The sequence below is a fragment of the Puma concolor genome, chromosome E4 (assembly GCF_028749965.1).
Source record: "Puma concolor isolate L17-30 chromosome E4, mPumCon1.1.hap2, whole genome shotgun sequence".
Lineage (NCBI taxonomy): Eukaryota > Metazoa > Chordata > Mammalia > Carnivora > Felidae > Puma > Puma concolor.
In genome coordinates this window covers 10,057,749-10,129,837 of record NC_141683.1, presented here as the reverse complement: position 1 = coordinate 10,129,837, position 72,089 = coordinate 10,057,749, and the positions used below count along the sequence as shown (strand labels likewise).

The 72,089-nt window shown below is 45.5% G+C and overlaps 1 long non-coding RNA gene across 1 annotated transcript; it reads right to left on the bottom strand.

The window, feature by feature from the left end:
• Positions 1-36,423: 36,423 nt before the first annotated feature.
• On the bottom strand, positions 36,424-45,937 carry LOC147572459 (uncharacterized). The gene is made up of 3 exons (XR_015246048.1): positions 45,064-45,937; positions 37,723-37,888; positions 36,424-37,231 (listed from the first exon to the last, which is right to left on the bottom strand). It is a non-coding gene; the product is annotated as an uncharacterized LOC147572459 (long non-coding RNA).
• Between the last annotated feature and the right edge of the window lie 26,152 nt (positions 45,938-72,089).

Here is a 72,089-nt window from a genome sequence, read left to right as displayed (position 1 = left end):
ACAACCTTTCTTTCTACATTGACTCTGAGACCTGCAGATTTGTGGCTCTTTCCTTAACTAGCTTTCTATGGTATTCCAGGACCTGATGGGTCTGTCTCAACAGTCCCCTGAGAACCCACACACAGACAGGGGCAGGCCAGCTCAATAATATGCTGGCTCGCTGTCATTCTTTACCAACCAATCAAATGATACTCCAAGGACATCATGGGAACACAGCCACCTTAGAGGCAAATGCTGAGCCAAGATGTTGCCCAGACCCGGCTCAGAATCTGTGAGGTATGGGGCAAGGAAGATAGATTAGATCTTGGCTCAAAACCTCTCATGTCTTATCTCCAGTTCTGTATGCTCACTGGAACCTCAAATTCCTTTCTAAGATGGGGATTTAAAAGAATAAAACAAAACAAAACACCTACTTTCATAGGGATATGGGAACGTTAAATAAGCTAAATACCAATCAGAGTTGTAGAGCATGTTGTATCTTCTCAAGAAAGGTTAGATCTCCCCTTCCCACATCCTGCTGTTCAGATATGGACGAGCTACTCTGAGACTTTTCTCCAAGACCAGATGGGTCCTACCATCCCCTGAAAAGCCCAGGAAGACCTTGCACCTCCAAAATGTGTCCTCAATCAATCCAGGTTAGATAGAAACCTACACATCTCATCTTAAGCGTTTCAACCCACTCCTGTCTTCAGACCAAGAGAGTCTCCAGTGTCCTGCTCTCCCTGGACTCCTAACTTCTCTAGCTGGACATTCAGTGCCATGACATTCCAGGCCAGCATTAGCATGGACGCCACGTGCATGCTGAGGCTTTCCACCTACTCCAGGGATGGCTCTAGGCCTGGAGGTGGGAACCACCTTCCAAGTTGCATCAAGTTACACAGTGTCTAGTGAAATATTGTGCCTAGGAGTTCGGTTCGTGTCCAAGTGGAAGGAAAGACAAGGCCATCAAGTTCTTAGACATAACTTCATGTGTGATGTTGTATTAACTGTTCCTTGAAATAAATTAAAAAACCACAGCCCCCAAAGAGTTGTCCTCACCTTGTATCCCAGCCCCAATTGGGCTAATTACACTTTCTTTGTGAGCCACATTCTGGGAATGTCTCTATCACTGCACTTAACTCCTTAGATCCTGGGTCTGTTCACTGTCACCGTGTGTTACTCAGAAGAATGTGAGCCCTTCGTGGCTGGGATAGTACCTTATTCATCTTTATGTGTCCAGTAGCCAGCATGGTGCATGTCGTAGTACCCTATAGATGTTTATTAAATGAATGAAAAAGTCCCCCTAAATGAGTGAAAAGCTCCTCCTATCGGTATGCTGTTTAAACAATGTACCTCCGAGCTCGCTGGCCCAGCATTTCCCCACAGTGTCATACATGGATGAGGCTGCCTGAGTAATTCTACAAGACCAACTGGCTGCCTTCTGGGCTTTTCTCTTAAATGCAGACTGCTATGAAGGCTGCTAATACTGTTTCCCTGGGTGTACCACAGAGGAGGCCAAGCTTTATTAGTCTAAGGTGTTTGCTTCGTGTAACAACTTGCTTTTTAATGAGCTTGTTTATCTCACCATCTTAGATGCTAATATTGTTGAGAGGGAAGCATGCTGATTGACTGTTACCAAGTGAAGATGACAATCTCCAAGGAGAGCATCAAATGCATGCTCTATGCTAACAATTAGTCAACAGCTAAGCGCTCTTTGAAAAGAAGAAAAGAAAACAGAAAAGAAGAGGAAGAAAGAAAGGGAAAGGAACGGCTTTCAGATGAGCAATAGAGAAGTAGGAAGTCGAGAGGTCATATTTCCTTCTCCGAGCTTCTGGTCCATGAACTAAATCACTGATCTCAGCCTCTGCCTTGCAGGCTGAGCTCAGGGGCCTCCTGGGCTGCAGGCTCACCTCTGAGCCACCCACTCTGCTGGGGAAAATGCACTCTGAATGCAAAGGCAAGGGGGAAGTTTGAATCCTCTGGCCTTACATCTTTTGTAATGTGAGATTTCACCAAGGGAGTGTGTTTACTGAAAAGCAGCACTTCCCTTGTCAAGGAAAGGCTTCTGTATTGGCTGCCTCTGCTCAGGTGCATCCCCCACTCTTCTCCACCTTGCTCTGCCTCCCAGAGATTGACTCTGCACCGCCTCCCCCAGGCTGCCTTCTCTCTGGCTTCTGCTGGATTTGACCAACAGTCAGCAGCAGGGGATGGGAGGGTGGAAAGACAGAGAGGAGCTGTGTTCTCCTGCTCTCCCTGCTTCAGCATTAGTGTCCTTGCAGGAGCTGCCTGCTCCCAGGGCTGCGGCTCCTCTGGGCTGTCCTGCCTCCTGGCTGCCTCTCCAGCCCCAGGGACACCATCTCCTTCCCTTATCCCTGGAGTCCTTGTGGACATAGCTGCCTCCCACTGTGGCTAATCTCTGCGTGCCTCAATGTATCTTGTCTGTCGCTTTAACCCCGGCCCCACCTCTTTAAATAGTCTTTTCAGGGGCGCCTAAGTGGCTCAGTTGGTTAAGCCTCTGACTCTTGATTTCGGCTCAAGTCATGATCCCAGGGTCGTGGGATTGAGCCCTGTGTCAGGCTCTGCGCTGAGCCTGCTCTTTCTATCTCAAAATAAACAAGCTTAAAAAAAAAAAAAAAAGTCCCGCCACTCAAATTTCTTATTTTGAGTCATCTGAGATGACTACGTATACAACTTAACTGTCTTACATCAGAAAACACGGCCCCTAGTTTTTCTTTTTCGTATCCCGTCACTCCGACGTTTGCAGAGTGTTTCCAATTCCACCAACACATTGACCCCCCACAACAATCCTGTGAAGTAGGCAGGCAGGTTGTTATGCCCAGTATACAGATAAGAAAGCTGAGATTCAGAGGCTCAGTCACTTATCCAAAGTCACTTGGGTTTCTTCCAAGGGGGGGAAAGACATATTGGAAAAATAATACATTGATCCACTCTGAAACTGGGAAACTTAAATCATTCTCTGTCCTCTTTTCTCTCAAAGCTCTGGAGAAGATAAGAAGCGACGGGAACAAAGCACAGGAGAGGTAGAGCAGCGTTTCCTCCGTGGTGACGGGCAGGGAGGCAGGGTACGTGCGGCTGCAGTCGCAGTGGTTTGGAAGAAATCGTCTGTGTGAGAATGACCTCGTTTTTTCCCCCAAAGAGATCTTTGAAGCAAGATCATCAGCTGGGGGATGGTGGCAGAGATTGGAGGGGAAAAAGGAAGGTATAAAATAGTAATCTCAGAGAGCAGGAAGCTGAATTTCTCCATTTAGGAAAACACAGTTGGATTGTCTGGCCGATGCAGGGTTTTCCTTTGAGATTTATGGTCATAAATTGGAAGAGGTTGAGCAAGCAGAGTTGTATGTGTATTTTCTTTTCTCTCTCCTTCCTTCCTCCCTCCCTCCCTCCCTTCCTTCTTTACTTCCTTCCTTCCGCCCCTCCCTTCTTTCCCTCCTTTTGATAATGCTCAGCCTCTCCGGTGTGGGCATAGAGAAGATGGACCATTGGTTTTAACCAGGGTGGAACTTCGCACGCTGATTGCCAGAGGGGATGGGGAGAGAAGTTAAGGTTTTATAAAAGAGTGGCAGCAGCACTAGAATATGGAATTCAGGTGAAGAGGGCATAAACATGTGAAGATAAGACCAGTGGAAAAAATGGTAGGGCCAATGGGCCGGTGATCTTAATGGGGTAGGAGGTTAACACTGAGCAGATTAGCCGAAAGGGTAGAACTTTGCACTGGAGGTCAAGATTTTGGATGTCCTTGTTATCTCCAATGTCTTATTCTTGTTTTTATCCTTAGCATTCAGCACAGTGCTTGGCATATAGCCAGCAGCACTAGAATGAAGTTTGCAAAAATAGATGAATTGTCAGTCTCAGGAAAAGCCAAGGTGTGGAAGGGGAAAGACGTTTTGTCTCTGCTATCCATTTATTTAATAAGGATATCACCAATCAGCCTTTTCTCCTTCCCCTGTTCTCTCTCTCTCCCCCCACCCACCAAAGCACACACGCACAAACATAAGCAGTACTCCAGAAATACTGATATTTCAATTTCCCTGAACTTCTGACCTCTGATGTCTTGTTCCAAGCTACCCTCCTGGGCCTAAAATGCTGTCCCTTTATCTGCCAGCTGTAAGGTCCCATTTCATCTTCTCAGTGAAAGGTTTCTGAAGTCCTGTAGCCAAAATAGCAGAGCATTCCCCACCCCCACCCCCCACCCCCCATGCTCGTATCATGGGTACCATTGTTTTAGCTCTTGCTTCCTTGTGCCATAATGATCTACATAAGTTGTCTTTGCCACTTGACCATAAGGTCCTTGAGGGGAGTGTCCAAGTCTGATGAGGTTTTGTGTGCCCCACACTGGATAGCACACGACAGAAACTCCATACACCTTTATTGAATCAATAGGTGAATAAATGGAGTTCTCCAAAGAAGGGCACCATCGAAGCAAACAATAAGTCAACAGGTTTGGGCTTAGGGTAAAGGAGACAGTAGAACCGATGAGTAGTGTGAGCTTCTCTTGAGCTCAGAAAATCTAAGCAAATCCCTGTATTTATCAGCAGAGGTGGAAATTGAACTTACTGACTTTAAGACTCCTTCTATTAGGTTATCATTTCCATGATGACAGAATAGAAAAAGTCCCGAGACTCCGCTCCTTTATGTTTTTCCAGCTGCTTCTAGACCTCTGGCCGCAACTAATCTATTAATGTTTGCTTGAAGTATTAAATTTGGTACCAACATTAAAGACAACTAACCCTTGTATAATGTTTCATTATTAAGTGCCGTTCGCTCTGCTCCCATGTTTTCCCCCCACAGTGCTGTGAAGTTTTATTTGTAATGCCCATTTTTATAGGCAAACAAACTGAGGTTGAAGGGATTGTGTCACTTATCTAAGGATACACAGCTAGTAAATAGGCAAATGAAAATCTCAGTTCCAAATCATTTGTAGGTGTGTAGGATGGTTTAGTGTTGTTCTGGCTGTATTTCATGGACACACGATGCACAAAAAGCTTCCATGCTCTTCCGCCATCTTGGCTCCTCCCAGTTCCAAATCATTTGAATCCAAATCTCATACCCTTTCGATGTTTTATTATTTCCCGAAGACTCCCTAGGACTGCACAGCAAGATGGAGCTTGCCCTGAGTTTCAGATCAGAGCACTGGGAAATGGACGCTCTCCAGAACTTGGTTGGCACAAACGCAGAGAACCCAGGCCTCTTGTCTCTCAACCCAGAGCATCCTCCACCAAGATGCAGCACTCCTCTGGGTAGTAAGAGACCCAACCACCTTTCCATTTTGAATCTTCTCTTCTTCATTAGCAAAAGGACCCATCCCTCTAAAATGGGCTCAGTTTGGGGAACTATCACTTCCACGGAAAACTGGTCACGTAAAAGAGATCCTAGAAGAGAATCCTTCCAAGCTCAGATGGGAGGGGATATCCCAGCTTCTTGAGTCTGGAGGGTCATGGGGGTGAGAGCTTTAGTTTAGTCTTACATGGGGTAGGAACAAAGAAATTTAAAAAGAAAAAGGATGGGGGCAGAAGTAGAGTCTTGAACATCCTGCAGTAATTTCTTTTTAAAGCAAGTATGGTACAAGGCTAGTGTGAAGAAGAAAAAGAAAACAGACAGATATAAAAATTGATTTTCGGGACGCAGACACCTGCACATAAAGAAGTGAGACCAGGAAGTTCACTCAATGTTTCAGTTCCCACATCTATAAAATAGAATGTGACCATTTCCCCTGCCTAATTGAGGGATTATTTTCAGGATCCAACAACATCACATGGGAATCTTGATGTCCTCAGGCAACCAACGATTGCCTGGGGACCACCAGTCGCCATCTGTGCCGTGGGTTCTACCCCTGATTAATGTGACACTGTCTCTCAAACCCAAGAATATTCTTGAGAATGTAGGTGCTTCTACAAGAAGTTTAAAATTTTGCATTTATATTTTGATGGTAATCCCCCCAAAAAATTAATCTAGGGTGCCAGGGTGGCTCAGTCATTAAACATCTGGCTTCAGCTCAGGTCATGGTCTCACGGTTTGTGAGTTTAAGTCCCATATTGGGTGAACTCGAGCCCCGCTTTGGGTGAGCATGAGCCCTGCTTCGGTTAAAAACACCAGCCCTGCTTTGGGTGAGCCCTGCTTCTCTCTCTCTCTCTCCCCTTCTCTCTCCCTTTCTCTCTCTCTGCCCCTTGTGAAATTCTCTCTCTCTCTCTCTGCCCCTTGCTCACTTGCACTCTCTCTCTCTCTCAAAAAAAATTTTAATCTAAGCATTAAGAAAAAAATTTCTGTTTCTGAAGAAACCCTCATGACCTAATCCTGCCCCTTGGTCTCTGTGTTCACACATGTAGGTTTGTCTGTGATGGCTTTGCTGGTTCCTCCTCGTTTCCTTGACCTCTCAAACTGGGAGTGTCCCTGTCCTTCTCCAACTCTGCTCCTTGGTCTTCTCTTAGTGATCTCACTCAATCACATGGTTTTAAGTTTTATAGATAAGCTGAGAACCCCCAAGTGTATAACTTTGGTCCAGACCTCTCCCCTAAATAGCAGCCCACGGCTTATTCAACATTTCTACTTGGATATTGGATACGATGGCCACATATCTTGGTTGGGCTGGGTCAGTCCTGGAGGATTCCTGTTGTGCTAGTGTGGTTATGAATATTGTCTTCTTTCTCCTCCGTACTCAAAAGTGTCCTAGTCTGAACAATAAATTGTGTGACAAAGACAATCTCTGTCCCCATGGCACCCTCTCTCTTACCTCCCTCCCCTACCAATTCTTCCCAGGATTTTTGATGCTTCCCACTTCTCAGTGGGAGCACCGCAAAATGAGAACAATGTTCCTTATATTCTGGGGGCCCCTTCCTTTCTCACTGAGGTGTAAGGCTGTGAGAGCAGACTTAAGGTCTATAGTCTGGCATGTAGCCAGGGCTGTCGGTAATAAAGAGATTTCAAGTCCTGAGAGCTCTCGGTGCTCCAGGTCATGTAAAAACAACCATGCTTATGTGTTTGAGAAAAGTCACATTACGGACCGGGAGGGGAACGCTGGCTTCTCTTCTTCTAACAGCATTGCCTGGCAGGTGGGGCCAAGACGGCATTCTAGCCACAGGATCTGATCTGCGGGGTCACGCTCCGCTGTACGTGCCCATCTGCCATCTGGACAGACAGAGGACCCTCAGGGAATCCCATCAGATCCGTTTCTTCCTGGCTTTGGTGAATGTCAACCTTTCCCCCCGCCAGACAGCCCTGCAAGACCGGGGGGACCGATTGTTACTGGGACATCATGCTTTCAGTGTCTGCAACCGTAGCGAGCACCCTTCCCCACAGTCCGGTGTGGTCTCCTCCTGTCTCTGCGTCTCAGGGGGTTCAAAACGTCTGCGTGGAATGCGTCCCCCTTGGTGGTTCCCGCCCATCGGTGCACCTGTTAAAAACAGCTAAAAACCGACACTTCCCTCACATCTGTGTTGGATGTATTTTTTTTTTTTTCCTGAATAATGCTTCGAATCTGGGTAGCATGTCTCTCCCAGAGCTTTCTCAGACACTTTATCTTCATCCTCAGTTGCTGGATGAGAAAATGATGAGCAGGGAACTGAGAGCTTTGTCTGATAATAATACACTGAGTCAGAGCGGAATTTCCCAGGAACCACGGGGTAAGCAAAACCCTTCCGTCAGAAGTACACACTCGGAAGAGGGGGCACAGGGTGTGGGGGTTTTGCACCATTAGGTTTACAGGAATTAATAGAAATAATACCCAATGTCCGATTACCACTGGCTAGCGTGGGTTAGATGTCGGGTAAACATTTGTACTGTAAATGGCTGACAAAATGCTGTCACATTCTCTGTCTTGTCACTGCACGGTGTGGAAAGTTAGAAGAGATCTTCCCAGTTCGTAGCGACAACACTGAGGGGCCAGAACAAAGGCTTCCAGCTGCAAAGCCATGGCCCTTCGTATGTACTCCATCGCGTACCCAGCCGTATCATTTGGACAACAGTTTCCTCAGCAGTACGTGGTAATAATAATAATAAGACTGTTTTTGGAGTTTTGATGAAAATTAGAGATAATTTCTGTAAACGATCCAGCATAATGCTTGGCTCAGAATAGAGGATTTTTTTTTTTTTTTTTAATTTAAAAACCTCCTATTTTCGGGCAGGGGAGAGGAAATGTGCAGACTGATGTGAATGAAGCCCATTGAACAGAACTCATAAATGGCATTGGTGCCATCATAGAGGAAGCTGGGAGCAATGGGGAGGTGCCGAGAAGAATGCCATTATAGCCAGTCTTGGGCCAAATGGGGCATCCTCGGGGTCCTCCCGTTTGGTGCTCCCTCGAATTGACAATTGGTCATGGGCAATTCCTACCATGCACGGACCCTTCAGTGGTCCATGAGTTTTACATTAGTTCCCCGTACTTCTTCTGCACACCTCACTCGACTGTCAACAAGTGACCCTTCTCCTTGGTCTGGTCACCCACCAGGCTGACATCACAGGGGCTGATGAGGCTGGTGACCCTCGAGACCCATTCTGGTGGGAAGGGACCCCAGCTAGAGTCATTCAGCATCCAGCAGAAGTTGATGTTGGGACTATGAAGGTAGTAGAGACAATGTGGCTGGCCTTGAGGAGCTGGGGAGAAAGAAGAGTAAATCCACATTCACTTATAACTTCAATTATTCAAGATGATCGGCACGGACAATGCTTCGCGAAAGACGTTATTTGGAGCCACTCTTACTAGCTACTATTAATGAGTTCCAATGTTGCTCTGTTTTGCAAAGGATATCTAATTTGATCCTGACAAGAACCCCAGGAATTATTATTCCTATTTTAGAGTTGAGGAAACTGAGGCTGGGTAGCTTGTCCCAGGTCGGACAGCTGGCTAGCAGCAAAACAGAGAGCTGATCCCCTTCTTCCCAGTACACTATTTCTAGAAGGATGGGAGATGGCAGAGGGGAAAAGATAGGTAATTCCAGGCCCCAGAGCCCAGCTGAGGGGAGGGACACGTACTAATCTTAATAATGAACTCGAAAACCTTTTTATACGTGCTTCTTCGTTCAGGTACATTCCCCTACTCCCTCCTGACCCAGCACACAGACCCTCTGCCACCTGACCTTTGCCCATCAGACCTCCCAAGAGCACAGGCTGTGGAGTCACACAGCCTGGGCACAAATCTCAGCTCCACCGCTTACTGAGGCAGCAGGTCAGTTCATCACCTCGTGCCTCAGTTTCCTCAGCTGCAAAGCAAAACAGTAGCTTCCTGACAAAGTTACTGTGAAGGTTCCATGGTTCCCTAATGGAACACTTAGCACAATGCCTGACAAGTGGTAGATGCTCAACAGACGGTGTGCTTCTTATTGTAATAATAATTATTATTTCTATCACTATTCCCGGAGCACACTTGTGCCTTTCATCCCCAGGCCTTCTGATTGAGGCTCCCTTCAACTGAACCGCCCTTCATTCTGTCTCATAGAGTTTCGTTTTCTCCGTCTTGACTTTTATTTATTGTTGTCACATGTCACAGAACCCTGCCCACCATAAGTCCTCAACAAAAGTCGTTTAATCGATAATTAAATATATGTTAATTTAATACTATTAAAGATCCGGTGAAGGAGAGTGTATCCAAAGCTCAATCAGCCATGCAAAACTCAGGATTTCTTGTAGTGTTAGCACATTGACTGCAAGATGCTGAAGTGTTTTCTGAATCAAAGAAAATTTAAATTATGCTCCATCTAGTGAGAACGTGCTGTGTTATCTTATATTCGAGCCCTTTGAACATTAGTAATCAATTTACAAAATGTATGGCTTTCATCCTCCACCTTCCCTGCAAAAGGAGGCAGCTAACTATAATGAGTAGCGATAATATCACTTCGAGTTTGAACTTATAATTAACAATGATAACACTCACAGTTGACTGTGAGTTCTTCAAAACAGTCCCCCAGACATCAACTTCCATCCTTTCAAATTTCTTCGCAGCATGGGCTCCAGTGACTTTGGGGCAGAACCCAGTTGAGGAGGGAGGCAGCAGCTTGGAACATCATCCCCAACAGGAATTAAAACACTGGAAGAAGAAAGCTGAAGGTCAGGGACCCACTTGCCCCTCCCAGAATACGATGGATCCTGCCTGAGTCCCCGCCAACCAAAGGAGAGGGCACCCTCCAGGGGAAAGGATCAACATTCTTCTTGGCCTTGACCTCTGTCCCTGTGTTGTCTCTAGTAGGTTTCACTAGACAACATGCCCCCTTTCTCAGGATAGCTCTGGAAGGCTGGAAGGGTAGCGGTCCTCACCATCTCCGTTTCCGAGGCAGCTTTGAGAAAGTGCTGGAGAGCATGTGGACTGGGGCCTCTGTCCGGCCTCTGGAAGTTGACTGAGGAGGGACACCTTGTGTTGCACAAGAAGCCTGAGCCTTGGCCCTCGGCTGGTTGGAAAGTCTCCAACAGTGCATCAGCCAGCCAGATGCAATGCCCTTCCTCTTCACCTTTACCTTCAAGAAGCAAGAGTCAGCCCACGCTCATTAAAGTTACCTTCAGAAGAAAAAAAGAATCTTCAACCTGTTGGAACTGCCACAATCCCCAATCTTTGGCCACATATGTGTTTCTTTAAATATGTGTCTCTTTCAGGGCGCGTGAGTGGCTCAGTTGGAGGAGTGTCCGACTCTCGATTCCAGTTCAGGTCATGATCTCACAGTTTGTGAGTTCAAGCCTTGCATCAGGCTCTGTGCTGACAGCGTGAAGCCTGCTTGGGATTCTCTCTCTTCCTCTCTCTCTCTCTCTCTCTGCCCCTCCCCTGCTTGTGCTCTCTCTCTCTCAAAATACATAGATAAACTTAAAAAATATATATGTATCTTTCCTGCACTTGTCGCGAATCAAGCATCATGCTTACCTTTACAGTAGGGGAAGGGCAGAGAGGAGATGCTTATATTCTAATGGAGGAGAGGGGCGGGGGCACATGGAAAATACAGGGTGAGATGCATGGAAAGAAATGGGAGATGTGGGCTATGTATGGAACTGTTCAGACTTGAGGTTCCAATTAGACACCAATGCCGAGGGGTGAGAAGGACTGCTCAGAAAAACATCTTACCCTGTCCCCTGTCCGGGCTGCCACAGGTTCTAGGCAGGGAGGAGAAACTGGGAATTGCACAGGAGCCATTAAATCCTGGCTGGAGCCCAGCAAGCAGCAGGGCCTGGCTGAGGACAAGCCCCATCCTTTTTGACCTGTGGAGGAGAGCTCTGTAGTGGCCCTGGGACCCACTGAAGGATGCACTTCATTTTTGTTTCAGGAGCAATGTCCCTCTGGGGGCTGGACGCAAGAAGGGAAGCCAATACAGTTCTCTCTGTACTCCCGCCTGCCCCAGGAAGAGGGCATCGGGAAGGAAACACACTGCTCCCGTTGTTTCTCTTGGGAAGTACCCTGTAGGGTAGGCCTTGCCTTCGCAGAGAACACGGTCTCAGAAACCACGGGTCTGAACTCCATTTGTATGACCAGCGCTTCCTGGAATAACTGTTCTGCTCCTCCCGTAGACGGTGTCCGCCTCCTTCCCTGCAACACCAGGGTGAATGTGCCTGTTCCTCTGGGGCCTCTCTCAGAGGTCGTGACAACCAGAAGTGGGCTTGGAGACACAGGGGAAGAAGGGGCAGGAGAGAAGGGAGTACGTATAGCAGGGGACAACCTCTGTGCTTTCTGAGTTTGAAGAATCTTCGACGGCTTCTGCTTGATCAGAATTATCCTCAGGGATTCTAAGCATAGCAAGAGCTCGCCGTGCTGAGGATTTTTAGGATGCTTGATGGAGTCGCAGTGTTCCACGCACCATGATTTCTGCTTGGTGCAGGTCTGTGACAAAGGCACTGTAATAGGCAAGTACATTGAGCTGTTAAACACGGGCGTGATTGCAAGAGGCACTCGGCTCAGATGCTGATACACGCCAGCTCCACCGGCTAGAAAATGTACTGCTAAGTGGCCACATGGTTACTGTTCCAAGATCAATGTTGTGGGCGAGGGGACTGATATTCCCACCGGCAATTCCAGGCAGCTTGCGAGTAGGGAAACTTTTAAGAGGCAAACAACGTCATGTGCCAACTGTTACCAAGTGCTAGTGACAGTCTGCCCGGGGGGTAACCATCACTTTCAAGCACTCGCAAACCTTTGACCTTGTTTGGGGGAGTCTGGATGACTCACGGGGCTGGAGCCCAGGAAAGAAGAACTACAACATGATTTCTTTTTCATTTGCCCATTTATTTGTTTTCTCATTCAACCAACAATTGAGTCCCTTAGGCATTAAGAACCGTTCTAGACACCATGAACACAAAGAAAATAAGACCTGGTCTCTTCTCTTACCTTGGGGCATCACTGTCCTGGTGGGGGTGGGGGAATGGAACAACACATAAATAATAGCGATAATAAATTTAGAAGCTCGCAAGTGTATGGAGTCCTCCATACTTTATTTTATTCGACATTCATGACAAGTCTGTGAGGTAAGTAGGAAAATGTAATTGTGTTGGAACCCATCAGGCAAAGACCACTGGGAACACCCTTGTCGTGAGCCAAGCGGATTATTATTCGCCACGGCAAGGGAAACATATATATCCTGGGGGCCCATAGGCATCTCCAAAGAGAGGAGTCAGGAAAGAGGTCCTTTCTAAGGTCTTGGGAGCTCAAGTTAGTCATAGGGAGGGCTTGGCAGGAATAAACTAGGAAGTTGCTGGATCGATCCACAGCCCTGTCCTTGGAACACGTGTCTGCTCAGACTCACTGTGAGATCAGTGTGTCTGTGTCTGTGGTCTTCCCCGGGAACCCACGGGTCTGAGCAGATCAGTGTTGAAAGAGCAGAAGCTTAGGTACCCCGTGATGAACATCGTGGGTTCAATTTGGTATGTTTGTTTTGTCAAACGCAGTGTAGTCCATTTCGACAAACTGGCTTCTTTTTCAATTCTCGGTACACTCCCTCCACAGTCTCACAGCCAGAGGGTCCTCCTTCTTTTTATTTGTTGTTATTAATATTATTTCAATTTCACAAGCAAAGATGCTAAGAGGTAGGACTCACCAAGGCTACATCATCAGAAATCTCTACGGAGGCCCAGGCGAAGCCAGCTCTCCTGACTTTCAATGCAGTACACAAATAGGTGCCTTTGACCCAGGCAATCTGTTCTAGCCATAGCTTCTCTTTTGCTTTATATTTGAGTGGCTTTCCCTCTTGTCTCCCCTTCTGTCAGAGTGGTGACCCACCTTGTGCAGCAGAGTAAATGAGAATGAACTGTCCAGCTTCAAAGCCTGGACCCATCATTTCTTGGATGAGTGGTCTGAGGCAGGCTACCCACCTCTCTGTGTCATGGAATTTCCTCGACTTTATAATGGAAACAGTATTAGTATCTCCCTTTCAGGGTTCATGTGAGGATTAAGTGAGATAATATGCCCAGTTCTTAGAGGAGACACTGCCACATAAAAAGTGCCTGATTTAAAAATTATGGTGGTTCTCTCCTGTCCCTTCAACCCCTAGTCCAGTGCCCTGCAAACTGGCAGCTGGGGTGGAGAGCGGCACTCCCCACACTTGAACTTGAGACCTGGAGTTCATGCGAAAACGCAGATTCTCATTCTGCAGGTCTGAGATGGGAGCCAAGATGCTGCGTGTCTCAGGGGCTCCTGGGTGATGTCTGCTGGGACCACACTTCGAACAGGAAGTAGTTCTCAGCGTCCACATTTCCTGAAATATTACTGAAATGCAAAGTTTGGGCCTCCCTTCCCCAGATGTCTGTGTCAAGCCCTCTGGGATCGGGCCAGCACTCTAGGTTTGAAGACGCCCTCCCGGAGATGCTGGGACTCAGCTGTGTTTGAGAGCCCCCCGTGTAGGGGACGAATAACCGGCTGGAGTCAAAAGTCTTGGGTTGCATCTGGATCTGCCCGTTAACAGTTGTGCGGCCTTGGGCACGTTAATCTCTCCTGGCCTAGCACTGAAGCCATTCATTCTTCTACATCCACAAAGTGACCGTGAATGACCCAAGGTTAAAAGGGCTCCCAAGTGCACTTCTTCCCCATCGCTTCTGTGAAACAGGACAAAGTACACTTACCCTGCTCAGAAGGTTGTGGTAAGGCCCTAATCAGATAATGTAAAAGCCTTTGAGAACTATCAGATAATACACAATTATGAAGTCCTCAAAATTCATGATTAAATAATGAGTCAACGAAGGGGTGAAGTATTGTGTATATATAACTAATATACCTTTGGAGAGCCCAGACTGTTTCTGTACAGAAACAGCAATGAATGCTGTTTGTAACTAGCAATGAATTCGAATTTCCTTACTGGCTGTAGCCTTTTATCCATCAGGAGTGGAAGTCTGCTCATGATTGCTTAATGACGACATAGGGTATTTTATTTTAGCACTATTAATAGATGTCAACGAGGAAAACAAGGATGCAGGTAAAATAACCCATTCGTTCCTGGGTGCAAGTAGCTTGTATTATTAATATTTCCCACCTTTTAAACTCTGTTACATGGTTGGGAATTTGCTGAGACACCCAGGTTGACCGAGGCAGCCACTGTTACCTTAATATCTGGTCCTTCCAACACACCCGGTATTTATATGTGAGGCTTTCTATCTGGCTGTATCAACACACTCACCAGCTGGTACTGTCTATAATTAGGCAAACCTACTCATGAATATGACTCAGTCACTCCCACCTCAATCAGGAAATATTAATTGAGAAGGATAAGGGGAGTTTTATTTTTTTGTTTGCATGTTTAGCAAATCCCCCCAAATTTAATAACTATTACCGAATGCCTGTTAAGTTCAAGACCCAGAGGTAGTAACCAATACTTTCTGTACATCCTCTTCTTGCCACAAATCTACGTGTGCAAACCCCAAATATGTGCCTCGCAGCCAAACCCACACCTCTCACGCTTGAGGATAATTTTCAAATATAGCCAACCCATGTAGCCTTCGCTAACCAACCCAGATCAAATAATCCCAGCAGAGGAAGAATATTGGGGTGGAAATGACCTTGAATCGATCAACAGGACACCTGCTACTAACCAGCTCCATGACTTGCCCCCTGAGAGGGCCATTCGTCCTCAAAGCCTCATTTCCATTTTCTGCAAAGTGTGAATTTTGTTGTTTTTAAAAATTTTTTTTAAATGTTTATTTATTTTTGAGAGTGAGAGAGACAGAGCATGAGCAGGGAACAGGTAGAGGGAAAGGGAGACACAGAACGTGAAGCAGGTTCCGAGCTATCAGCACAGAACCCAACACAGGGCTCCAGTTCACAAACCGTGAGATCGTGACGAGTTGAAGTGGGTTGCTCAACCCACTGAGCCACCCAGGCGCCCCTGCAAAGTGTGGATTGTGAGATGATCTTATAACTTCTCCGTTTCTAACATTCTACGTGGTGCTCACGTACACGCCCGGGTGAACGTAGTCACGCATTGCTCCTATGTCACTGTTCTGTGTATTGACTTACCCTTTCTCCTTCTCCCGTCACTTACGCCACATGCGAACTTCTTGAAGGTAGGCGCTACAACCATGCTGCTTTTGAAATATCGTCCACAGGGCACAGCCTCAGGGAGCTCTCACTTTATATAGCTGGCACCTGGCACACCCAAGAAATCAGCATTTGCTCCCGCTAAGCATCTGCGTAGGCTTGTGGCTGATCTCACTAGTCTAGCGGGTCTGTGTTACAGAACCATCATAAAGCGAGAAAGACTCCGAATTGTCCCGCCACCATTCTCAGGGAAAAGCTACAGTCTCACAGACAGACCTGTCCTCGAGCAGAAAGACAATGGGAGAGAAAGCAGTCCCGGGCTCCATCTCACTCTTCGGCGACACAGCTGGCTGTTGGTGACATCACTCCCGTCCAAACTAGCATCCGTATGTGCAGTCACAGCATGTCTGTCTGTCACAGAAGCTCCCACGTAGCCTCCTTCTCCTTATGAGGAAACCAACACCCTGAGACGGGAAACGAGAAGTCCAAGGTCATCTGTCTGGTGAGGGACATGGTGTTTAGTATCTGTCCGTCCCTCTTTCCCCTTCGCAGCACTCTGAGCGTTTGAATTCCAAGTACAGAGAGAAAAGGTCGAAGTATCAGACACTGCGGGCTAAGAGGGCTGTTTGAAGAGCTTTACTCCCAGGTATCTGTTCGGAAGCTAATGCATCATGTTACAAGGTTGATAGCATAGAGACTTTATCAGACGTCAACAGTGAACTTGGATGGGGACAAGTGCCATGGAGAACACCTGGGGAGAACTGCCCAAATACAACATGCTGCAGAAATATTATACTCAGTAGAGTACGTGCGCATACAGCAGAGAAATATTATAGTCTTAGGGGTCTAGAAACTGAACATGAGTCAGCAGCATGGTGATATTGTTTAATAAAGCAAGAATGGAATTTGGAAGCAGACAGAAGCATAGAACATTATACTCAGCACATTTGAGCGTTCTCGCTCTTTTTTTTTTTTTTTTTTTTTTTTATTATTCTCTAATTGCATCTTGTGTCTAAGTCTTGTCTCCCCAATGAGATTAAAGGCTCCCGAAGGACAGAGGCTAGGCTTGACTTTTCCTTTGTATCTTTTTACCACTAGCAAGAAAATATATGGAGAGAGTGGTGGGGGCGGGAGGCAGAGAATTTGAAATCCTAGGACAGTGCTGATGATCGTTCTGGGATTCTATAATTCCAGAAGGAATTTGCTTATAAGACACAGATGTGGAAAAATGGGGTGTGAAACCGATATTAAAAGTTTGTTTAGGGGTGCCTGGGTGGCTTAGTCGGTTAAGCATCTGACTTCGGCTCGGGTCATGATCTCACCCGCTTTGGGTGAGCTTGAGCCCTGCTTCAGGCGAGCCCCGCTTCTCTCTCTCTCACTTACTCTCTCTGCCTTTGCTCCCTTGCTCCCCCTCTCTGTCAATAAAAATAATAATAATAATAATAAAAAATAAAAGCTTGTTTAACATAAGCTTGCAAACGAGATGCCGGAAGGGACAGACCGTGACAGTGGTGGCTGTTCTTGACCGAGAGCCTGTTAAGCTGCCAGCGTTGAAACATTCGTGATCTCTAATCCTTACAAGGACCCCGCAGGCAGGTTTTAGTTGCCGCATCTCACCGTTAAGAAAACGAAGACTCCGGGAACTTACCCCTGCTGGTGATCGTAAAACCACCAAGGGACTGGGCTGGAATCAGAACCCACGGCTGCCTGGCTCTGAATTCCGACGCTTTCCCACAGGCCTGTATGTCATCTAGAGAGTGGAGAACATGGGTGTCCTATCTCTGCCGGGACCAAGAAACATGCCCCGCACAGCAAGGGGACTTTCAGCCATGTGGGGGTGACAGCTTTCCAGCCAGGACAGCATCATGGAGAGTGCCACCAGCTCGGCCTCACAGCTGTGGAGGCTGTGATGTGAGCACATGGGGATGGGTGCATCTTTGCCTGACGGCCGAGAGCCAGAGGACGGTGACTTGGAGAGGTCCAGCTTCCTGTGTGTTTGTGGCCCTTGGGTGTCATTTCGCTGACTCATCCTGCTGTTCTCCTTGACCGCAGCTCAATCACTGTCCTTGTGCTAATGAAAGAAGAGATCTTACAACAAGCTTCCCCTCCGTAAGTTGCAGAGAGAAACAAACAAGAAAAGATGCCCGTTACAGCAATGAGAATGGAAAGAAAACGAACAAAACGCTTAGCAACTGGACTTGTTGTTTTCCTGTTACTCCCCCCATCATTCACTGGATTTTCCAGGGTTTTCAAAACAAAAACACTCTTCGTTTATAACCAAACAGTATCACACACATTTAAAATAAAAACGGAAAAATAATACACAAACATAGAAAGAAAGAAAATACCCACGAGAGGTTTCTAAGAAACCAAAGAAAATTGTTATTTCTGTTCAATTACCACTGTTTCTAGTGCTCCCCACTGGTGAATAATCCCCAGAATCTGGTTCCAGGCTTGTGATTGGAAACATCTTTCTCCCCTGCCATAAATTAAAACCAACAAGCAAACATAAAGAACTTTTGTTTTAAATGTCAGCAAAGTGCGCAGGAGATAAAGTTGGTGGACACAGCCGTAGCCTTTGGAATTCGGAAACAGGCAGCACACAAGTGGAGATCACAGAGATAGCGTGTCAGGCAAAGGTAGTTCCTTCACCCCCCTCCACCCCGCCACCCCGGAATGTGAGCCAGGCTGGCTAGACCCCGGCGCACCCAGGAGAGCAGTCTAAGATTCCATTCCGCTGTGGTGCTGGGAACTCCCGGGGCAGAAGCATCGCACCTCTACACTGTCAACACAAAGCAGAGAACAATTCTCCAGCAACAAGACATGAAGTGACAGCCAGATGGGACAGTTTAGACTCCCTTCATTTTTCTCATTTCTCACTTATGTGAATCGGGCCTCAGAAGGGTCTTTTCAAATGGAACCAATCTCTCATTCAACCTCAAAATCCTAGAAGATACCTTAGAGAAAATTTGCTTCCTTTCTTTTTTTTTTTAAATTATTTATTTTGAGAGAGAGAGAGAGAGAGAGAGCACAAGGGAGGGAGGTGCAGAGAGGCAGGGGAGAGAGAGAATCCCAAGCAGGCTCCATGCTGTCAGCACAGAGCCCGATGCGGAGCTTGAGCTCACAAACTGTGAGGTCATGACCTGAGCTGAAATCAAGAGTCGGATGCTTAACCGCCTGAGCCACCCAAATGTCCCTAGAGAAGTTTAATAGATGCTCTCCACAACTAATAGATCTGAAGGCAGGGGATGGGTGGTTCTCTGAGATGGAAGGGTCATAAGCCAGGAAATCACGAAGCATTGTCACTGAACAGAATCTTAGAGCAGAACCTCTCATTCATACTCCTAGGAATCAGCTGGGCATGTAAAAGCTCAGGTTCTGATGCTGTAGGTCTGAGATGAGACAGATCCTGTGCTGCTTCTGTCTTCTTCTTCTTCTTCTTTTTTTAATTTAAATGTTAGTTAGTTAACATCCAGTGCAATATCGGTTTCAGGAGTAGAATTATTCTGTGATCCATCACTTACAGACACAACACCCAGTGCTCATCACAAGTGTCCTCCTTAGCACCCATTCCCCATCTAGCCCATCCCCCACCGGCCTCCCTCTCTCAAACCACAGTTTGTTCTCTATCATTACGTTTCTCTTGTGGTTTGTTTCCCTCTCTTCTCTCCCCCTTTATTCCACCACCACCTTCCCATATGTCCATCTGTTTTGTTTCTTAAATTCCACATGAGTGAACTCATATGGCTTTCGTCTTTCTCTGATTGAGTTATTTTGCTTAGCATAATACATTCTAGCTCCATCCGTGTCATTGCAAATGGCAAGATTTCATTCTTTTTGGTGGCTGGACAATATTTCATTATATATATATATATATATATATATACACATGCATATATATATATATATATATATATATATATATCACATCATCTTTATTCATTCATCAGTCCAAGGCCATTTGGGCTCTCCCATCAACTATTGTTGCTAATGCTGCTATAAACATTGGAGTATATGTACCCCTTCAGAGATTCTGTGTTCCTATCAAGCCTCCAAAAGAGGTTGAAGATGCTGGTCTGAGGGCCACATTTTGAGCAGCGAGTTACTCGAGATCATCTAGTTCTCAGATGCTAAGTACAGTTCTTCTCCAGCGGCCATCTCTGACTGATCGTGGAGGCAGAACCAGTTTTGAGAAAGACTGTAAAGAATGTGAAGCCGCTTCAAGACCCAGACACGAAGTTCTATAATCAGTTAGCGATACGTGGAATGAGTGACAAAGGGCCAGTTTCATGATCCTTGGGCTATTTCTGTTCCTCATTCTTAGAATAGTTGACACAGACATTTTTCTGCAATAAATACGGTTCACCCAGATATTTTCTGGAAGGCTAGCTTAAGGTAGCTGCGATGTTATGAAAGGAGAACTTATCTTGGAGCCAGAAGTCCTAGATATGACTCTTAGTTGACCCTTCCAAAACGCTCTGGGCCTCAGTTTCCTTTTCAGTAAAATAAGGGTAATAAATCCTCCCGGGCAGGGTGTTAGGGAGACACAACTGAATTAGAGACTGTATACACTCCATGAAACTACACAAGTAAAAGTTACTGCTTCATATCCTGTGATTTATTGAGTGGTGGTTCAGTGTGCCGGGTAGCACCAGAGGAGAGGAGGAAACTATGGCATATAATTCGCTTTTGACAGTCTAGTCTGAGAGACAAGGCATGTACAGGCAAAAGGATGTTGGTACGCGAAAAGAATATGGTGTGAAGGCACCTGGGTGACTCAGTCAGTTAAGTGTCCAACTCTTGATGTCGGCTCAGGTCAGGAGCTCATAGTTCATGGGTTGGAGCCTCGCATCGGGCTCTGCACTGACAGTGCGGAGCCTGCTTGGGATTCTCTCGCTCTCTCTCTCCCTCTCTCTCTCTCTCTGCCCCTCCCCTGCTTGCTCTCTCTCTCAAAATAAATAAATAAACTTAAAAAAAAAAAGTATATGGTGGAACTAGGTCTTTGCTTGTTAAAGACATCCCAACGGCTAGTTGAAGTTGGGTGGAAGCAATCCACACTCACTTGCGGGAAGTTAGTGTGGAGCCAGGACATGAAAGAAAGGAGGGACACGGACTGATAGACATGATGAACAAACTGCTCACGGAATTGAAGTCACTCTTTTTCTCAGCTACCAAATGGAGGTTAAAATCAAGCCTCACAGGGCTCTTGTGAGGATTAAAGGAGATGATGTCTTTAGGAAGTTTAGCTCAGTGTCTTACACGCAGTAAGGACTCCCTGCTTGATTTTTTTTTTTTTTTTTTTGTAACCCGTACTGGTTCTTTATTAAAAAAAAAAATTTTTTTTAGCGTTTTTATTCATTTTTTGAGACACAGAGAAAGACAGACCATGAGGAGGGGAGGGACAGAGAGAGCGGGAGACACAGAATCGGAAGCAGGCTCCAGGCTCTGAGCTGTCAGCACAGAACCTGACGCGGGGCTCGAACCTACGAACCGCGAGATCATGACCTGAGCCGAAGTCTGACGCTCAACCAACCGAGCCACCCAGGAGCCCCTAACTGTTACTGTTTTTGTTTTTTTTTTTAATTATTTAAATGGGTAATATAAACTCATGATTCAAAAACCAAACCGATGTAATAAAGGATATTCAGGCAAGCATTGCTCTCAGGTCTCTTCCCTTCCAGCAGATTCTCCCTTCCCCCATAGTTGGCTTTTCTTAGTGACTTACAGAGTTTTTCGGCGTGTCCTTATGCAGGTACAAGCCAATGCAAGCATGCATCCTTTCTGCCCCCCTTTCCTACACAAAGGGCAGTGTATGATACACAGCATTCCACACTTGAGGTTGTCATTTTCTTCTTTGCATATAAATAGAGAAACTTTCTTGCTTTTTTTCTCTCTTAAAGCTGAATAGTACTTTACTGTGTGGTTTTATCGTAGGTTATTTATCCATCGCTCTCGTTATGAACACTCAGATTTCTTCTTCTTATAAACATACTGCAACAAGTCCCTCTTGAGTACCCGTCGTTTTGTCTGCATGCACTGAAATGTATAGGTTACATTCTCCGAAGTGGAGTAAGGCATTTCGTAACTTTGACAAATATTAGCAAATTTCCGTTCACGGAATGGGGGTTTGTACTGTTTGGCCTCCCCATCTGTCTTGGCCACAGAGTGTGCAGTCAGAATCTGAATGTTGATTCCACAGTCACCCCTTACTCCACTAAATCTTTTCTTTTTTAAAAAATTTTTAATGTTTCTTTATATTTGAGAGAGAGAGAGAGAGAGAGACAGAGCATGAGTGGGGGAGGGGTAGAGAGAGAGAGGGAGACACAGAATCCGAAGCAGGCTCCAAGCTCTGAGCTGTCAGCACAGAGCCCAATGCGGGGCTCAAACCCATAAACCGTGAGATCATGACCTGAGCCAAACTGGGATGCTTAACCAACTGAGCCACCCAGGCGGCCCTCTACTAAATTCTTTCCTTAATCAGGTCTATTTCCAAGCTTTCTAGTTTGTGTTGTGATCTATTTGCCTATTTAGGTATCATTATCACTCTGTTTTTATTATTGAGCTTGTAGAAGATATGTTATTATTGACACGGGCTAACCCCTTTTCATCACTCTTTGTTTTCAGATTTTTTTCTGTCTATCCTTGCTAGTTTATTTTCCTATATGAAATTTATTATTTTATTTTATTAAAGTATTTTTTTAAGTTTATTTATTATTTTGAGAGAGAGAGAGAGAGAGACAGCATGAGCAGGGGAGGGGCAAAGAGAGAGGGAGAGGGAGAGAGAGAGAGAATCCCAAGCAGGCTCTGCAATGTCAGTGCAGAGCCCGATGTACGGCTCGAACTCACAAACCGTGTCATGACCTGAGCCAAAACCAAGAGTCGGGAGTTTAACCCACTGAGCCGCCCAGGCTCATATGAACTTTAGATTCAATTTGCCCAGTTCCAGAGAAGGAGAAGGGGGGAGGTATTTGTTACTGCTTTTATTTGGAGGAGAACTGACCTCTTTAGGATGTTCAGTCTTCCCAGGCAAGAGCACAGTGCACCTTTCGATATGCTGAGTTGTACTTCTGTGTTGTGTCATTACTGAGCACGTTTCACACTGAGTAACCGACAAGCTAACAGGCAAGAGGACAAAGGCTAACAAGTTATGGCAAAAAGCAAACATGTTAACCCGTCCGAAAGAGAAGGGGCCATAACTCTGAATTCTGGCAAAGTGGTTAAGAGGTGGCATGAAGTCAGGAAGGAAAACGTGCGAGAGGAGTGCCATTGTATTAATAATTAATGCCCTCTATTGGTTATCTCATCGAATCCTCATTTCACAGACCATTATAATATAACAATAAGACCTGTGCCTTGGGATTATTTTATCCAAGAGATAACACATGCAAAGCACCTAGCGTGGTGTGAACCGCAGAGAAAGAACTTAACGAAGGCTAGAGATTATGATGCTGCGGGGGGTGAAGGAGGAGGGCAGACCGAGGCTCTGACATAGGAAATCATTTGCCAGAGCTCTGACAGATGTGTGATTCAAACACAGATCAGCCAGTTTCTAAAGCCCGTGTTCTCTTCACTGTACCATTCGGTCTCTAGGAGAGTTCATTTAAATCAGTGGAAGAGGTGTTTATTATGCATCTGCTAAAAACACTTAACATATTATATTCCACTCCGGAAGTCACACTGGTGAAGGCTCATTCATTTTTTTTTAAGTTTATTTATTTATTTTGAGAAAGGGAGAGAGATCGTGAGCAGAGGAGGGACAGAGAGAGAGGGAGAGAGAGAGAATCCCAAACAGGCTCCCTGCTATCAGGACAGAGCCCCACTCGGGGCTCAAACTCACCAACTGTGAGATCATGACCGGAGCTGAAATCAAGAGTCGGATGCTTGACCAACGGAGCCACCCAGGTGACCCAAGGCTCATTCATTTAAAAATATGGGGTGCCTGGGTGGCTCAGTCTGTTAAGTATCTGACTTTGGCTCAGGTCGTAATCTCACAGTTCATGAGTTTGAGCCCTGTTTTGGGTGAGCTAGAGCCCTACTATGGGTGAACATGAGCTTGATTCGGATAAAACATGAGCCCAGCTTCAGGTGAGCCCCACTTCTCTCTCTCTCTCTGTTCCTCTCTGTCTCTCTTTTTCATAGGATTCTTTCTCACTCTCTCCCTTTCTCTCTCTCTGCCCTTTGCTCCCTTGTGCCCTCTCTCTCTCAAAAAAAAAAAAAAAAAAAAAGAAAGAAAGAAAGAAAGAAAGAAAAAAAAGCCGTTCAACCTATTTCACATAGAAAATGTGTAAAGGAAGTATTTATCAACTAATATAACGAGTTATGGAAACGGTTAGCATAAGAGCGGCCTTAAGGATAGCCGGAGTCATAGGTTTGCATGCTGTGATGTTGGTTTCTTTCTTCTCTCTCTCTCTCTCTCCCCTCTTGCCCTAGTTTGGTTCCCTTGCCTGACCCTTCTCTTATGTCTGCTTCCCCATGCTTTATGCTTTCAGACTGGCTGTCCCGGGACTCTGGGCTCACATCCCTGCTTCAGGCTTACATGTTCACATGAAGTTCTTGAGTCTGGCTCCAGGCAGAGGATACTCCGGGAAAGTCTGATTGCCCAGGCTTAGGCCTCCTTCTCCCGGCCGTAGCCCTCTGGCTGGCGTGCTGATTGGAAGGCTCCACCCGAAACTCACGGCTGGAGCAGAGGAAGGGTGGTTGCAGGCTTGAGAGTCTCTGGGGAGGCTGTTCTTGAGAATATGGGAGCTTTGGGGCAGACAGAACATGAAAACGACAATGTCAAAAGTAAATCATAGGAAAGCCACCCAGTTGGGCTCTCATGCAGCCCTTTTTGAAGTACGTCTCAATGTGAATGTGACGTAATAACGTGGGAAAGTGTGCGTGCCATGAGAACAGATGAGAAAAAGCAGAAGAGCCAGTCAGATGAACACAGCTCAAAGTCAAAAGCAAAAACCTGCTCCTAGAGAAATGACTGAATAAATGAATGACGGCACTGAATACGGACCCTACTTGTCTCTGCACTTTGTGACAATTCGTGGTTTTTCTCCCACCTACTTTCCTTGTTTTACTGTTGTTTTCTGCTGCGGTAGCAGTTTATATTTGGCCCTCAAATGTGTTCTTCTTGTTAAATTGCTGATTTCATGTTTATCAAAGTGGTGTCCCTTACCCCCCACCCATACCCACCAACTACCCGGTGAGCCCCACTGTCCAGACCGGTCACTTTGAACTCTCATCCTGTTTCTTCTAAATAATGTTGTTGTTGTTGTTGTTTTAAATAATATGCTTATATTCCTATGGCTTGGTTTATATAGTTTAGACAGCATCTGCTCATTTCCTTTCCTAGTATTAACTAGGCTTAACTCCTTACAGTCCTCCAAACATTCCTAGGTAAATTCCTTTTCCCCCATTGTCCCTAAATTATGGTATGAAAATGATGATCTAAGTAGAGGGAGATTATATTATTTTGATGATGTGAAGGCAGTTTCTGGGAGGCCAAGCATCACCCCTGTTTCTTGTTTCGCTCACTTCTTTTGCTGTAAGAATCTTCAAGCAGGTTCTTAAAGGATCCATTGGGGTAAGTATTTTGTCTTTATACATCTAAAAATGTCTTGTACCATCATCTTTGATGAATAGTTTGAACAGACATAGAATTCTAAGTAGAAAGTTGCTGAAGGGATTGTCCAGAATCCAGCATTACAATGGAGAAATCCAGTGTCATCCTTGACTTTGGGACCTATATTTTTCCTCTCTTTACAGGCCTCTCTTTGTCTAATGCTCTAAAATTTCAAAATTATATGTCCTTTCCCCCCGTTTATCATGTTGGCACTTAATGAGCCCATTCAAACTGGAGACACTTGCCTTTCAATTTTGAGAAATGTCTGTATTTGTTGGGTCAGATAATTTCCTTCCATTTTTTTTCCTGTTCTCTCCTCTGTAAATCTTATGAGGATAAGAAACATTTTGGGTCGATCCTGTAAGTTTATTTTTTCCCACTGCTATTGCCCATTTCTTTCATATTTTATAAAACTTTCTGGAATATTTCCAAGGGCCCTTCTACTGATTTTCCTTTTTTTTTTTTTTAATTTTTTTTAATGTTTTTTATTTATTTTTGAGACAGAGAGAGACAGAGCATGAACGGGGGGAGGGGCAGAGAGAGAGGGAGTCACAGAATCGGAAGCAGGCTCCAAGCTCTGAGCCATCAGCCCAGAGCCCGACTCGGGGCTCGAACTCACAGACCGCGAGATCTTGACCTGAGCCGAAGTCGGACGCTTAACCGACTGAGCCACCCAGGCGCCCCATGATTTTCCTTTTTTTAATTCCAGTATTCTTAATTTCTAGAAGCTCTTACTGCTTTTCTGTTCTTTTATCACAGCATCCTGTGTTTGGCTTGTGATTACAGTACCTTATCTTCAAGAAAATATTCTGTGGTTTTGTTTGTTGAAATCTTTCTGTTCCCTGGAGAGCTATTTCTTTACAGAAATAGTTTTCAAAAAAGTTTCTGGTTTGTTTCTTTGCTGTTTCCTGCCCCCTCTTTTATGCTTAAAGCGTTCCTCAAATATCTGATGATCTTTTATGTTCTGTTCATGTTTAATTTGGGGGTGGAGGTGATTGTCATCCGTTGAGCTTCTGAGTAAGGTGACCAAGGGGTGAGGGAGGCTTTTCACTGGGGGACTCGCAGGTGTCAGGAGGCGGAAGACTTGTCCCGGAAGAATTCCTCAGTTTCCTGCTTCGGAACAGGGAGCAGAGGAGAAGTAGGCAGGGCTCAGCATGTGCTGGGCAGGAAGAGGAAGTGGTGCTCAGGATCCCATAGCTCCATAGCTCATACGCAGACTCACTCTCTCCCTTTTCAGCCTCCACCCCCGCCCCCTTTAGGATCTTCACTTTCTGGGGGGAGGGGCAGATTGCGTGGACATGTGTAGTCACCTGGCTGGACAGCGTGGTAAGAGAACTTGGGGGGAGGTCTTACCTCTCTGCAAAACGCCTCCCAGTCATTAATCTCCTCCCAGGCACTCTGGAAGCTTAGCCTGTATTGCGTTCAGTCTCTGTGGGGGTATCTATTAGGTGAAGGGGTCTCCCTTTCCTCAGACTTCCACTCTGCAGGTGCTGGAGTGTGACTTTCTCTATTCTGCTTGGGCAGTGAGTTCCCCGCCATCTGCTCTCCCTGAAAACTTACTGATTTCTGCTCTTTTGGTCCTTGCAGATGAATTCCTTAAAAAAAAAAAAAAAAAATCACTTCACAATCACTTTGGTGGGCTTTCTGGAAAGGATAGAACAAGTTCAGTCAACTTACCTGATGAATTTGAAGTGTCGCCTTTTCTATCTTTGTCTTCAATGAGCGTAGACCGTGTTTATAATAGAGAAAATACGCTTTCATTATTTTAAGTGGATAATTTTAAGTCAATAGGGGAAAAGAAAGGCCCAAACCTAGATAGAACATGGGCAGAGGAAGTGACACGAAGTTCACGTTTAAAGTTCACAGGTGGTCCTTAAACATGAAAAGAGGCCCAATTTGGCTCATAACAGATGTAATTAAAACCACATCAAGATACCATTTTCCCCACCATTTTCTCACCAAAGTCATCTCACCAATGTACGAGAGAATATCAGCTGTTGACAGGGATATGGATTAGCTGGAACCCTCATACATTGCTAGTAGGAATGTAAAATTTATAAAATCTTGTAAAATGCTCTGGCAGCCTCTTAAAAATGTTAAACACAAATTTACCACAGGACCCAATAATCTTACTCACAGGAATCTACCCAAGAGAAATAAAAATCTATGTCTATGCAACAACTTTTACGAGAATGCTCATAGCAGCGTTATTCATAATAGCCAAAAAGAGGGACCAGACCAAACGTCCATCAACTGGTGAATGGATACACCAGACTCAATATGTCCACGTGATGGAATATTCTTTGACGGTAAAAAGGAGCAAAGTACTGATAAAGGCTACAATGGGGATGGACCTTAAAAGCGTTACGCTAAGTGAAAGAATCCAGACACAGTAAGCCACAGATGATATGATTCCATTTGTATGAAATTTCCAAAAACGTCAAGCACATAGACATAAAAGGTAGGTTAATATTTGGCCAAGGTTGGGAGGGGGTTGGAAAGGGGCCGCACACAAGACACACAGTTCTTTTTTGGGGTGATGGAAACGTTGTAAGCTGAGATTGGGGCGAGAGCTGCACAGCCCTGAAAATTTACTTAAAATCATTGAATCGTGCATATAAAACAGGTGAATTTTATGGTATGCAAATTAGTTCTCAATAAAGCTGTGAAGGGAAGGAAGGAAGGAAGGGAGGAGGGGAGGGAAGGAGGGAAGAAGGATAAAAGCTTCTGGATTTAGCCCTGTAAAAAACCAGGAACCCAAACACAAAAGTCACTAAAGTTTCCGGCTTGAGAAGAAACAAAGAACTAAATAGGAAGGAAAAAAAAAAAGTGTGAAATATGCAAACTCCAAGGTTTCAGAGAGGAGAGAGGCTTGGAGTTTTTCTTGTTTTGGTCCCCCAGGGAATGGATTTATTTAAACTAAAATACAACACAAAACCATGTTTGGCTAAATCATAGCAACACAGGAGAATATGCATAATTCAAATCAAACCAGCCCCAGTGTGAGTCAGATAACAAACCATGGGGATTATTATGCTGGCAAATAAAAGAGATGAATGGTATAAGAAGCGTCCTTTTTATTCATTTTGCAAGAGATCCCACACTAACTCCCAGGGAGCTAAATGAAATTTTAGGGCTGATTATTGCAATCTATACATGCTGAAGGTACCGTGCAATCAGGGCTGATTTGACTCTGCCCCCCTCTTTTGGGGAGAGGTTTTGAGGAAACTGAGAAGCCAACTTTGCCTTGAAATATTATAACTGAAAAAAAAAATGCGGGAAGTTATTTAGCAATCGAAGGGACAGGAACTCTCCTTGTAAGTACACCGCTTAAAAATCTTCAAGACGTGGGTGCGTGGGTGGCTCAGTGGGTTAAGCGTCTGACTTCGGCTCAGGTCATGATCTCATGGTTCACCGGCTTGAGCCCCACCTTGGGCTGTGTGCTGACGGCTCGGAGCCTGGAGCCTGCTTCAGATTCTGTGTCTCCCTCTCTCTCTCTCCCCCTCCCCTGCTTGTGCTGTCTCTCTTTCTCTCAAAAATAAACATTAAAAAATTTTTTTAATAAATAAAATTAAAAACCTTCATGACATCTTGCCGAGGTGTTTTGATCCCCATTTTCAGATGAGAAAATTGAGGATCAAGGTACTTAAGTGATGCACTGCAGCTCACGAAGTAAGCGATAAGGGATTTCACCCCAGGTCTGTTTTACACCGAGTGCTCTCTACCTCTTACAGATAAAATTAAACATTAAGTGATTAGCACCTTGCCGAGCAGCCGCACCTGACCTCACAGAACTCTAGTATGAGAATTTAATCCAATAATGTGAGGTATTTTGTGGAGGCCCTTTGATGAATAAAGCACCGGAAAAATACAATGATGAACGGACACGGACCCGTGACCTCGATTCGGAGTATCTGAAGGGTTTGCAAGAAAGAGGCGTGTAAACATATCATGTTTGGGTGAGGCAGAACAGAAAAATGTGCTAAGGGGAAGCACAAGAAAGGGCCGTGGGAGCACAGAGGAGGAAGCAATTAATTCTGGCAGAGCGATAAGGGCAGACCTCGGGGAGAGGCTGCAAATGAGCTGTGCCTGGAAGCTGGCATGGATCTTGATTAGTGGAGGAGGTAACAGGCATTCTGGGCCTAACCAAGGGGAGGAGTGAGCATCCAGCAAGGTTGGGGGATCAAGCAGGTAGTCAGTGAAGGGGACTGCAGGATACACGGACAGATGTGATAGAAAATGAGGCCAGAAAACCGGCAGTGGTTAGAGTAGCTCGGGAGGCCCCTGACTGCCTGTTTAATAGATTGAACTTTTATTAAGAGGTCAACAGGGAGCCACTGAAAGTTTTATGAAGACAACTCTCGCGGCTGCCCCGAAGATGGGCTGGTAAGGCAGACTGATGGAGGCGGGAGAGATCCAGGCGGAGGAGAAGGGCTGTAAGAAAACAGCCCGCCTCATGCTTCTGTTCTGAGCCATCCCCAGCACAAACATTTGTGTAAAAGGCAGACAAACCGTTTCTTTCCTGACTTCCCTAACAGAAGATGCTGGGGAAGGAGTGAGGATTGGCGCAGGTATCTCTGTCCCTTTTATCTTTTTACAATGTTTATTTATTTATTTTGAGAGAGAGAGAGAGAGAGAGAGAGAGACAAAGAGCAAGCAGGGGAGGGGCAGAGAGAGAGGGAGAGAGTCCCAAGCAGGCTCTGTGCTGTTAGAGTGAAGCCCCACCCAGGCTTGAACCATGAGATCATGACTTGCGCCGAAACCAAGAGTCGGACGCTTAACCGACTGAGCCCCCCAGGCATCCCATCTCTGTCCCTTCTAGAAGGCTCCAGGGCAGGGATTTTCTTGGTGTTTTGCAGCGTGCTGTGGCTCCACAGAGAAGGCCAGGTGGGGAAAGGCTCTGAGAATCCCACCCTTCCAACCAGCACAGCAGCTCCCAGTATAATGTGAGGACGGTATGTGTGTCTTCTGTTCATCCCTAACACAGTGTCAGGCACACAGTCAATGGATGGGTGGAGATTTTATTTGGAAACAAAGACTCCGTGGAAAGAGGAAGAAGACGAAGGCGAGAAAGAGAAAGGAGGTTTGAAATGACTCTTCTGAAGGAAAATATTTGCCAATTTTCCAGCGATCCCATGACGTTGTCAATCAACCTGAGAGGAAGTCTTTTCCTGTATCTGACCAATGTGTTTTATTCTGGAGCATAAGCTCTTTTCCTCTCCCCTGCTCTTGGTAAAGATGAAGGAGAAATCGCCATAAGAACCATTTGCTTAGTGGAGGCAAATTATAAACCTGTTTCTGGTTGTTGCCTTTATCAGACGACTCAGCAGAAAATGCATTGCATTCCACAAGCATAATCGTTTTCTCCAGGACGAGATGGTAGGAGGGTGGTGGGGTTGGGGGTACCCATGAGACCAGCCTAATTAAGAAATCAAGGCGACACGATGTATTGGAAACAGTGCTGCCCGAGAGGCTGGCTCGACCTACAGTCCAGATCAATCCTTTTCCCCTATCTGACCTTGAGTAATTTACTTCACTTTTCTGAACCTCTGTTTCCTCTACTATTCAGTGAGAATATTAAATAATGCCTCCTTTGTATGGTTGTGTTGGAGAGTGAGGCTAGGGAATGGATAACATATAGACGTGCTTAATAAATGGCAGCCAGTCTTCTAATGAGTGATGACACAAATACACCAGAATGGTCCTATCTCCTCCCATCAAAATTAACTTAAAATATTAGTAACATGTTCTTGATGAATAACAGGTGATTTAAAATGGTGATAAGGGGCGCCTGGGTGGCTCAGTCGGTTGAGCGTTTGACTTCGGCTCAGGTCATGATCTCACGGTTCGTGGGTTCAAGCCCCGTGTTGGGCTCTGTGCTGGCAGCTCGGAGCCTGGAGCCTGCTTCGGATTCTGTGTCTCCCTCTCTCTCTGTCCCTAACTCACTTGCATTCTGTCTCTGTCTCTCTCAAAAATAAATAAACATTAAAAAATTTTTTAAATGGTGATAAAAATTGCCCCATACACACACACACACACACACACACACACACACACACACACACAGGTACACACACAATTTGTAAACTCAAAATTTGGAAGAAGTATCAGTTGTTGTAGAACATTTAAGAGTCATTATTTGGCAGGGGTGCCTGGGTGGTTCAGTCAGTTGAGTATCTGATTTCAGCCCAGGTCATGATCTCATGGTCTGTGGATTCGAGCCCCACATCGGGCTCCGTGCTGACAGCTCAGAGCCTGGAACTTGCTTCAGACTCAGTGTCTCCCTCTCTCTCTGCCCCTCCCCCACTCACACCCTGTCTCTCAAAAATCAATAAACATTAAAAAAAAAAAAAAAAGAATCATTATTTGGCAGTTCCCAAGGATACCTAGAATGTAGGGACTGAAAATGAAAATGGAGATCCTATAGCATGGTAAGCTCCTAATTGGAGTCTCTGGAGAGATATTTTTTTAAAAACTTTATTTATTTTGAGAAAAAGAGAAAGCGGGCAGGGGAGGGGCAGGGAGAGAGGGAGAGAGAGACTCCTAGGCAGGCTCCGCACCATCAGCACAGAGCCGGACACGGGGCTCGAACTCACGAGCCATGAGATCATGACCTGAGCCGGAAGCAAAAGTTGGGCACTTAACGGACTGAGCCTCCCAGGCGCCCCAACCTCTGGAGATATTTTACAGTAACAGCCTCAGTACCCAAACTCAAAAGGAGGGCCGAGTAATATTGAAGTCATGGTATCATTCATTCACTCATTCATTCATTCATTCAAGTACCTACCCAGTGCCAGTCTGATGAACTCTGTTGCCCCTGAAGAGAGAGAGGCCCCCCAGGAAGAAGAGAGCCCCACTACCAAGGGAGCTCTTACTAGTTCAAACAAATGAGAAGCTATAGAAGATGAAGGACAAATTAAGCAGCCAACATCCTAGAAAAATTGTTAAACTCTGGCAAAACCCTTTTCTATTCCTGTCCTTTTTGAGGCACTCTGTGGTGGATTGAATGAGTGGCTTCATTCTTTTTTTTTTTTTTTTAATGTTTATTTATTTTGAGAGAGAGAGAAAGACAGAGCATGAGTAGGGGAGGGGCAGAGAGAGGGAGGCACAGAATCCGAAGCAGGCTCCAGGCTCCGAGCTGTCCACACAGAGCCCAACACAGGGCTCGAACTCCCGAACTGTGAGATCATGACCTGAGAAAGTTGGACGCTTAACCGACTGAGCCACCCAGGGACCCCAGGGGCTCCATTCTTTACCCAAGTGTACCCACTGCACTCGTCAGTGCCCTCTCGACCAGACACGAGGCTAGCAGAAACCGAAAAGCACGTGCAAGCTAAGGTTTCCTACCCCAAGTTAGGAGGAGGACCTGCTCAGACTGGCCCCAGACCAGCCTGCTGGTCCCAGGAAGATGACACATGACAGAGCGAAGTTGGCTCAGTGGATCCCCACCGTGAATTAGACCGACCAAATGTGACACAGTCACCCAGCCAAGTGCAGCTGAGATCAGCCAACATGAAGATCAATGAGAATAAATGAGTGTTGTTCTAGAAATTTGAAGGCAGTTAGTTACACACCATGTTTGTAGCAATAGCTAATGTATATACACTACCATTCGCTTAAGAGAAATTCTGCTCTGCAGAAGAATATCTGAAACACATTCAAAGTAAAGCTTGAAACATGTCTGCTAAAGCTTAAAAAATAACCCCACATATCAGCTACACATTTAAACTGGGGAAAATGAGGGCGCCAGGGTAGCTCGGTCGGTTAAGCATCTGACTCTTGACTTTGGCTCGGGTCAGGATCTCACGGTTCGTGAGTTTGAGCCCCATGTCAGGCTCTGCGCTGACAGTGCAGAGTGTTGTTGGGATTTTTGTCTCTCTCCTTCTCTCTGCCTCTTCCCTGCTTGCACTCTTTCTCTCTCTCAAAATAAATAAATAAACTTAAAAAAATAAACTGGGAAAAATGGCTTCAGTTAGAGCAGTGACTGTGTGTGTGTGTGTGTGTGTGTGTGTGTGTGTGTGTGAGAAGGACGTAGGGGGCGGGGGTATGCGGCATAGAACCCTCTCCTCAAGGGGAATCTTCCCTAGAATCCCAATGTGAAAAAAAAATTTTTTAAAAAGCCTGAAATTTGTGTGGAAATACCTTTCCTGGATCCTTAAGTCACATTCCCCAAACTCTAGGACAGTATGAGGACAGTTATAAAAGTTAAAATCCTAAGTGAGATTTTTGTTTTAATTTTTAATGGTAGAACAATCATCAACTCTGATTGGACTATGCAGAATGGGGCTTTAGACAGTTTTGAGATCTGAATCGGCTGGATATGCATCCGGGCTGCAAGGAACATGGAGACAGGGGTTTCTGGTTCTCAAGAGACCCTACAAGATATAGTCATAGTGATGGGTTATGAATTAAAACAGAGCTAGTGAGTTCATACACAGTTCTAAGGAGCAATTTCAGTCGTCAGGCCACCTCATTCTATAACCAATGAAGTGATTAAGTGAATAAATACTATTGCTTTTAACAAACGTGTTTTCTAAGACTCTGTAACCAACTTCATTGCTAAAGTTATGTCCCTGTGGTTAAAGAACAACTTTGTAGATAAAGCTTAGTAGTTGCTTTTCCTCATCAAGAGCATTAGCAATTCAGTACTAATGCTCTTGCAGAACAAGGTAGGCATCTGGGCCAGAGGGGCGTAAGGGGTAGACTTCAGTGATCCAGAGTGGGATGTCAGATCTCAAGCAGGGTGTCCACACAGGGAAGTATACCAGCATGGGGTGTGGGAGCCCAGGTAGGATGAGAAGGACACTCAGGCATGGGGATAGCCTGCCACGAAGTATTGGAACCCAAGAAGAATGAGGAGGCCGTCCGTGCAGAAGGGCGGCATCCCGTGGAATGGCAGGGCCTGAGTATGGTGAGAAAGGCTCCCATGCCTGGAGGAGGCTGGGTGTATGTAGCCTGTCAGGAGGTGGTCTGGTGTAAAAGTTTAAACACATTGAGAAAAGTGTCCAGGTACCTGGTTTAGGGGTTCAGAGCCCACATAGGTTGGGAAGCCATCTGTATGAAGGGCAAGGAAGCAGCCTAATGTTGAAGTCCAGGGTCCGATGGGTGAGGAGGCCAGGGTGCCCATGTGGTGGGGGGAGTGGCCAGCATGAGGAATCAGAGCCTGGACAGGGTAAGAAGGGCATCCCAGAAGACGGGCATCCGGTATGGGGTGTCAGAACCCAAAACAAGTAAGGAAAGCATCCAGGCTTGGGGGCAGCCCGGCATAACGAGTGAGCAAAGGCAAGATGAGGTCACGATCCATGTAGAAGCTGGCCTAACGTGGGGTGTCATAGCCCCCAAAGGGTGAGGAGGATGTCCAAAGTCAGGGTAGCTGGGCATAGGGTTTCAGAACTCAGATGGAGTGCAGAGGGCATCCTTACGGGAAAGGGAGGCAACAGGGTCGGAAAACTGATGTGAGAAGGGCGGTCGATGAGATGAGCAGCTATATTAAAGGTCATGAGAACCAGGTGTTCACTGTTGAAGGAGGGAGTTACAGGTATTGGAAGGAGGAACACTGGAACCAATTCAATACTGTTTAATGGGAATTAGAGTTATTCATATGAACTCAAGTATTTTAATAATGAATTCAATATTAAATAACACATTATTTAAATGTAAAATATTCATATTAAACTTTATATTAAATATATTATATTGTATAAACTGTTATTAAATTATGTATTATTATTAATGAATAATTTATATAGTTAAATATAAAAATAAATATTAAATATTTCCCATATTTAATAATACAGAAATAATTCTAGAAATAAATCTGAAAGTAAATGTGTGTATAAATGTGTATATTAGCATACGTATATCCCCTCAGTCTGTCCTCAGAAAGGACCTGGGATCAGTGACACCCCATTTGCAATGAATACACCTGGTACCCAGAACTTGACTTCTAAATACCATTCTCAACCAAAACAACCAGAACAATGAAAACATGACAAAAGGATACAGAAACCTGCTCGAAGGGATTCGCACCAGTCAAATTGAGGACAATTTGAACATCAAAATAAGTAAGGGTAATGAGGGATTGTAACTGATTGAATACCATAGACTTCCATGAGCACATACAGATATAAATAAATAATCTGATACATTGAGTGGTTGATGAGAAATGAGATATCTACATGGTTTTATAGTTTCACCTTCCTGAATGCTTTATAAGTGAAAAAGGGGGAGAGGAGAATTTGTCTGTGGAGAAGTCTGGCAGACACTGCCTTGATCAATGATCGAAGTAACTCATCAGCAATAGAACAAGTAAACATTGTGTGACACCAGGGGCGCCTGGGTGGCTCAGGTGGTTGAGCATCTGACTTCAGCTCAGGTCATGATCTCACAGTTTGTGGGTTTGAGCCCTGCATGGGGCTCTGTGCTGACGGCTCGGAGCCTGGAGCCTGCTTCGGATTCTGTGTGTCCCTCTGTCTGCCCCTCCTCCACTCGTGCTCTTACTCTCTCTGTCTCTCAGAAATACATAAACATAAAAAAAATTAAAAACAAATTGTGTGACACCTGATGAGGAGACACAATAGGAAGAGCTCAGCATCCCTTCTGTGATATTCCTTCCAAAGATGCATATAACCTGAACGTAGGTGCGAAGAATCATCAAACCTAAACTGAAGGTCGTGCTACAAAACTTTTGGCTTGTTCCTTCAAAAATTCCAGGATCTGAGAGTCAAAAAAAAGGCTAAAGATCTATTCTAGACAGAGGACGACTAAAAAAACATGATGATCAAATGCAGTGTGTGATTCTGTACTGGACCCTTTCACTGCAAATGACATTATTGAGCAACAGGGAATCTGAGGGCTAGATGGTAATGTATTAATGTTAATTTCCTTATTTTGATGATTGAATTAAGGTTTTATAGAGTATGCTCATTTGTGGGAAATACTAGAGTAATTGGATGTGATGGGGCAACAGATTAGCAATTTCCTTTCAAACGCTTCAGGTAGGAAATGTTCTTTATTCTTGTGTAATTTGTGTTTCAAAATAAGAAACATTAAAACAGAACTCCATGGTTAAATATTATGGAGAATCTCCTACTGCGTATCAGCAAAAGTTAAAGACAGGAGTTGCAATCACGATAACATCACTGAAACTAAGACCTTTACCCCATTGGCTTTGGGCAAGAGTCAGAGCTTTTTTGTTCACTGTGCTCCCCGCCCCCCCTCATGAGAGAGTAAACATTCTCCAACCTGCCCTTCTCTATATCACTAAGATATCACTCTATATCTCCATATCTCCAACGAACAAAACAAAACAGACACAGACTCATAGATCCAGGAAACAGGCTGTTCGTTACCGGATCAGGGCAGGGCGGGGGGGGGGGGGGGGGGGCGGGGTTTGGGGCTGGGAAAACAGGTGAAAGATATGAAGAGGTACAAACTTCCGGTTATATAATAAATAAGTTAGGGGGATGTAATGTGGAGCATAGGGAGTATAGTCAATAATATTGTAGCAAGGTTGTACGGCGACAGATGGTAACTAGGCTTAGCATGGGGATCATTTCGTAATGAATAAAAATATTAAATGCTGTGGTATACACCTAGCACTAATAGGACATTGTATGTCAATTATGCTTGGATAAGAAAATATCTATATGTTCACCAACACAGCACTTAAAATTCTTACTTCCTTATGTCAACAAGATAATTTTTTTTCAGGTCTTCCCACGACATAACAAGTGTGAACTGTAGTTACTTTTTCATTTGCTCCAAGGCTGAATCAACTTTCCTAACTGGTTACACAGGATGTTGCCCAGGACAGGACCCGTGATGCCTGGTGGAAGGTCTCAGGGCTGGGTCACACCCTCAGGCGTGTTCCCTGAGATTATGTGGTGGCGGAGGGTGGGGAGCAGGGGCGAGGGGGCTGCTGATTTGTAAAGTCAGTGTCATTCCTGAGACGTTCGGAGTTCAGCGTCCAACCTGAAGTGAGAGGGGAGAGGGGTGGAGAGCAATGGCTGGTGTTCTGGAACTGGGAGAGGCATGGCAATGGAGACAAGGGCAGGAGACCAGTTCAGGGCTCTGCCAGCTAGGGGCTTAGCTGGGTCCCCCTTTTACATAGAGTCCAGCATGAGGTGCAGACTGGGCTGAGCTGCTCCCACGAGTCAGATTGGGCTGAAGTGCCCTCTGTGTTGAAGATACATCTGAAATAAATAAAATGTTGAAATAAACATTTATTTTGGACAGAAAGAACCGTATAATTTACCCCAGTCCACTTTGGTCCTGGCTTCCAGGAAGCCTGAATTCACAGTTATAGCCAGCGGGTCCTCCCACCAGCTGGCCTCCAGCGTCTCCCTCGGTACAGAGGCAAAGACTCGGAGAACAGCACCTCGAATTCTCCCCAGTGCCTGCTCCCCTCTCCTCCTCCCCCCAATAGATCTCCTACATGTACGCCTCCTTCTTTCCTGCCCCGTTGTCTGAGTCCTCCCCTTGGGCTCTGGATCCCCTCTACTTCCCCTTAGCCCCCATTTCCTGTACATGCCTATTTGGGGTCCAGCGGCCCCTCCTCTTCCACATTTAAATTTCTCCCTTTTGCTAAACAGAATGGATATCTGCAGCCTTTCTCTTACTTGCCTTTTCTATGGTTTCATGACATTACCATGTTCTCCTTGAATCGCATCACTTTGACTTTTACCTCCACATTCCTGGGCAGATGGCTTAGCTCCTCCCCCAGAGCTCCTCCTCCCTTACTCTCCCAAAGGTTTTATGCTCATCTCCTTGTCATGCTCCATCAAGACTCCAGGCACACACTTTGGTCCCTGAGGGTTCTGCAGCCAGACTGCACGTGATCTGTGTATCCCCTGAAAATATATGCAGATGTTTGTACATATATGCATTTTTCTTTTTTTATTTAGTTTTTTTTTTAATGTTTATTTATTTATTTTTGAGAGAGAGAGAGAGAGAGAGAGAGAGCGTGTGAGCGGGCAGAGGGGCAGAGAGAGAGGGAGAAGCAGAATCCCAAGCAGGTTCCAGGCTCTGAGCTCTCAGCACAGAGCCCAACGTGGGGCTCAAACGCATGAACTGGGAGATCGTGACCTGAGCCAAAGTCGGATGCTCAACCAACTGAGCTACCCAGGCATCCCAACATGTGCATTTTTCTGATGAAAATAGCCTTCATCACGTTCTCTCAGGGGTCCATGAGTGCACAGAGTTAAGAACCCTGGAATGTGCTGATGCCCCACCATCTGGATCTTCAGAACTTCCTCCTCCCTGACCTCCGGACCCATGTATCCAGCAGGTGTCTCTGAATCAACATGCCCCAGATAGAACTCATTCCCTTCCTATCCAAACCCCTCCCAGGCTCCCTTATCTTAATGAACAGCACTCACATCGACCCAGTGGTCCCAGTAAAACATCTTAGCGTCTCTTCTGTCCCCCTCTGTCTCACGTTCCTGTGTCCAGTCAAGGTCCGGGGCTCAACATTTCTCCTTCCTTGGTACCTCTTCCTTTGGTCTGCCTCTCCATCCCTTAGATGTAAGTTCATGTAGAGGTAGATGCCTCTCCCAGCTCTGAGCCCCCACAGCAGCCACCGGGTTTGCCCCCTCTAAACCGCTATCACCACACCACAACCGGAATGATCTTTCTCAAGTGCAAATGTCCTCATTTTCCTTCCCCTGCTTGCAACTCTTTTTTTTTTTAATTTAAATTCAAGTTGGTTCACATGCAGCGTAGTATCGGTTTCAGGAGTAGAACCCTGTGATTCATCACTTACGAATAACACCCAGTCCTCATCCCAACAAGTGCCCTCCTTAATGCCCTTTGCCCATATAGCCCATCCTCCCTACCCAGCTCCCCTCCCCTCCAGCAACCCTCAGGTTTGTTATATTTATTTATTTATTTATTTAATGCTTATTTTTGAGAGAGCGCAAGGGGGGGGGGTAGGAGCAGAGAGAGGGGTATAGAAGATCCGAAGTGGACTCTGCACTGACAGGCTGACAACAGCAACCTGATGTGGGGCTCGAGCTCACTAACAGCGAGATCATGACCTGTCCGCTGAAGTCAGACGCTCAACGGACTGTGCCACCCAGGTGCCCCTGTTCCCTGTATTTAAGAGTCTCTTACGGTTTGTCTCCCTCTCTGTTTTCATCTTACTTTTCCTTCTTTCTGATAAGATAAAGCCCAAACTTCCTACTGTGATAAACACCACAGAATAAAGTGGCCCCAGCCACCACTCAGCCATCTCCCATCGCTCGCCATCTTGCGCTCTATGGCCCGATCATGCCGAGCCATTTACAGATCTCCCAAAAGGTGAGGTCATGTTGCCCGAGTCTGGGCCTTCACACGTTTTAATGTCCCAGGACCTCTTGGAACTCTGCCCTCGCACCCAGTGAATAGCCGAGTGCCTAGAACATACACTGGCTGTGGTGGTTTAACACTGCATCCCCTTGGCTTAGCTGAAATTACCTTCCCCAGACCTCATCTCTGTATGGCTCCAGGTTGGAGTTGGTCAAAAGAGAACGGACACGACATCTGTGAGGCAGGGGTGCAGCTGCAGCCACGAGGCTCCAAAGGTTATTGTGAAACCGATATGGAGGTGTCCATGGAGCCCGGTTTATCCTGCTTTTCCTCCCAACTCCATCCCTGTTGACCAACAGCAACCCAGGTCGACCATCGGGCTATGAGTTCACAGATACAAAAAGACAGCCTTCCAGAAATACCAGCCCCTGCTCACAGTCCTACTGCACGAGCTAGCACCCAGATTCTTCGGCAAGCTCTGTCTTGTCCACCCACACGGGCACCCTGGGAGGACTAACAACAGTTCTCTTGACTTCTGAATCTCCTTTGCAGACCTTTACTTCCCCATGCTTTTCCACACGTGTGCAAGAACTAATTCCTCTGGTAAGTTCCTCATCCCTCATCAGCAGAGTGGCTCTGCTTTTCTGATTGAACCCTTGATTGTGTTGAGTAGTTAGCTTGGGCACATCCCTCATTTTGTCCCCTCTGAGGGAAGCTTCTCTCACCCTGGAGCTGTATGAGTCTCAGGAAGAAGACGGAGCCTCCTCGCAGCTACCCTCTTGTGCTCACCCTGCAAGATGTAGAATTTCCGCTCCGCCCCAAGTGGGGAAACCTGTCTGATTCTTGGTGCTCTTCACAAGGGGAGGATCTGGGTGACCACCAGGACTCCTTACACTGTCCTGAAACTCCCCTGCGGGCAGCTGGTCCCTCCCTAGGAGCGTCCCACACCTCTAGCCTGCAGGCTGGAAAAAGAAGAGACGCTTGGTCCTGGAGACCATTTTCTTGTCTAAAACTACCCCGGGGAGATATACTTCAGATCCAGGTGGGTTTCCGGAATGTTGCTTTGGGGGAGATTTGGCCAGCACCCAACTTCTGCGCGATTGAGACAAGGCATCCACTAGGAGCTGGGGATGGGTCCTGCCCCCAAGACACGATGGGGTGCTTCAACCCTTGTGAGGTGCTTCAGCCCTGAGGCAAGCCTTAGCCACGCACACTCTGCATGGGGCTGAGAAGGCTCTGCCCACCCACTCCCCCTGCAGGGGCCCAGCTCTGGGCCCTGGAACACCCCGATGCTAGCCCTGCCAAGGGAGTCAGGAGCTCCATCATCCCTCCAGAAGCATCTCTGCTTGCTTGTGAAGGCCCTGCACGGTGGCTTGCACAGATGGTCCCCACCGTGCCACCATGCTCTGTGAAGTCACCGTTAGAGACCATGGGCTCCTTGAGGGCTGGGGCCGGGCCTGAAGGCTTCTTCTTTGGCTCCCCGCTCTGGGAAAGGAGATAGGTGAAAGTTGCTGGAGAATAAGAGCCAGAAGAAATGGAATGTGGCTGCCAGTTGAGATTCTGGAACAGAAACGGAATGGGTAGGGGCACCTGGATGTCTCTGTTGGTGAAGCGTCTGACTTTGGCTCAGGTCATGATCTCGCTGCTCGTGAGTTTGAGCCTCACATCGGGCTCTGTGTTAACAGCTCAGAGCCTGGAGCCTGCTTCAGATTCTGTGTCTCCCTCTCTCTCTGCCCCTCCCCTGCTCAGTCTCTCCCTCTCTCCTTCTCTAAAAAAGAAATAAACATTAAAAAAGAAAGAAAGAAATGGAACGGGTAAGACAGCAGGGAATCCTAAAACCATTAAGGGAGGTCTGGAGACATTTGGGCGGGTGCCACTTCTTTATGGGAGCAGATGTTCTGTAGGATTTGGCTGTCCAGTGGGTATTTTTGAGAATGAATAATAGACTTCGAGAAGGAGTGAAGGTGGAGGCAGAAGGAGGAAAGAGAAGGAAGGCATGTAGAGGCAGGGAGGGGCCAGGCCATTCTTGTTAATAGAAATAGGACGATATTCTCTACACTCGACACCTCATGCCAGGGATGTAGGCATCCATTGCCACAAAATCCAGAACGACGCTCCGACAAGGAGAAAGCACTAACACGGATATTTCGGAATGGGCACGGCTAGTGTGGAGTGTTTGGGGAGCTGCTGGTGCCTCACTGAGCCACATAGATCATCTACCTTTGGTAGTCGCTGTGTGCCTGGCGCTGTGCTAGGCACCGCGATACAGGGCGCGATAAGAAAGACCCCACTCTTGTGCACCCTTAGGCTTTATTTACTGCCCCCGCCCCAAGAACTCTGCTCAGAAGGACAGACATTTTACGTACCCATTATGCAGAAAAGTGAACTCCGAGGCCTGGAGAGATTTGTGACTTGACCAAGGTGAGTGAACAATTTACGGGAGTTGGGACCACTCTCTATGCATAGACCAAAGAAGTTGGCTTTGGTTTCAAATAGATTTAGGTATAGAAGGTAGAGATATAGACATACATACATATACATATACACCTGCTGTCCTACCCACCTCCCGTCCTCAGGCTTGGGGAGCACTAGAGCAACCATGTGGGGGCATCCCCTGCATTTCAGTGACTCCTTTTAGGCTAAGCAGAGAGGCTTGCCGATCTCAGATGGAGAGCCCCTCCCTCTATGACCGCTTTGTCAGCATGAGGCTGCCCTATGTGGCCTGGGTTTGTTCCACTTCATTCCGTGCCGGACTGCACGATGCCAGCCAGGTGCACCTGTTAGCTCACAGGCCCTCCACCGTGCTCCCTAAACAGAAGTCAGCCTGCCTGCTTGGAGGCTTTTCTTCAGATTAATTTCTCAGAAGCACTTTGGACAAACCCTGTGACCGTCCGTAGCTCTCCGCCTTGTAATCCGTCCCCGTGATCGAGGAGCTCCTTCAGGGTCGCATCTGTCTGTTTCTGCCTCGAATCTGTGCTTGCCACAGGATCCCGGGTGTGGACCCCTCACCTGACCAACAGTGGGTGTTCAATGCAGCACTGGTAATGCAGGTGGGCGGGTAGAGCTCCTAACGGGCCAGGAACCTGTCCACCTGTGTCTTTCCCTCCCTGCAAGTGTCTCCCTGTTCAGGGCTCAACCAGCTGTCCCAGAGAACACTTTGACCCAGAGGCCCATGAAGTAACTTTGCACCACAAACATGAAAAGCGTTTTTTGTTGTTTTTTTTTTGCTCAATGTGAAGTTGACCAGCTGTTCTTGGTATAATTCTTGAGAGCACCATTCTCGAAGAGAAAGAACAATGTTTCTCAGTGGAAAAACAGTCTGGCAGAACATTTGGGTTTAAGCAGAACCGTACAGGCATAAAGTGATTTACAAACTGTCCCCCACCTCATCTTTCCCATCTCTAGAACAGGTTAATTCTTATCTACCGTCAATCAGTGCACCGAGACTATGAACGCAGTTTTCTGATTTTAAAAAATGTTTCTTAATGTTTATGTATTTTTGAGAGAGAGAGAGACAGAGGGTGCAAGTGGGGGAGGGGCAGGCAGAGAGGGAGGCACAGAATTCAAAGCAGGCTCCAGGCTCCGAGCTGTCAGCACAGAGCCTGACGTGGGGCTTGAACTCACAACCGGTGAGATCATGACCTGAGCTGAAGTCACACACTTACCCAACCGAGTCACCAGGTTCCCTGCAGTTTCCAGATTTTAAACCAGGTTTGATAGCATCACACCTTATTATCTCCTCATCACAGCACTCACTTCACTGTCTGTCTCTCACCTGCCCCCAATGAGTCCCTCAGGTCCTAGAATCCCAGAATAAGCTCAAAATTAATGTTAAGGTGGAGCGCTTTCATAAAAACCCTATCAGTATTGAAACCAGACAGAAGGGGCGCCTGGGTGGCGCAGTCGGTTAAGCGTCCGACTTCAGCCAGGTCGCGATCTCGCGGTCCGTGAGTTCGAGCCCCGCGTCAGGCTCTGGGCTGATGGCTCGGAGCCTGGAGCCTGTTTCCGATTCTGTGTCTCCCTCTCTCTCTGCCCCTCCCCCGTTCATGCTCTGTCTCTCTCTGTCCCAAAAATAAATAAAAAACGTTGGGAAAAAAAAAAAAAAAAAAAAGAAACCAGACAGAATTAGCTGCAATAGAAAAATTTGGAAACAATACTGTAAAATTCCGGGCAAGCACGTCTACATTTGAGTTTTTTACAACATGGAAGAATATTCATGGTATTTGTTGAGCAAGAAAAACCAAAAATAAACCAATAAAAAAACAAGTCATGGGATACTATGTCTAGTGTGAGCCCGTCTTTGAAAAGAAAGAAAAAAGAAAGGAAACAGAAAAACCTTCTGTGTTATACAAATACATCCTCGAGGGAAGTTCGGAAGTTTACATTCTAAAATGTAAAATGGGACAGATTTGTTTTTAGATTTATATATTTTTGTATTCTTCGAATTTTGACCAAAAATATGTATAATTTTTAAGTATGTAATGAAAAATGAAAAAAAAGAAGTTTTGGGAGTGCGGGTGTGTGGACTAGTAAAGGTCATAAAATGTTGCAAGTAGGTAAGTTCAAAGAAGATAAAGTGCTTCCATCAAAGAGAGGAGCTCACAGCTGAGGGCAGGTTTGCAAAGCATGGCGGCCTTTTGGGAACAACCACAGACCAAGACCTTGCCCCCAGCTCTGAAGGTCTAATAATGAAAACCAGGAGCATGTTTTGAGCACGGCCACATGCCGGGAACCGTACTAAGTACGTTTGAACATCATTCCATTTCGTTGTCATGGCAATCCCATAAGCTAACAATGCCAGCAGAGGCCACACTTAGAGAGACCTAGCTAAAATCAATGAAAAGAAAGACCGCTTTGGCAGAAGGTGAGCCCTGGCTCCCAATCGGATGATTTCCGACGGCGACTTGGCAAGTACCTAAATGCACTCAAGGTGCCAGGGGCGTGTTCACGAGATGGCGGGCTCCCACAGACAGGTAGGACCAAAGCAATAGTGTTGTAACCTGAGGGAAGGGTGTGGGCTGCAGGATGGATGGAAAAGAGAGGTGGGCAGAAGCTGTTGATCCACTTCTGTCCATGAGATGGAAATCCTGTAACTGACAGACACACATGATGTGGTCAGTCAGGGGAGCACTGGAAGGGGAGCAGTGCCTAACACTAATTACATTATTGTTAAAATTAAAAAAAATTTTTTTTTAATGTTTATTTATTTTTAAGAGAGAAAGAGCGCGAGCAGGGGAGAGGCAGAGAGAGGGAGTCACAGAATCCGAAGCAGGCTCCAGGCTCTGAGCTGTCAGCACGGAGCCTGACGCGGGGCTCGAACCCAGACGGTGGACTGTGAGATCATGACCTGAGCCGAAGTCGGACGCTCAACCGACTGAGCCACCCAGACACCCCACATTATATTTTATATTTATGGAGAAATCACATTAGCTCTACTCTTGCGGTTTCTGAACGCCTACTATGTATCTACTCTTGCGTTTTCTGAACGCCTACTATGTACTAGAGTGCTGTTAACAGATTTTTGCATTTGACCTCTAAAGTAACCCTATGATATGGGACTGTTCTCATCCACATTTTATGATGGGAAAATCAGTCCCTAGAGGATTTTCTCAGCCAGCCAGTCTGGTAAGTGAGGGATCCAGGATTTGAGGGCAGACCTGCCTCGGGGGCCCTGGGCTGAGCCACTCTGCCCTCCCGCATCTGTCCACAGACAGGAAATCAGCTGACTGTTCCCTCTCACCTGGCATAAATCTTACTCTCCTGCATGACTCGGAGGTTGCTTTACTCAGCAGGAAACACCGGACTGGAGGATTTACGGGCAGAAAGATGCTTCTAAGCCCTTGTCTGATTTTGTTGCTACAGATCTCGCGGGTCAACATCATTCCCATCTGTGTCCCCTCTGCTGACTCCAACTCACACGGCAAGACGGACAGAAAGGGCTTGCGATTCCAGTGCCGTGTGAAAGTGAGTGCAAGTGCCCGAAGATGAGCTTTTTAAGTGCTCTACAGAGGCAGCATATTATCCTGGAAGGAACCACCGTTGCTCAGCAATCTGACATAGGTGTTGATGAGCCACCCGCAAACGCTGGAGCAAAGGGCTCGTTTGCTGAACGTCCACAAAATTCCGAGACCTCCCTGAGGCCCGAAGGAGTCACCAAAGAAAGGGGCCGACAGGTTCCTTGTGTGTGGTGCGGGAGGCGGTGGAGTGCTGCCGGGCAGAGCAGGGAGGGGGTCAGGAGACCCCGAATCCACACCCGGCGAAGCTAGAGGGGCCGTGGCGGAGCTTCTGGTTCTCAGTCTCAGCGACAGGCCTGTCTATGCTGAAATCGCCAGGCAGCGGGTTCCAAAGCCAGGTTGCCTCCAGCACACGATGTTCGAGTCAGTAGGTCGTGCTAGGTCTCTGGAATCTGTATTTTTTCACATGCCACCCAGCCTCTTTTAATGTACAACCAGGTTTGGAAAACGCTGGTCTAATAGGAACCTCCCACTGCCACCTGCAGAAGCCACGAGGGGGACTTAGACAAGCGACCCAGAGATTCAGGAGCCGCTGTCTGATCAAAATATTACCCCGGGCCAAGGCATTAGCATAAATATTCGCCACATCACCAGCAAAGAATGTCCACGCGACAGACACATGGGGACAGATGACTGAGAAAAGCCAGCCGCCCCGAATTCCTGCACTCGCCTCATTTCAAGGCTCCCAGAGGCTAGGGATCAACTCTGGCAATCTGCAGGGGCAGAAGCGTCTTCCTGCCAATTTAGTTAAATGATCCCCGTACCAAACTACGGACTGTGTTTCTATGTGCTCGTCAAACACCCCTCGCCCTTGTTTGGTACAAATCGGGGAGAGCCTGTTTTTGTTGCCATGGCACCACCACAATAAGCTGTTTTCAAGTGTTAGATGTTCTGAAATGACGGGCTCTGTTTCGAGAAATGAGAAAGCTGAAGAGGTCAGGACAGATTGCCAACCCCCATGGATCGACGGGCCATCATGAATCGGTACTGTCGCTGTCCCGGGAAATTGACTCGTGAAACCAGAGAACATAGGTTTTGAGTGTCTGCCCCAAGCTTGGGTCCTGAGTAGACGTGAGGACGGTGGTGTTTTGGCCAGGCACCGACTGAGAGGCCTCAGCCAGTCAATGACACTTGCCACTTGCAGATGTCTGCTGAGCACCATGCACTGAGCACAGCCTGCTTGCATTTGCTCTTGGATGGAGGGTGAGGTCCATGGGCCTGGTTCATGGAGGATGCGTGGCCCAATGGGAAATGACTGAGCGTTGATATCTTTCCTTTGTTTGTTTGCTTGCTTGAGGGCTTGCATGCATCTCCCCCCATCTCCGAAATTGAAGACAAGTTAACTCCATGCCTGCCGTTCGTGGGACAGGATGGAGACAGCACTTAAACCATGACACGTGTGTTCCCAGCACAGCCTTGAGGCAGGCTAGCTCTTTGGCCTCATTTTTGTCCATAGCCTTGTTCTCTCGTTAAGTGCGGGACGCCTCTGTGTGTCTTCCTCTCTATTGTCAACTCTTCAAGGACAGACGTCATGGTCTGTTTCCCTCTGCATGCACCACAGTGCCTGGCATGTACTAAGTATTCGTTCATATTTGTTTGGTGTCCAAATATTACATTTTTAAAAAAGAGGTGTGTGTGTGCGTGTACATGTGTGTTTTGGGTGACACGGACCTTGCTTCATTGGGCGGACAGTGAGAATGGAAAAGAAGAGAAATCTTCAAGGTGTTTTACAGTCTGCAAATGGAGCTGTTAGCAAACTTGGGTTGACTCTTCGAGCCCCTGAGAGTTCATTTAAACAAAAGATTTCATATCCCCACACCTGGAGTTTCTCATTCAGCTGGGCTGGGAAAAGACCCAGGAATCTTTTGAAGGCAGGTCCGTGGGGGCATTCTGATGCCCAGGAAAGAGTCTAGCAGCTGAAGATGGGAGTGTGAAGGATGTCTAAACCATTGGTGGCCCTACCTTGAAGTGATTGAAAGCATGTGTCAGGAGTGTGAAGCTGCACGTACGAAACAGTCAAGTCATGAAAAGAACACAACAGAAAAGAGTACACAGTGCGATGGAAAACTATCTCATCCAATACCGAAATCCGAGAGTCAAATACGAAGTGCCCTTGTGATTCTCAGACACGGTCTGGGAAGATTTCACGGTGAGGCGAGACTTGAAAGGAAACGCACATCGAAGAGTGAGTAGAACTTCCCGGCGGAGACGCAGGGGCTGGAGGTGGCATTGCAAGACGCTTAGTTCCCTGTCATTAACATCATTTTGAAATTCTGGAGGGTTTATGAGCAATAAATACAGTAACCTGGTGAGGATACAGAATAGATGGAGATGATAATAAAGATAGATTTAGACGACACGGGACTGATGTAGATGATATAGTTCTAGAATAAATGTAGATGGTGTAGAGAGAGGACAAATGTAGATACAAGGCATGAAATGCAAAGAGAAGCAGCCACTGCGTTACTCTCCTTACACTCTCGACTCTGCCCTTTAAAGACACGCTTGGGGATGAACAAGAGAGTTCTTTTAAAACTAACGTCAGGGGGCGCCTGGATGGCGCAGTCGGTTAAGCGTCCGACTTCAGCCAGGTCGCGATCTCGCGATCCGTGAGTTCGAGCCCCGCGTCGGGCTCTGGGCTGATGGCTCAGAGCCTGGAGCCTGTTTCCGATTCTGTGTCTCCCTCTCTCTCTGCTCCTCCCCCCTTCATGCTCTGTCTCTCTCTGTCCCAAAAATAAATAAAACGTTGAAAAAAAAAATAAAAAAAAAAAAATAAAACTAACGTCAGGCGAATGGGAGCAGGAACATGAGAAAAATAGGGGGAAAAAAACCTTGTAAATAAAGCATCTACGATCAAGGGATTAAACAACCATTTGTACTTAGGAAAATCGAAGGGAGAAAGGTAAGAATCGGCTGTGTCAGTAAACGCTTACAGGGGAGCGGGGGGGGGGGGGGGGGGGGCGGGGAAGATAAGGATAGGAAAAAACAGAAGGGGGGGGGCGGGGAAGATAAGGATAGGAAAAAACAGAAACAAATAGCCATGCATGGGAGGGATTAGGAGAACAGTAAGGGCTTCTTTGGTACATCTGCCCCGGCACAGCAGGAAAGAGAGGTGCAGATGTAAACCCACTGACAAATGGGAGGTGTGTTAAATAAACAGTACAAAGTGATCCTCAGGCCGAACTTCCCTCGCAGAGAAAAAGAAAGACACGTAGCCGTGGATGGTTAAGTGCTACTGTGATTTGATCAGAAAGCTGTGGGGGCAGCAGCTGCCAGAAAGGGGGTGGGGGTTGGGCAGCTGAGATGCAGGCAAATTAACAGGGCCCCGACTTCCAGGGAGCCCAGGGAGTCGGTAATGAACCTGGACCTGCCAGGCCTGACTCATCAGAAGGAACAGCAGGGTGGGGTCCCGGAGGCTGCAGAGAGCAAAAGCCCAACTCCAAATTTCTCAAGAGGTTCGGGAGATTAGTGGCCAGTGCCAGGATATAATAGCATCAGCCTGTGTCCATAGGAGACATATGTAAATACATTCTATTTGCAAGTTAATGCAGCCTAAAGCAAGGCCGATCTGTTTACATAAAGGCACGAAGAAACCCATAGGTAGAATAAAGTGCACCAGGCAGAAAGTTGGTATGTTGGACTAGAGTGATGACAAATTAGAACAAGTCCTCTATCGGAACTCACGGAGCTAAGTTCTATTTCACGTTATTATTACCAGTGTTAATGAAAACAATTACCTTTAATTCATCACTTCCCAGATGCCAGGCACTAACTAGCCTATGAGTATTCGGCCGCTCCTGAGCTCGTTTAACCCTGAGAACATCCTTATGATGGAAGTTTGTTCTCATTTTATAGGTAAGAAAGCTGAAACTCAAGGAGTTTGAATAAGTGTCACATCCCAGGTGTGTGGCAAACGGACAACCCAGATCTGTCGGCCACTGAGCACCACACCTGCCACCAACTCACAGTGGAGCCCAGACCAGCCCTCCCCCCCAACCACCTCCTCTAGACTTGGGTTTTTCATCTGTGTCGTGGGCTGGGACAGAGTGTCACTAAAAGCTGTTTAATGATAGCGGGGTTGACATCTGTGGTAGAAAGAATGATGGCTTAGAATTTGCATAGAACTCGGATGCCTGGGTGGCTCAGTCGGTGAAGCGTCAGGTCATGACCTCACGGTTTGTGAGTTCGAGCCCCTCGCTGGGCTCTGTGCTGACAGCTTGGAACCTGGAGCCTGCTTCGGATTCTGTGTCTCCCTCTCTCCCTGCCATTTTCCTGCTTTCTCGCTCTCAAAAATAAATAAACGTTAAAAAAATTTACCAAAAAAAAGGGGGTGCCTGGGTGGCTCAGTCAGTAAAGCATTCAACTTTAGCTCAGGTGATGATCTCTCGGTTTGCAGGTTTGAGCCACGCTTTGGGCTCTGTGCTGACGGCTGGGAGCCTGGAACTTGTTTCGGATTCTGTGTCCCTCCCCACCCCATGCCATCTCTGCCCCTCTCCTGCTCGTACTCTGTCTCTCTCTCAGAAATAAATAAACGTTAAAAAAAAAAAAAGAATTTGAACAAAAGTGAGTTAAAAAAATGTTTTTAATGTTTATTTTTTGAAAGAGAGAGAGAGAGAGAGAGAGACAGAGTGTGAGAGGGGGAGGGGCAGAGAGAGAGGGAGACACAGAATCTGAAGCAGGCTCCAGGCTCTGAGCTGTCAGCACAGAGCCCAATGGAGGGCTTAAACCCATGAACCTTGAGATCATGACCTGAGCTGAAATCGGACGTTTAACTGACTGAACTGCCCAGGCGCCCCTGAAGAGGGCTGAGTTTAGATGTTTCTAACACCATGACGCTGGATAACCTATCAGAGCCTCAGTTTCCTCTTATATAAATAAGGAAATGCACACCTAAGTCACTGGGCTACTGAGGGATTCAATGAGGTATCGCAGGAGGTACCCAGTAGCTTTCTCGGTCTGCGATTTTATGCTACTTGTAAATCGACCTGGTGGTAATTACATGAAAACCCAAAGATAAAACGGTAATTCACAAGAGATTTTAGAAAAATCTTCTAAGAATTAATGTAACAAGTTAAATTTGTTGAAAAACTATTAGTTTCTAAATGTGTGATATAGTGTGAGATGCTATAATAATAAATTAGTTTAAAGGGGGCGTTCAGCCTTTGATCTTGCATAATTTAGAAAGAAAAGTTGTAAAGGTTTTATTCCCTTAAGTCACTCAAAATTGAATTCTGAATCTAACAGCAGAGTCCAGAGCCTCTAAGGATAATGAGGAAATTATCTTCTACAGGGAATCTGTTTTCAATGAAGTTGAATATCTCTTTACCAGTCACTTCCAATAAAGGGAGTGAGTTCATGCAATCGAGATATTTGGGGAAATTTATGCCATTTTGTCCTAAGACAATGAACTTTTATTATTTTTTGTAGCTGCAGAGCACATTTATCTTGGTAGCTTCTTCCCCATACCAATTTTAAATGTTTTATTAGTCGTCCTTGACTTCAAGAGAGCAGACTAAATCACAAATTGAGTTTAAGTAGTTTTTGATGTCCCTTATGATAGTTGATTTGGTCAAAATCAGTCCGTGTTTAATGAGCAGGTGTAGAATTCCCCAGAAGGAGACCAACAGGTGGTGCCAGATGGCTGAAGAGGACCCCAGATTGAACTTCACCCCCCCCACCAAAAAAGGTGAAAGTGCAGGAAATGTAACCGTAACGAGACCAATGACCATCTTCTGCTTCTTAATGATGGAGTCACTGAGAATAATGACTGCAGCTGATACTCACCAAGCACATACCGTGGGGAGGTGTTTCCAAGATTAGCGCTCAAATGCATCGGCACATTTGACGCTCAGAACGACCACGTGGTAGCTCTTACCCCCGTTTTATAGCTGAGGAGGCAGAAGCATAGAGAGGGAAGACGTTTTCCGGGCTTCAGAGGAGGATCTTAACCCAGGCAGTCTCGCTCTGGAGCTCATGCTGGGCCACCTCCTGAGCGCTCAGGGCTAGCTTCTGTCCGGGCTGGCACACCGATGCCAGGAGTATCCATTGTAAAGTTTCCCTCCAAGAGTTAGTTACCGTTTTTATAATACATTTTTGTTAACAGTACTAATGCTCGCATTTGTGTGTCCTGTTACTGCTCACAAGCATTTGATGTACGTCCGTTCCCTGGACCCTCACGACATAAACAGGGACAAACACTATCACTTTCAGTTGAAGAACTAGGCTCAGAGAGGTGAAATGACCGGGGTCACCCAGCTTAGCCGTAGCACAGAGAGGATTGAAATCCAGAAATTCTGATTCCCAGGCCAGTACTCCTTCCGCTATAGCAGGCTTCCCTGATGGGGCAGGGGTTGGGGGGGGGGGGGGAGAATCAAACCCTGGAATCCGGTGGTGGCTGGGCAGCTACCAGGACCCAGTACCTCAGTGCTTATTTTGTGCCAGGAATTTTGTACATTTCTTTCAAACCTCCCGCTCAGTGGTAGAATATGAGTCCATTTAACACTTGTGTTTTAAAATTATGTGGAGGCTCCTCAAAAAATTAAAAATAGACCTACCTTATGACCCAGCAATAGCACTGCTAGGAATTTACCCAAGGGATACAGGAGTGCTGATGCATAGGGGCACTTGTACCCCAATGTTTATAGCAGCACTCTCAACAATAGCCAAAGTATGGAAAGAGCCTAAATGTCCATCAACTGATGAATGGATAAAGAAGTTGTGGTTTATATACACAATGGAATACTACTTGGCAATGAGAAAGAATGAAATATGGCCTTTTGTAGCAACGTGGATGGAACTGGAGAGTGTTATGCTAAGTGAAATAAGCCATACAGAGAAAGACAGATACCATATGTTTTCACTCTTATGTAGATCCTGAGAAACTTAACAGAGGACCATGGGGGAGGGTAAGGGAAAATAAAGTTACAGAGAAGGAAGGAGGCAAACCATAAGAGACTCTTAAAAACTGAGAATAGGGGCGCCTGGGTGGCTCAGTCGGTTGAGCGCCCAACTTTGGCTCAGGTCATGATCTCATGGTTTGTGAGTTTGAGCCTCGAGTCAGGCTCTGTGCTGTCAGCTTGAAGCCTGAAACCTGCTTCGGATTCTGTGTCTCCTTCTCTCTCTGTCCCTCTCCCACATGCGCTGTCTCTCTCTGTCTCTCAAAAATAAATAAATGTAATTAAAAATTTTTTAAAAACAGAATAAACTGAGGGTTGATGGGGGGGTAGGAGGGAGGGGAGGGTGGGTGATGGGCATTGAGGAGGGCACCTGTTGGGATGAGCACTGGGTGTTGTCTGGAAACCAATTTGACAATAAATTTCATATTAAAAGTAAAATAAAATAAAATAAAATTGGGGAAATGAAAACTCAGATAGATGAAGCAACTCATCTCAGGCTACACAGCTCCTAACTGACCTAATAACCACATAACCCAAGGTAGGCCTGGTACCTGAACACACATCCATTTTATTGCGAAATTAATGTTCTTTAACTCTAAGCCACCAGCCTCGTGCGGGCAGATGTGTGGCGTTCTTTCAGAACCTGCAGAACTGCTGGCCAGGGTCTGTTTCCAGCACAGACCTGACATGCCGTGTTAGTTTTCTGTCGATGTGTGACAATACCACCATGCGCGTAGCGTCTAAAGCAACACACATTTATCGTCTCAGTTTCTGTGGGTCAGAAATCTGGATCCCGATTGGCTGGAGGTCCTGAGCAAGGTGTCTACCAGGGCTGAGGTGTCATCTCAATGCTTGATGAAGGAAAGAGCCGTTTTCAAGTTCACGTGGCGGTTGGCAGGGTTCGGGTCCTTCTGGGGTACAGGACGGAGGGCCTCAGTTTCTCGCCAGCTCTGGACCCAAAGCTGCTCTCCATTCCCAGATGGTGTTTGGCTAGAATCCACCCTCAGTTCCTGGACGCACGGGCCTCTATCACAAGGTCTCCTGCTACATCAAACACAGCCAGGGGCTCCCAGATGACGGTTTACGATATTATGTAATGTAATCTTGGAAATAGCACCCTATCACCTTTGCCATATTACTTTTGTGGAGATCAGCCATAAGTCCTGACACTCAAACAGGGGTCTGCGTCAGGTGTGAGTACCAAAGGCAGAGAGAATTGGGACATCCCAGAGCCTGGCTAGGACCCATCCCTTCTGGAGGACAAACACACCCGTCTGCTATGAAGAACACTTCTGGTTGGCTCGTGCTCCCCTCTCTCCATAACAAACCCGGAAAAAAAAAAAAAGAGAGAGAGAGAGAGAGAATTTCTGCCTCTTTGATTAAATTAGGAAGCAGTGACCCAACCCACAATCTACAGAGAGTTCCCAGATTATAGGAAAGGTCTCACAGGGGTGCGTGAAGGCCTGAGAGAAGATGCACAGGGCTTTAGAGTTCCGACAAAGCCAGCGAAAAAGAGTTCTGCAAACACAGGCACACTGTCAGGGGCAGACCACAGTGTGGTCAAAGGATTTTTCCACGGATTCTTTCTGGTACCAAGCCTTGAGAAATAGGGAAAGTGGGGCTAAATGAGGAATCACAGAGACATGCCATGTTTGCAAGAAGCAGTCTACCAGGATGGCAGGAGAAAAAAAGAGAGAGACTCTAAATTGGGAATATCCTGCTGTGCCAGCCTAGTTTGGCTGGGGAGAAACAAATACCAGAGGAAAGCGATCTCACCGACACAGTCCTATCAGAGGGAGGATTCCTGCTGCCTGGAGAGAGCTCTGGCTCTCCCAGTCACAAATCTTCTTCTTCTCTTTTTTTAAAATGTTTATTTATTTTTGAGAGAGACAGAGCCCAAGCAGGAGAGGGACACAGAGAGAGAGGAAGACAGAATCCGAAGCAGGCTCCAGGCTCCAATCTGTCAGCACAGAGCCTGATGTGGGGCTCGAACCCACAAACCGTGAGATCCATGACCTGAGTTGAAGTCCGATGCTTAATCGACTGAGCCACCCAGGTGCCCTTAAATGTACTGATTTTTAAAATAATTTTTTTTAATGTTTATTTATTTTTGAGGCAGAGAGAGACAGAGCATGAATATGGGAGGGTCAGAGAGAGAGGAAGACAGAGTCTGAAGCAGGTTCCAGGCTCTGATCTGTCAGCACAGAGCCCAATGCAGGGCTCGAACCCATGAGCCGTGAGATCATGACCTGAGCCGAAGTCGGACGCTTAACCGACTGAGCTCCCCAGGTGCCCTCTGGTCACAGATCTTCTGCAAACAGCTGGCCCAGAAAGGACTTCAGTAATTCGTCTCTGTGAAAACAAGTCTTTAGAGCAGAGATGGAAAAGTCCAGAGGAGACATGGCAGGAAATGAAAGTGGATGAGACATGATCTGGCGAAGAAAAAAAACGTCAAAAGTATCACAAAAGGAAAACCAAACTGAAAGCACCACAAATGTGAAAAACCCTGCTGAAAACATAGCAGGGACGTGAGGAGCATGATGGAGGGACAGCAGAAACAAAATGGGATGGAAATGTTTAAAAATGAAATCAAAGCAAATAAATACTTAAAGTGGAGCACGGTGGGGGGGGGGGGGGATGACAGATCCATGTGATTTGTGGCCCAAAAGAATATAATCCAAACGACGGGACAATAACATTATTTACAGGTATAGTTAAATTGAAATTTGCAACAATTAAAGAAGTTTTGACTCCACCTATTAAAAATACAAGCTGTCCCATGACCAACAGCAGAGATAATCTGATAAAATGACAAGACTTCAAAGATAAAGACTGTTTTGGGCAGCTGGACAGGAACAGAGAATCACCTAAAAGTCACCTAAACAGAGAATTGAAGAGACTGAATGGGGCACCTGAGTGGCTCAGTCGGTTACGCATCCGACTTCGGCTCAGGTTATGATGTCACAGTTCGCGAGTTTGAGCCCCATTTCGGGCTCTGTGCAGTCCTGTGTCCCCCTCTCTCTCTGCCCCTCCCCTGCGTGTGCACGTGCTTTCTCTCTCTCAAAAGTAAATAAACACTAAAAACAAAACAAACAAACAAAAACCAGGCTGGATGGAGAACCGACTGAGAGATGGCCTAAGCGATGGAAACAAGCAAAACAGGTACGTGGCCCAAAAGTCCGCCACGAGCAATGAATTCTTAACTTTAAGCCGGAGTCCCAACCAGACGTGGACATCAGAGTTCCAGAACAGGCTGAAATGTCCTGAGCCCTTATGATGCAGGCACAAAACAACTAGCAAAGTTTAAGAAGGCCAAGTCAGGACAAATGGTAGGCGATAATGCAAGAATTGATTACATTATCTTTTGTAGCTAAGTAAAAAAATGTTATTTAAAGCTGCTAAACCAAGCCAGAGATATAGCAGTATGTGGAAAATAGAAAGTTAAACACTAAGAAAACTTATATTATAGTGAATGGAAATAGGATGATGTGGAAGAAGGAGGGAGAGAGCAGAAAGAAGAAGTATTCTAATTTATTCACTTGTTAAAGATAATCAAGATGCAGATATCAATGCAGAAGATTGGTGTATTATACGAAGGCATAGATATAAAAGTATAAGAACAACATACATTTATATATGTCATATATAACATAACGTATATATTTATGTGTCAAGGTGGCTGGGTCGTGGTGCCCAGATGTTTGGTCAAACATTATTCTGGACATTTCTGGGAAGGTATTTTTCAGAAGAGATTAACATTTAAATCAGTAGACTTTGAGTAAAGCAGATTACCCTGCGTAAAGTGGGCGGGCCTCATCCAATCAGTTGAAGGCTTTAATAGAACAAAAACTGACCCCTTCCTCCCCCAAAAAGGAATTCTGCCAGCAGGCAGCCCCCTTGGACTCAGGCTGTGACTCTTCCCTGGCCTCCAGGCTGCCCTCTGCCTAGCAGATGTAAGACTTGCCAAACCTCTACAATCACACAAGCCAATTCTTTAAAACACATCTCTCTTTCTCTGCTTCCCTAAAGAACCCTGCCTAATACAATAGTGTGCATGTGTATGTGAGTGTGTGCAGAATTTCAGAGTTATATGAGTCATATACAATACAGAATTCTACCACATGTACAAATGTGGTGAAAACTGAGATTATAATTTTTCCAAGATCCCAAGAAATATTTTTATTTTTCTTAATTTTTATTTATTTTGAGAGAGAGGGAGAGAGAGAGAGAAAGAAAGCACAAGCAGGGAAGGGGCAGAGAGAGAGAGAGCCTGATGTGGGGCTCAATCTCACAAACCATGAGATCATGACCTGAGCCAAAATCAAGAGCTGGACGCTTAACTGAGCCACCCAGGCGCCCCCAAGAAACATTTTTGAAAGTCGACTATTTGTTAGGCCCAAAGAAAGTATCAATATATTCCAAAATGTAGGTGCATATAGTCAATATTTTCTAATTACAGTGCAATAGAACCAGAAGTCAATTAGCGAAACTAGAAAAAACAGGAAAGCCTTTCCCTTACACAATTCTTAGTTCAAAGAAGAAAAGCGAAATCACATTTCATCAAAAAAAAAAAAGAATGACAATTAAAATACTGTTAGAATCTATGAGTAGTGCTCAGAAAAGATACATTTATAGTAATAAACAAGAAGAAAAATTATGCTTATATACTATTTTGATAAGTGGGTAAATATATTTTAAAAGCTTATGTTAATAAATATGAGATAATCACAATAAAGTATCTAAATCAAGAAGGTAAAGAAAGAACAAGAAAGTGTCTAAAAGGCATGAGGAAGAAAATATTGTAGATATTAATAGTTTAGGGGCGCCTGGGTGGCGCAGTCGGTTAAGCGTCCGACTTCAGCCAGGTCACGATCTCGCGGTCCGTGAGTTCGAGCCCCGCGTCGGGCTCTGGGCTGATGGCTCGGAGCCTGGAGCCTGTTTCCGATGCTGTGTCTCCCTCTCTCTCTGCCCCTCCCCCGTTCATGCTCTGTCTCTCTCTGTCCCAAAAATAAATAAAAACGTGGAAAAAAAAAATTAAAAAAAAAATAGTTTAGATTACTCATTTAGAAAATGAATTGCTTGACCTCATTCATAAAAGAAATGAAAATTGAAACAATAATGTTTTCCTCTTTTTTTTTTCAACCTATTAGATGACATAAGGTCAGAATGTTTAAAAACATTAGGCTGGTAAGGACGTGGAGGAGTAGATACAGAGTTGGTGGGAATGTAAATGATGAAAGTCTCTAGCACTTTGCCAAAATCTATCAAAATTATAAGCATATATCGTTTTACACAGCAATTCTGCTTTCAGGACTTTATCCCACATCATGCATTTGAATGATACATACACAGTTACTCCTTACAGCATCATTTGTAAATGAAGCCTGTTGGAAACTGTTAATACAGAACTTTTAAAAGAATTATGATACATTCTTCTACCTTAACACCACCTGGCTGTTAAAAAAAAAAAAAAAAAAAAAAGGCCACGAGGGGTGCCTGGGTGGCTCGGTCGATTAAGCGTCCAACTTCAGCTCAGGTCATGATCTCGCGGTCCGTGAGTTCGAGCCCCGCGTCGGGCTCTGTGCTGACAGCTCAGAGCCTGGAGCCTGTTTCGGATTCTGTGTCTCCCTCTCTCTCTCTCATGCTCTGTCTCTCTGTCTCAAAAATAAATAAACGTTAAAAAAATTAAAAATAAATACATAAATACATAAACAAAAATAAAAATAAAAAAGCCACGAGGCTGCTTAGTATGGATTGACATGAGCTAATCTCCAAGATACACTGTTAAATGGGGAAGGTCAGAGTGTGAAAGAGTCAGTTCATTTGCTTTTTTAGAGAACGAGAAACATACATGCATGTTTTTGCATATGCATACAAAAACGCCTGGCAGGACACGCGAGGAACAGTAATGGCCATCACCTTGGGAGAAGGGGAGTAGGCAGAGGCTGCAAGAATGGGAGACAATCCCACCTTCTACCAATCAGCCTTTTTGAGTATTTTTACTTTTGTGCCACTCATATATTATTTGCTTAAAAATAAATGCCCAAGGGGCGCCTGGGTGGCTCAGTCGGTTGGGCGTCCGACTTCGGCTCAGGTCATGATCTCACAGCTCCTGAGTTCAAGCCCCGCGTCGGGCTCTGTGCTGACAGCTCAGAGAGCCTGCTTCTGCTTCTGTGTCTCCCTCTCTGTCTGCCCCTAACCCACTCGCATTCTGTCTCTGTCTCTCTCAAAAATAAATAAACATTGGGGCGCCTGGGTGGCGCAGTCGGTTAAGCGTCCGACTTCAGCCAGGTCACGATCTCGCGGTCCGTGAGTTCGTGCCCCGCGTCAGGCTCTGGGCTGATGGCTCGGAGCCTAGAGCCTGTTTCTGATTCTGTGTCTCCTTCTCTCTCTCTGCCCCTCCCCCGTTCATGCTCTGTCTCTCTCTGTCCCAAAAATAAACGTTGAAAAAATAAATAAATAAATAAATAAATAAATAAATAAACATTAAAAAAAAATTAAAAAAAAAAATAAATAAATGCCCAAATGTTAAGAAGAGGGAAACCGATAGGAGTGCTGGCAATGGGATTTGACTTTTAAACAAGATGCTTCAAATGATTTACCAGTGCTTCCCCCTGCCCCATCCCTCCCGCCCCCACTGCTGCGGGTGAACGGCCATTGCTCTGATTCTTGAGGATTTGTGAGTCAGTCCTTGGGGAGCCTGGGCGGCTCAGTCCGTTGAACTTCGCACTTTTGATTTCCACTCAGGTCATGATCCCAGGGTCTTGGGGTTGAGCCCCACGTCGGGCTCCACGCTGAAAGCGAAGCCTGCTTAAGATTCCCTCTCTTTCTTCCTCCGGCCCTCTCCCCCACTCTTGTGTGCTCTCTCTCCCTTAAAAAAAAATAATCAGTCTTGTGTAGCTTTGGGATATGCCAATTGCTCAGCTCTGTGGGTATTTAACTTAAGCCCCATCGGCTCTGAGGCTAGTAGGGTATGACCCATCCTGTCAACACCAAGGACCTATGGAAATAAGGAGGCATAACTGAGGAGCTGAGCAGGGGATGTGGAGGTCTGAGGGCCGGCAGACAGACCACCAACTCACTGTGATCTTGAGAGACTGCTCAGCAGGCTGCCCCACCCTGGCGGGAGAAGGGTATGCCCCCCCCCCCGACTCCTCACCCCTCCCGCTGAGATAAGCCACCCTTCAACAGACGGAAGGAAGCAAGTCCACGCACGAGAACTAAAGCCACGTCCCTTCTCTAGGGCGGTAAACATCATTTATCTGAGTTTTGCCCGTTCCAAGATCCGTTGTCTCCCGAAATCCAATTTACCATATCCCCTGAGCTTATTTGGGGCTCCATGGAACACAAATTAGTGCAAGGTAGCAGAATCTCCACGCAGGTCCAAACAGGAGATCCGTCAATCTTAAGGAAGGAGCAAGCTTAATGTGTATGAAAACAGACACCCTGGTTGGGAACAGGCGGCAACATTTCTTAAAATGTTCTCTGCTTTTTTTTTTTTTTTTTTTTTTCCTTTCAGAGCTGCCTTCGGCTCCAATAAAGAGAACATGATTTCCACAGAGCAGCGAAACTTGCAGGCACAGGGAGAGAACAGTTCAAGGGGGCTGGACTTGCAAACCCTCCACCGGTTTCTAATCTCTGGATTAGAGCAACTAGATTGCCTAGGAATGGGTTTTCTCATAGAAACTGTGTTTTGTTTGCCTGTTCCTCAGATCCAAGAGCAGGCATACCCCTGAGCTGGTGTTGCAGAAAATGTAAGATAAGTTCATCCTCTCCTCCACTGTATAAAATACTTACTAAATACATACCGAGCGCCAGAGAGGAAGCCTCTGGCACAAAATAAGTAACGTTCATCACTGCCCACCCAGATTTACAGTCTAATTGGTAAGATAAAGAACGCGCGTGAAAAGAACCAGAGAGGATATGAGTTTGCACTCGATTCTTCATTGACTTCACAAGTCCACATTCAGAGGCTGACAGGTTTCCCAGTGTTGGGGCTGTGCTGGAAGAATCTCTGGGAGAAGTTTGGCGCCATGGGGATGTTTCAAATGCATAACCTTCTTCAGCCAGGCTGCAACATCATTTCCAAAAAGGGCTCATGTTCCCTTGAAGCCCAGAGTGAAAAGGGGAAAACTAAGACCTCTGGGAGTGGTGGATTGTTTCTCAGTGTGCCAGCTGTCAGCTAGTAAGTACCCAGTACCGACCTGCCCCCGGGGGGGGGGGGGGGGGCGGGAGTTGATTTCAGATCAGGGTGTTCCAAATGGGGAACAGGATGGTCTGGCATGGTCTACACTTTCCTTCACCCTCCCTGCTTGGATTTCTGAGAACTGAAACTTACAAGGATGTGAATTTGACCTTTCTACCTGCATGACACAAAGCATAAGATTCCCCACTTCTGAAGACAAAGCAGGGCTATAGCGAAGAGAAAGCCAGGGTGGGCTGGGTCTTTGTGGGAGACCGTCTAGGAAGGGGTGGGGGTTTGAGCTGAACCCAAAAGCTAAAAAGGGAGGCCTGGGTAGGGTGCTTGTGTCAAGCAAGCCATGTGAGCCAACCTTTTGAGGCTGGGAAGCACCTGACCTAGGAGGAAAGTTGAAGAGGGTCTAGGACAGTTTGTCCTGGAGAGGCCTTTGAGAGGTCTCCTCTGTGAGAAGCCATCATGGTTGGGATCCCTGCACCTCTTCTACCTGCAAAACTCATTTCCACTTCCAATTCTGAATGTCCCAGTGCTTTGCAGCCACTAGTAAGTATCTGGAACCCAAGATCTTTCCAGGCAGACCGAGAAGAATCAGAGTTTCCTACAACACTTCCGGCTCTGTGCTCTTGACATGTTACCCAGTTCTTCTCTGGTCTTTATTTTTTTTAAAAATTTTTTTTTTTTTCAACGATTATTTATTTTTGGGACAGAGAGAGACAGAGCATGAACGGGGGAGGGGCAGAGAGAGAGAGGGAGACACAGAATCGGAAACAGGCTCCAGGCTCTGAGCCATCAGCCCAGAGCCCGACGCGGGGCTCGAACTCACGGACCGCGAGATCGTGACCTGGCTGAAGTCGGACGCTTAACCGACTGCGCCACCCAGGCGCCCCTCTGGTCTTTATTTTTAATCATTTAAAAGATTTTATTTTCAAGTAATCTCTACCCCCAGCGTGGGGCTCGAACCTATAACCCCAAGATCAAGAGTCACGCGCTCCACCAACTGAGCCAGCCAGGTGCCCCCTTTCTGGTCTTTAAAACAGAAATGTTAATCTCTACTTGGCAGCATTTTGTATTATCTGGATGTAATTTATGGAAGGCATATGACACCTAGCAGAAGCTGGTAGTGGTCACCACTGTTATGTCAGGTTAACCACCCCTGGGAAAAAGATAGGGAAGAGAAACCAGACTCTCCATAGGCTGCCTGGCACTGTTCACCATGGGAAGAAAGCCTAGTATGTGCCCAGGGGCCTGGACTGTCGGGGCCACATAGGGAACTAATATTCAAATACTGGATTAAGGGATTACTAAATAGCCTCTGCTTGCTGGTTTGGGTATTTATTTTCACCTCATTTTATGATCGTCTTAAAGGTCATTAGTAAATTATATGATTGTCATTTAGGGTTTGCTTTACGTACTTTTAAAATTTTTATTCATGCACATGAGGAAGAAAGAGCTGATGCCTGACTACGTAACTTGATTTTTGCTGTGAACAGTGGTCAGTGTGGTCATAACTCTGGTTTCTCCCTAATAACCAAATCTGAGTTTCTAATTTTTTTTTTTAATTTTTTTTTCAACGTTTATTTATTTTTGGGACAGAGAGAGACAGAGCATGAACGGGGGAGGGGCAGAGAGAGAGGGAGACACAGAATCAGAAACAGGCTCCAGGCTCTGAGCCATCAGCCCAGAGCCGGACGCGGGGCTCAAACTCACGGACCGCGAGATCGTGACCTGGCTGAAGTCGGACGCTTAACCGACTGCGCCACCCAGGCGCCCCTCTAATTTTTTTTAATGTTTATTCATTTTTGAGAGAGAGATAGAACATGAGCAGGGGAGGGGCAGAGAGAGAGAGGGGGAGACACAGAATCCAAAGCAGGCTCCAGGCTCCGAGCTGTCCGCACAGAGCAGGGCTCCGAACTCGCAGAATCCGAAGCAGGGCTCGAACTCACAAGCTGTGAGATCATGACCTGCACCAAAGTCAGATGCTTAACCGACTGAGCCACCCAGGCACCTGCCAAATCTGAATTTCTGACGGTCTCTGCCCCCAGAATGTTGCTGGCTTCCAAAAGCCTTGGATGTGGCTGCTGATGCCCTCTGAAGCCTGCAGGTGCCAGATGCTCCCTGCAAATGACAAGTGTCCCCACTCCAGAGGCTGGTGGCCTGCAGAATTGGACTTGGGTCTTGCTAGCTTTACTGTAGGACATAGCAAGTGTCATCCTTTAGTTTCTGTGTCCCTAAGGATTTAGCAGCACTTCTAAACTACAGACAAACCCAACTGCTCAGAGCAGCGCTGTGACTTTTGTGGGCCCTAGGCACACTTGTCTTCACTGGCACTTTCTCCATAAAGTATCATCTTAAATTATATCCTAAGCATTGGTATAAAGATGAGCACATTAATATCGTATCTTGAAATATTTTCTTTGACCTGAGACTTCTTTTTTCCCCTGATTTTATTTTATTAAAAAAAATTTCTTTATGTTTATTTATTTTTGAGAGTGAAAGAGACAGCGCGAATGGGGGAGGGGCAGAGAGAGACACACACACACAGAACCTGAAGCGGGCCCCAGGCTCCAAGCTGCCAGCACAGAGCCTGACGCGGGGCTTGAACTCACGAACCGTGAGATGGTGACCTGAGCCAAAGTCGGACACCCAACCGACTGAGCCACCCAGGCACCCCCTCCCCTGATTTTAAAAGACATGAGAACAGTTTTGTGGGACATAGGCGCTGGGCCTGCCTGTACTTACTGGGTAATTCGACCCTGATGGGGTAAGAATTAAATTAAAAGGTGCTGGCGGGGAAGGAAGAATCAGAAATGTGAAAAGAAGTAAACATCACTGAGGACCACAGAGTGGTGAAACGAGACAGCAGGTAAGTGAACCATATTTTGTCAAGGTCCCCAAATACAGCTTTTCAGAGGTTAAAGTCTCCAGGTCTTGAGAATTTGCTCATTTCACAGTCAGGCTGATTACAGTTTAATGCAAAGCACCACAGTGATCACTTTTTAGGAGCAAATAAATGTTTTTCTGATTACTTTGCATTCGTGTATCTAAAACCGGTATCCCGTGAATGCTAACTGCTGCAATTTGAGTTGCCAATTGAATCGTCAAGTGGTGACTTTGTTGTCTAACGTGCAGACCTCTAAGTCCTGTTCTTTGTTTCTTCAGTGTTTCTCCTTTGCAGCAATCTTGAAGTCTGTTTGGAAGCTGTCATTCCCTGCCAGCAGACCGGAGAAGGGCTCCGCAGAGAACGGGGGGGGGGGGGGGGGGGAATTATGGAAAAACTCATGTAGTGCTGTCAGAAACTTCACTCTTCCCCTGCTTCTAGAACTGTGTTCTCCCGGCCCGAGATGTGAATACAAGCAACACACCTGCCATGTGCACCTGCCAGACAGAGGTGCCGGGACCTCCCTGGAAATATTCAGTAAACCCACAATGCAGGCACCCAGCCACCCAGCCACTCCAAGGTGGGAGGAGCTCTGCCATTTAAGAGCTATTCCTTGTCACCGGGTTGTAAGGGCAAATCGCTTTTCTGATGATCTCAGCGTTAATATGCACGACCCCTCCCCCCTCACCACACACACGCATTGCAAATCCAATGGAACAGGGTCTCTGCCTCCCACGGGGGAGGAAGACCTGCTTCTAAGATATATGAGTGCTATACTTTCTGCCCCATATGAAATGGTGCTCCTGCCCTGTGCTGATTACTTCAGTGTCAGGGCACCTGCTCTGAATTGTTTTCCCATTTGTAGAGACGTAGTTACATCGACTGATCCCCTGTCTTTAAACAGCTCTCACTCCAGTCACCTATTGCTTTGGGATTGTTTTCCTCCAAGGAAAAGGACTGGTATTTATTGAGCACTTACTATTGGCTTGGCTTGGTTCTTTCCCATGCATTGTCCCATTTAATCCTTCCACCTCTCAGAGGTGGAAGTCATAGTCTTTGGTAGATGAGGAAATTGAGGCTCAGAGAGGTAAAGAAATTGATAGAACTCAGCCACAGCAAGGACAGGAAAGAAAAGCATGAAAGGCAAAATGTAGCAGACAATTAAGGATATGATTTTATTCAGACTATTACAATCAGGATAATGTTTATTAATGAGGAGCAACTCAAAGAAAGGGAAGGGGGCCTAGGGTTTATAGAAGCAGAGAAAAAAGAGAGCCATCTAGGAGACTTACAGGATCCATGAGGCAGGATGGAGATGGCTCTTGGAATATGCAAGGGTAGCATGGTCCTTGGGGTCAGCTGCTCCTGGGACACAAAAGGGTGGTGGATTTCTTAACTTTCACAACTTCCTGGGAGCAAAAGGCTCAGAAATAGCCCCACATTGTCAACTCCCCTCATTTGTTCAAGAGAAATAGCATTCATTTCTCAACAACTCAACTCCTCCTGAGAAGGTGAAAGTCTAAGAAAGTCTCATGAGGACACTTGTTAGTGTCGTTCCTATAAAACCAGCTGAACTACATGGTGAGAAGTGGTGGCAAAGATCAGTTGTTTGGGGGTTCTGGAAAGCAGGCATCTTAAAAGAGGATGCCTAAAATGAAAAGGGGAAATACAATCAGAAGATGAATTCCAAAGATAAGCAGTCCAATGTATTGCAAGAGGTCGGTGGAGGAAGTTCTTGGTTATTCAGAACTACTCTGAGTCTCTTGAAGCTCTCCACTTTGACATGGATGTTCTTGCTGATGTCGTCCACCATATTGGTTATATCTTGTGAAAGGGAATATATGACCCCAACATTTTGCTGGACTCCCTTAGTGGTGCAGACATAGCTTGTCTGAGGAGAATTCTGGTCCATGAAAGGTCAGCTGCGGTGGTGAGCCTTTGGAGGCTTATATCAAACTTCTAGGTTTCAACTTGCAGGGCTTCTTCAGGCCCCAGAGGAAAGGGCCAGTGGCAAGGCAACCTAGAGTCTTTTTTTCTTTTTAATGTTTATTTATTTTTGAGAGAGACAGAGACAGAACGCGAGTGGGTTGGGGCAGAGAGAGAGGGAGGCACAGAATCTGAAGCAGGTTCCAGGCTCTGAGCTGTCAACACAGAGCCCGATGTGGGGCTTGAACTCACAAGCTGTGAGATCATGACTTGAGCCGAAGTCAGGTGCTCAACCGACTGAGCCACCCAGGCGCCCCTAGAGTCTTGATGGGGATCTGAGCAATCAGGTTTTAGCTCTGAGTGACTCTGAGTCAGGTGGGAGGGAGAAAAATTAGAAAAGTTTGTTTGGAGAATGATAGGCAGATATTAAAAAAAAAAAAAAAACTAAAATAATTAAAAATTTTGGTAAAGATTGACAATTTGGTCAAGGCAATGGGATTTAGTCTACTTTTGGTATGTGGATTTTTCCAGGTGTGGGGGTAGGAGCCAATTAAATCTCTACCCAGGTAATAGAAAGTCTGAATATTTACCATTTACTTGCAATTTTCAAAAGTACAAGATTTGACAAGTGTTCGTGCAAGAATAACACAAGTGACAATGGAGTTTGTTTCTATGCAAAATAAGATAAAATATCTATGAATATAATGATTTTCAATTTGTGGATATTATGTATAATTTATAAAACTGGATGAACATAATGTTTACAAAGAAAAAACATCATAGTTACCATATTATAATTCTAAGGCATATTATACCACAAAGATATCAAGCATATATGTAGAAATACCAAGAATATGTCATGGAGTTTTATCAAGGTATGGGGTTAATAAAACTCCATAGATAATAAAACTCCACTTGAAAACTACAGCCCTAGAAGATGCTAGATTTAAATTAAAGAAATAAAGTTGCAACAAGGTAACATTTAAAAAGAAATACTGAAACGGCACCTGGGTGGCTCAGTCGGTCAAGCATCGACTCTTGATTTTGACTCAGGTCATGATATGGTTCGTGAGATTGAGCCTCTTGGCGGGCTCTGTGCTGACAGCACAGGGTCTGCCTGGGATCCTCTCTCTCCCTCTTTCTGTCCCTCCCCTGCTCACACTCTCATTCTTTCTCTCTCAAAATAAATAAATAAAACATTTTTAAAAATACTGAAAATATGACAAATGCTACACTGCTGTCTAATATAAGGGAAAGCACTACCAGGACTCTGATAAATCGGAGTGTATTGTAGACAGGAAGGGCATGCACAAATCTCTAGGGACTTCCCACATGACATACAATTCTGTAATATTTGTATTAAAAACATTACCCCTATGAATTTAACCTAGGGAAGGCCAAGCATCTCTTCTAATTTGACAGTTCTTTGCTTGCAATTCATCAGTGATGACACAGCAAATGAACAGTATTTCTAGCACCTCTCCTTTTACAAAGTGAAAGAATGAATCCTCTGTGATTTTCCAAGGACCCTCTAGGAAATCTCAAAGGTTTGGGTGCAAAAGATATCACTTAAAATTGGATTTTGGAAAGACAAAAAGCAAAAGCTGTTAGGAGATCTGCACATCTAAGACAGGAATTGGATCATGGATGCCTGTGACACAACATTTTGCTTCTCACTTTGAAGCAATAATAAAATACATAAAAATAAGCATAGAAGGTAATATGATTGTAAAGAACCTTAGTTCCTTCCTATGTGAGAAGCTTTTGTTTTCTTGAACCAATAAGGACATAATAAAAACTAACATAGAAACATAGAAGGTTTATTCTGTTAAAATGCAGAATCTTGGGGCACCTGCGTGGCTCAGTCGGTTAAGCTTCGACTCTTGGTTTCGGTTCAGGTCACGATCTCGTGGTTTCATGAATTTGAGCCCCGCATTAGGCTCTGTGCCAGTAGCATGGAGCCTGTTTGGAATTTTCTCTCCCCCCCCACCCCCCTCACCCGCTTGCGCTCTGTCCCTCTCAAAATAAATAAATACACTTCAAAGAAAAAAAACACAGAATTTTTGCAATCTAGGCAGATTACACAGAAAGTAAAGCATCACATTTTAAAACCTCATATTAGGAGCAGACCAATGATCTGAGAAAAATTCTCATTTTAACAGAGATAAAAACAAATTCTAGTTTTGCATCAGCATAATATCTGATACTAAAGTCTTTTTTGTAATCTTATAAATAAGCCCACCAAATCTTAGCAAGCTTTGCTCACAACAAATAAAAGTTCCTTTCCACAAATCTTCTAAAAGACTTTATATCCATTTAGATTTGGTCCTCCTCTTTCTTCTTTCTCGTTCTGCAACCACCAATCATTTTAGTTTAGGACAAAACTACTCTTGTTCGTCATTAGCAAAAACACATCCTATCTACCTTGCACACAAAATTGTCCCCCTCTGTCATCTCATTCGCATATATTGATTATAATTTTTAATCACAGTAACTTCTATTCCACAGAAGAAGTTAGAAGGCTGATAACTGTGGACAATCTGTCCAAACACCAGCATTTTACAGCAGATTAGCAAAGCTCATGACTCCCTACAGCCATCCACATCCTTTATAGATTGGTGTCTCAAAGTGGCAAAAAATGAACAGGCTCATTAACAGACCCAAAATATATAGCTTCCCTGCAGCATATAAAAATAGGGGGCAAATGTATATCAACCTAAAATTATGATTAGCAATTAATGTTGTACTCTATCTTCCTTAGACATGATATACATATCCAATGAATATTCATTAATTAACTCAATTTTGTAGAAGTCCAAGGTTTTATGTTGCCTAAAGATCTTGGAAATTATCTTCAAGCTTATACACTACAAAACATTACTATTGTTGAAACAAAGTTTCAGAATAATGATTCAATTTGGCTACATACAATTTTATATTTTTCATAATCTTAAACATTAAGTAGAAGAAGTGCTACTTATTTGATAAATAAACCTATATAAATTTAGGAAGCCCATACGCAAGTAGAATAAAAATCTATGTTTTTATTACACTTAATAACTCAGAGGAAACATAGCTGTGGTTTTTTTTTTTTTTATTTGTGAGAGAGAGAGAGAGAGAGAGAGAGAGACAGTGCAAGTGGGGGAGAGGGGCAGAGAGAGAATCTAAAGCAGGCTCCACGCTCAACAAGGAGCTCGATGCAGGGTCGATCCCATGACCCTGAGATCATGACGCAAGCTGAAATCAAGAGTCGGATGGTCAACCAACTCAGCCACTGAAGTGCCCTGTAGCTGTTTTTATTAAACCAAAACTATTAAATTAGTATTGTTTGCCAAAGATTTACATAAATTATGTGAACTTGGATTCTTAAAACATTTCTGAGTTACTTTATACAACAACACCTCTATTATTTAGCGTTGAAACTATTTGAGGTTTAATTTTCTTAATTTCTGGGAATTTTCCAGGAATATTTAATTTATATAAGCACTTGTTTACCTCTAAGTCAATCAGAATCAAGCTCCTATAAGAGATTTTATAATATAATTTGTTCATACAGTCCAGAGGGGGGGAAATATTACATACTGAAGGAGAGGTGAAGGCTTTTTTGAATTACAGATATATGAACATGTAGACACACACAGAGAAAATGCTTAGAGCATCAAGTCTAAAATTGTAGCCATGGGTCAAGCATAAACACAGAAATAGAAAACTCACCAGTCTGTATCAAGGAGCCATTCCCTTCCGAGTGGGTACAAATTCTTAGTTGATTTGAACTCAGACAAATAGACAAACAGAAAAGGCTAACAAATCCGATTCTGTCATCTTTCATCCAGTAGAGAAAAGATTTGTTTCATGACATTACATCTGTTACATTTACATTAATCTGTCTAAAAAGAATACCAACTGATCAGACAATAAAACCAAGAGAAGCCGTTACTAGAAGTCAAATGAGTATTCAAAAAAGAATCAATATCAAATACTGTGTTACTAAACGACAAGGGTCCAGAGCACAGAACGACGGGTTGTGAGGGTCCCCAGATCAGAAGTCAGGAAGGGAATGCAAAGCACAGAAGACCCTCGGTATGTAGATGGAATAAATAAGGATTCAAAGGTGAGGTCCGATCCTATTGGAGTCACGGCATCAAATAGAATTTTGTCTTTGTGAAGGACAAAATGCACCGGACAGTGGAGGATATGGTTTAATTCGTGTTATTGCAACAGGGAGAACCTTCCTTAATGAGAAACGTCTCAAGGGAAAGGAAAGGGCCCTGGGATTTATAGAGACAGGTAAACAAAGGAGCATCATGGGTCTTAACGAGAGTCTTGAGGAAAGATGGAGACAGACCTATCTCAGAACATTCAAGGGCAGGAGGGCCCTTTGTGGTTAGCCATTCCAGGAACACAAAACTGGGGGGAATTTCTCACTGTAGCTGCTTTGCAGGAGCATGGGGCTCAGACAAAGTCCAACATTGTTCATTTAAAGGTGAAATCCTTTCCAGTTTTTATTCTTCATTCCTCTATCCTCCCTGGTTCTACTTTTAATAATTGCTTATTGAGCTAAGTTTAATTGAATCTGATGATGGAGGCTCCACCTACCAGGGAGGGATCAGGAGGGTGGAGTGGATTCAGACCATTCTGAGTGTCCACATTGAATAAGTTTATAATCAGATTGGGCACTTTTCCAAAGGTTTAAATGCATCTCCGCTACTGGGAAAATTCAATAACTTTCCAGAGACTCACTGTTGTCATCTCTAGAATGGAAATATAACTTACTTCATAGACTTCTCCAAGCCTTCAGTGATATAATAACATGAAACAGCTGTTACATGTTAGGCACTGGGTAAGCATTTCATCCCTTCTCCCCACTCTCTCCCCTGCCATGTTTCCAGAGCACTTTCCTTATAACTCAGTTACAGGTCAGCCTCACTCTACTGGTATCTCTCACGCTAGCCTGCGAGCTCTGTCTGGGCAAGGAACAGAGAACAGAGACAGCTTACTTTGAATTATCTTTGTACGCTGAGCATGGGTAAGTGCTCAGTAAACTCCAATTTCTGCATGACCTAGTCATAGGCTAAGCTGCCCCAACCAAGAGCCCCTAAAATAAAGTGACTGAAATATGACAGAAGTTCATTTTCTTGGTCGTTAATTAGTCTTGAGGGTAGCGATTGAGGCTGAGAGGATGGCTTTATGTGACTCTTCGGGGATCCTGTTCCTGCTCTCTGTGGCTTTGCCTGAAGATAGGTTCCTAAGGCCGGGTCAGCAAACTGAAGACCATCTGTTTTTATAAGTAAATTTTTATCTAAATAAAGCCATGCCCACTTGTTTACATATCGCCTATGGATGCTTTTGTGCTACAACAAGAGTTGAATACTTTGTACAGAGACCATATGGCCTGTAAGTCTAGAGTATCTATTATGTGTCCTTTATTTATTTTTTTTTAATGATTGTTTTTTTTTTAATGTTTATTTATTCTTGAGACAGAGAGAGACAGAGCACGAACGGGGGAGGGTCAGAGACAGAGGGAGCCACAGAATCCAAAGCAGGCTCCAGGCTCTGAGCTGTCAGCACAGAGCCTGACGCAGGGCTCGAACTCACGGACCGTGAGATCATGACCTGAGCTGAAGTCGGACGCTCAACCAACTGAGCCACCCAGGCGCCCCTATTATGTGTCCTTTAGCAAGGATTCTGCCAACCCTGTTCTAAGGCATGTCCTCATCTGCACGATTGAAGTTTGGTAGCCGCAGGGAGTATGTTGCAAGGATGGGGAGAAGACAGACGTTCAGTATGTGTGGCTTCTGTTTTCATTAGACATGATTCAGTCACTGCTTGAGTCATTTCTGCTCTCATCTCATTGGCCCAAATTTGGCTACATGGCCACACCTAGATGCAAGAAAAGTTGGGAAAAGTTGTCCCTGGCTGGACAGCCAGGTGCTGAGCTTAAACCCAAGGAGGTCAGTCATTAAAAGAAAGAAAGATTGCAAACCATGTATCAGATGAAAGACCAGTATCTAAGACATACAAAGAACTCTCAACACTCAATACATCATTTTTGGTTGTTTCCAAAATGAACAATCCAAGTGGGAAATGGGCAAAAGATATGAACAGACATTTCACTGGAGAGGATATACAGATAAGTAAGCCCATGAAATGCTGTACCACATCATTAGCTACTAGTCTCCACAAGGAGATATTACCACACACCCATCAGAATGGCTAAAACAAATAATAGTGACAATGCCAAAAGCTGGAGAGGGTGAGGAGAAAGTGGATCACTCATACGGTGTCTGTAGGAAAGTAAGATGTTACAGGCATTTTTGGCACTTTCCTAAAAGTAAACATGCATCTGCCCCACGACCTAGCAATTGTACTCTTGGGCGTTTATCCCAGGAAAGTGAAAACTTATGTTCACACAAAAACCCAAACTGGATGTTCACAGGCCAAACTGGAAAGAATCAACTAATCCTCAAGAAGGGAATGGATAAACAAACTGTGCTATACCCACACCATGGAATACTACTCAGCAATAAAAAACAAATAATGAATGCACAAAACAAGTTGGATAAATCTCAGGGGAATTATGCTGAATTTTAAAAAGGCCAATCTTGAAATATTATATACTATAGAAAGGAATCCGTTTATATACATCTTTGAAAAGCCAAAATCATAGAGATGGAAGAAATCAGTGTTTCCAGAGATTAGGGACAGTGGTGGAGGCAGGGGAGAAGGAGACAGGAGGGCGGTAGGTGTGGTTACAAAAGGGCAACACCAGGGACCCTGTGATAACGGAATCGGCCTCTTAACCGTGACGGTGGGGACACAAACCTACACAGGTGATAAAGTTACATAGAGCTAAAT